Below are 72,089 nucleotides of genomic sequence, written 5' to 3' on the forward strand. Positions count from 1 at the left end.
CTTTATTAAAAATGACTCGTTCTCTAACATCCTTTTCAGAATCCCATCAAATCTAATCATTTTTTTAGAGTTTTTTAGTTATGCCTCCCCAGCATTCTATCTAGAGTTTGTTGCTCTGTACTCATTTCCCGAAGATGCAACCTCTTTCTTTGCTAGCAAATGCTATATAATGCTATATGTAGCATTATAGATACAGATACGATGTTAAATAATGCTATATATATTAGCATCATAAACCATACTAATGTACTGAAAGGGTACTGACAAGTGATTGAATGGTTTGTGCTCCATACTGTGTTGAAGCAGGCAGCTATTGTGTTTATGAAGCTGCACCTCTGGGAACCAAATAGCGCTCCAGGCAGCAGTGGGTTGTGCTGGTTGCTGCTGTTGGGGCATTTTTTCTTTTTGTGAGGTGCACCATAGCCCTGCCCAAAGAGGTACACTTAAACTCCTCTATCTGCTTCAGGGGCTATGAATTCAAAAATCAATCCAATCCACAAAGGATAAAGTCAGAAAACACTGACAGTTGCAAATTAGAATCAAATGTTTTCTTCAGAGGTTCTTTTTTTTTTTTTTTTCTTTTTTTTTTTTAAATTTACGATAAGTATAAACTCAGGAACTCCTGTTATCAACGAGGAAGCACAGGAACAATAGCTCTTTCCTGTCACTATCATTAAAGTGATGGACTAAACAAGCACTCAATAGCAAATCTACCTGCACTGGGCATGCACTGAAGGTAAGGATGGCTGCTGAGAAATGAAATTATACAGATTTACTAATATCTCCTGTCATGTTGCAAGAAGGGGTAAATGATCATGAGGGCAACAACATACAGTGAGTGCTAGTGAAGTGCAGTGAGGCTGTTTGGTATTCAATTACAGCTCCACATGCCTCCCATGCAGCTGTGCCACAGCTGCATTTCGAATTATGGTCTGGAAAAAACAATCACTGCTTTCTGCTCTGGCCTTGCGACCTGCTGGAGATAGCAGTTTTGTGTTTGACCCAGGCTCTTAGTGGCTGTTCCAGTTCATGCTTCACATGGGACTTGCATGTGTCAATGTGCATCAGACTGTTGCACGGCCCCTGGCTGCTCCCTTACCCCGGGTGTGACAGACCCAGCACCAGTCACCCCACTATGGGTTGAGCATGGAAGCATCGGTTGCTCTCACTTAGTAAAATAAAAGCAAGATTATGAGAACTACGCCTTGAGAATATCATCTTGCTAAGTGCTTAATGGGCCCACACTGAATCCTGGGGGCCTCTTTTCCTGCAGGCAGGAGCAGATATGGACTGGCTGTCGCCGTGAGACGGACGTAGCTCCAGGAAGAAAGCAAGACTCAGAGATGTGGTGAAGAGGAAGCTAGGACTCCATGGGGAGGAAGGCAGGATCTCTGGGCTGCTGTATAAATGGTGCTTTGCAGTAGATTTGACATAAGGTGCCTGTGGGCAAGCCTGTGCCTCTGCATAGCTGGGAGTCTTTAGGTAGAATATGTGTTAGGGTCATAGCCTAGTTGGAATCACTGCAGTTTGTTCGGTTACAGTCAGCTCAATAAAATGCTGTTCTTGTGTCACAGTGAGTGAGTAAGGAAAACCCCAACTTATTTCATTGCTCCAAGTCCGTCCTTCTCATCATGACTTTCTTCCATTTCCAATGGTTTCAGTGAAAATTCTCCTTCAGGCCCACCACACTTCTGGCTCATCCTGCATCTGTGCAGACGTGTGCTCCTCTGACGTGTGCTGCAGGCATTCCCACCTCGAATGCCCACTATGACAGCAAACAGCTTTTGCTCAGAAATAAAGCTAGGCAAATTCATAGTGAAAAGTTGTTGAACTTGGCCTCATATTTCCAGGAGAAAGGAGTAGTAAGCAAATTTATTTGTCATAAATTCTTAGTTGAGTGATTTCGGCAGATAATTTTTTAAGTTTTTATTTAATATTGGAGATTTGCTGTAGGGTGCATGAGAAATTCCTTGGCTAAATGAATGTAACTACTAGAATTAGGTTTCTTGAGAAAATTATTGCGTACAAAAATACGTATTTGCTTTCTGAGATAGTTTATAGTGTACAGATGATCCTGCCAGGAACTTAGTGGACTGTCCCTTCTCCAAAAGGCCATTTATACCTGTGCTTAACTTTAAGGACAAGATTAGTAACCAGAAGTCAGGCCAAATGTAATTGGAGCACATGTAAGAGAAAAAGCAATAAAGTTGGTTTAGGATTATATGATCATGAAAAAATGTGTGTCCTTTTTTTGTCCTGAAAATGTAACAGACTTTCATTTTTTATTAAATTAGATAACTACTACAGGCTGATCTCAGAAAGATGCTTCTCAAGTCCTCATAAAAAGCCTCATATTGGATGCATTTTTTAAAATGCTGGCTACATTTTACTTCTAGCAACGCATCCTTTAGCAGTCTGCCTTTAGAGGGGAGTCTGTGACTTTAAGAGTAAAGCTCTGAGGTGTGGTGATCCAAGGAAATGAGAAACCAGGAGACCAAGTGGGCACTGATAGAATTTTGCAACATTTGAGAAGAACTTCATTCTCACATCAAGGCAAAGAAAAGGGCACACAAGGGTGGTAAAAGAACTCTGTTTATGGTAGACCTATCATAGGCCACCACACTGTAGCTGATGCTCATAACACAAAACACAACCTTATTTTCCTGGAATTGGTGGAAGAAAAATATCAAAGCAACAACTGATTTTGAAGGGTCCATGTTTCCCTTTAAGGATCTGCTCATCAGAAGGCAGTCTGGAGCATTTTGCACCTTATTTCACCCATCGCACAGCTCCAAGATGCCAAATGCTCCCTGACTGCTACATGTGACTTGTAATACCAGAACTGTAGGCTGACCTCATGCAACCTAATGTTCTACTCGGTGGCAAAACTCCCTGCTGCCCTGATTCATCCTCCATTTGTTCTGTAGGAACAGCAGTCACACCTGGTGGTGCTGTGTATGTATGGATCTTCTTCCTGTTGCAGGAAGGCTCCTGCCTCCCGCAGTGGGTTGGAACAATGCAGCAGGACCACAGCTTGTGTAGGAGACATCCCCATTTCCTTTTTGTCCCCTTTTCAAAATAAACTATTCAAACAGCAGGTACACGCACCTTCTTCCCTCTCGCAGGAGAGATTCTGGATAACCTAAGCAATTTTTATACATTTTGCAGGAAAGCATTTATGGAATTTTTATCTAAAAAAACCTCTCAGTAGGACCTTGAATCCTCAGGATCACAGAATCACAGAATCACAGAATGGCCAGGGTTGGAATGGACCTCAAGGATCATGAATCTCCAACCCCCCTGTCACATGCAGGGCCACAAACCTCTCCACTTAATACTAGACCAGGTTGCCCAGGGCCCCATCCAATCTGGTCTTGGACACCTCTAGGGACGGGGCATCCACAACCTCTCTGGGCAGCCTGTTCTAGCACCTCACCACTCTCTCTGTAAAGATCTTAAACCTTAGAGCTTAGGACTTGAGCCTTAGCACTGAGCTAATCTTGCAAGAGAACTGAGTCTTCCCTTTCTGGAAGTGGTCCCTGGGATGATGTCTGGAAACACTGGCACTGCAATACAGAAAAGCTGCCCTTTTTCTGTTAGGAATCAGAGGGCTTCAGATTCTAAACTTCACAATTGTCATCTCACCCCCTTCTGCTAAAGCTATTTCTATTAATAAATACATAAAATTAAGTGACAGCTTGAGTGAGGTCCCACCAGTCCACCTCAGCATGCAACAACAGTTGTGGTCAAGCCCCATGTGAGAAATATGTTCTCACAGCTGCTATCCTGTTCGCTTTAGCTATTTTGTTATTTTGGCTAAGTTGTCAAAGTACTCATTTCCTGATGTCTGGGAAGCTGATGGAGCGGCATCGACAGCGTAAGGCTCTGCTGCGGGCTGTGAGATAGAGGGAGGCTGGTACTGGAGTGCAGGCCCTGCACAGGCGGTAAGGCAAAGAAAGAGCTGCTCTTAGTTCCTTAGTACAAATTTTATCTTATCTGCACACACTGCTCTTTCCAAATCAAGACCAGCTTTTTCATTATTATAAACAACTGGAGAGTGGGAAAATATTCCCTGAGGCAAGGAGCAGTACTTGAACTAAAGCACTGTAATGGAAGCTGTAGAATGCAGCAAAATAAATCACTCCTTGAGATATGCTTCTCCAAATGACATGCAGCCTGGTGTTAACTCCATGAGTCAGTGAGACCCTATGAGAGGACAACAGCTTTTAAGAAAGTGAGGCTCAATCTCACAGTGTTCCTCATCTAAGTGTCCCAGCCCCAGTCCCACAGTGTCTGCCAGCATCTGCCTCAGTTCCAAAGCTCTTCTCCATTTGTGCAAGGCACAGCAGACAGTTGTGCTTTATACTGAGTACTTCTCTTGGGAGTAGCAGGACCAAGGTGAGCCAAGCCATTAGCAACTGGCCCTGCAGTCAGAATATGGCTCCTGTTATTCAGTTCCCTTCTTTAGGGATTTTTGTCGATGAACCCTGTTGCATTTTATGACCTTTCTCAGTGCTTCAGGGTAAGAAAAGCAGCTCAAAGATTGTAAGACTGCCTCAAGTTGCACCAGAGGAGGTTCAAGTTGGATATTAAGAAACATTTCTTCTCTAAAATAGCGGTGAGGTTGACCAGAGAAGCAGTGCAGTCATCACCGCGGGAGGTATTCAGGGAACATGAAGATGTGGCACTGAGGGACATAGTGGGCATGGAGTGATGAGTTGGCAGTTGGACTAAATGATCCTAGTAGTCTTTTCCAACCTTAGTGATTCTATAATTCCTCCTGCACTGTGGTACTGCTATTTTTGTTAGTTGTTTCAGTCATTCCATCATTAGCACTTTTACTATGGGTCTGCTCGTTTGTTGTTAAATGCTGACTGGGTGTTTTGCCGTGCTCATGTAGGTATCACTTCACCTGGTATTTTCTCCAATACAGTGCCTGAGCCTTCCCCTAATCAGGACTCAGTGTCTGTGAGAGTGTGGTCAAAGTGCACTGCACAGCACAGGATGACAGCCTCAAAGTCAGCCCCGCAGCTGTTGTACTTCTCTGAAAAAGGTCTCAGTCAGCTCTTACAAATTTGCTGATGTTACTTCATTTCCAGAGAACAGGCCAGGAGCCCCAGAGCTGTCTCTTTCCCCATCTGCCCTTCCCACCCACACACCTTGCTGAGAGCTCTTTGTTTCAAAGCCTGACTGCACTCAGTCAGGTCACTGGAGTGAGGTGCTTGCAAGCAGTCAAAATGCTCTTAAAGAACAATTCCTTCAGTCAGGACTTTGCTTTTTAGTTGCATGTGAACCCATTTTGATCAACAGCTTGTGAGTATGCAGGATGGTCCTCCAGACTCTGTGCCCTCAGGAAGGCAAAGGAAAGTGCAGAGAAGGAACAGTAAATAAATGGATCTGAATTCCCTAAGGAAAGTGATAGTGCTGCTGATGCAAGTTCTGGAGATGAATTTTTGCAAAACAGGAAGCTGGTGCAGTGTACATCAAACACCAGCCTTGGTTGGGACAACAGAACTACGGTACGATTTCATGCTTTAGATGATCTAGACATAACTGCTTGCTGCCAACAAGAGGAGGTACTTTTGCATTTTTTGTCGTACATTCCCTACCCTCTAGCAATGACATAGTTATGAAGGAATTGGTGTATTGGGCTGATCTGTTGCCTGGAAGTGTGTTCATTTTTTGCCAGACCAGCTCTGTGGAATGACTCACTGCAACAAGTTATGGCTGTAAGGTGGATCAATGACAACCCATGGCTGTGAACACGGTATAGGGTTCATCCCTTTCAGATCATGCTGGAACAGGAGACATACTCAGCTTCACTTTCAGGGGCTATATATGAGCCATCGGGTAGACCAGCAGTGATCAGATCTGCCTTAAAATCACTGCCAGATTTGGGGGTGGGAGAAAACTGTGTTTCCCATAGAGCTGCAGGACTAATGTTGGCCCAAAGAAAGCCATAGGGATGCGTGGCTGAGGCTGGGGCCATCCTTCTAAGAAGAAACTCTACCTCATCCCATTGGTCAGGATACACTTTAGAGCTTGAACATACATTTGTGAGCAATGCAGGTGAAAGCTTCTGTACCCAGATAAGATGAATGATATGAAATGCATATTCAAGACCTTGTGTATTAAATACAAGGAAGATTAAGGATCAAGCCATGGCATCAGGACACTTAAGTGCCCAGTCTTCTCTTTCACATAGGGTCTTGCCTTTACTGTTACTGAAACCACTGCCATTTGTATTTGTATCCATAAAATAGGCATTCATTTTGAATTCTCTTATTTTGCTGGATCGTAAATGGCAGTGATTCAGAAGCTGATGAGATTTCCTACAGCAACAGCAGCAACTTTGAAGGAAAAGGTGACAGAAATCACCGTGATTCTTTTCCAGGTCATGAATCAGACCTTCTATCAAAATAAAACTACTGCCTTCCTGTTTTCTTAACAATTCAAATTTCTTTTAAAATAAGAGACCTAAAATTTGTAGACATTTGTGGTCTAGCATCCTCCAGACAAAGGTACTGAAAGAAATTTGTTAAGGAGGAATCAAATGTTAATATATATAGAACTTTATCTTTCTTTTTCCCCTCACAGACAAAATAAAGGAAGCAGTAACTTCAAATTGTAGCTTAAAAATAGCAGAGCTGCTTGGACTCAGCATTAGGAAAGTATCAAAACCAGTGAAATCAAAGGTGGGCTTTCATCTTCTTTCAGCACGAGCAGAACTGAGCCTATCTGTAAGTGGTTGACAAAATTTATCACGTACTGGATTATTGGTGCTGGATTATATGTAAAGAGCCTGGTGTTTTCTATAAGTCTGGTTCTGTATTAGAGCCCTAAGATGCTTTCACTTCCATTGTGCCTTATTAATTAATTGCTGGCAACTCTTAATGCAAGTTCAGCTAAGAGAAAACTATATGAGCCCTCTTATCCAATGTTGATAAATAAAGAAACTTCGCTATAAATTGTGTTTTCACTTTCCCCATAATCTTCAGACTTGGAAGCGCAGTGTGCTTTGGATGATAAAGGACAAGTTTACAGTAATTTTCATGGAGCTGGGGTATAAAGCAGCTCCTTCTCTAAAATACACTGAGGGAAGTGGGATGAAGTGGAACTGTGAGTACAAAACAAGAGCTCTGCTCTCTGGCAGTATGTTTTTCTATTGTTTTAGTCCACCTGGTTCTGGGTATATTTGCCACTTTCACTGGAAATTCATATTCCACTCTGAATTTTCAGAAAGGATTCAAGAAATAAAAATCAATTGGAAATATCCCCTCAGAGGAAAGGGTCTATCAGAGCCTTTTCTACAATATTCCTTTTATTTGTGGAATATATATTAGTCTTTGTCTGTTTGTTATTTGAAAGGATATTTGAACTGTGTCCTTAGGGAATCCTGAGGGGAGCAGAGAGAATGTTTACAGTGAAAATGGTGCTTAATCTCCAGGAATGACAGGAAAAGATTAAGCAAACTACAGATAAACCATCTTATCATTCAGTAGTATACACGCTGAATGCGTTGTAAAATAAATACACAGCTGCTCTTTACATCCCTTGTGCATCAAAGGACCAGAACCCTAAAAAGGATTTATTCACCTCCAATGGGATTTATGTGGACTCTCTATCCAAGGCTGAGATCTAAAAAAACTTCTACTGCACAGTGTTGTCCTACGTTGAAGGCTTCAGCAGCTCCACGTTCATCTCCTTCAGCACGATTCAGAAGATAGGCAAGGTGCCTCTGTCCTTAACCCATTCCCATTGCATTGGACAATTATAAAACATCATCAGAGAACCTTTGTTATTGAAACATCTGCCCATGACAGCCTGTTTTATATATGCAGGAGTATATATTTTGTGTACAAGGGAGTAAATTCACATATCCAGTAAGTGGGAGGCTTGGGTTTTATGCCGTTTCTCATCAATGACAATTCAAAACTGCAGCTCCTAACACTGGATTATAGCTGTCAGGAATGAACTGAACCTTCAAAAAATCTAAATATTTAGAGAATGTGACCTCCTGATTGACAAGAAGGATTTTGAGAAGAATTTCATGGAAGGAAAAATTTCCATGCCTCTATGACTTTTGTCAATACGGTGAGAGCTCATGAGATATTTTTCCCACTGATGTGTCCAGAAGGTAGTTCAACTGTTCAGATATGGGTTTTTTTCCCACCATAATTTTCTTTCCTCACAACTAGTTTTCTTCTACCACTAATGTACCAAACCCAGAGATTTCCAACGTTCATCCCAGTTCACTTTGCAGAGCCCTTCCTGATGCCTGACATTAAAGGGAAAGCTCTTCCTCATACAGTCCATTACAATTCCTCTGAGGCCTAAAGGGTACATTTTTCAAGTGCTATTATGGCTACCATTAATGATGATTGCAGTGGTGGAGCTAAAGTTTTAATCTACCCCTGGAAGTAGAGTATGTGCCAAACCTTCAGTTGGATGGGTAAAGTGTGGAGCTGCCTGACTTGCGGTCATGCCATGCCACATCCAGCTCCCTTGCTGGAAATGCAAAATGTGAGACAAGGATTTTCCTGCATCAGAAATTCATCTGTCTATCTCTGCAGATTGAGAGTCGTGTGGAAGAAATTGGTCTCTCTCCTCTTAGTATATAAAAGTACTCCCATATTTACAGTAAAGGTATAAGTTTTCTCTGCTTTGGTTGATAAAAGTACTGATTTTAGGATGGTACTTGATGAAAGCCAGTCAAGAAGAATAGTGTCTAACCTGCTCTGAATTCCAAGCATTGTCCCTGTGCTGAGAACCCAACAAATTCTGGTTCCTCTTTTTATAAAAACAGTAGATTTCTACCTGCTCTGCAAACATCTCATGACAGATGAAAGTCAGTGCCCCTCTTTACACAGATCCTTTCTCACACATAATATTCAGGATTGCTTTTTAAGGAAACATGTCTGATACCAGCTCACAGGTGAAATTATTTCTACTAGTTGGTGAAAGCATCCAAGAAAGGACTCCAAATATTGCAACCAAAAGCTCATATTTCAGATGAATAATTACTTGGTGTTTCTTTCATCATGCTGAAACAGAGAAATTAAGGATTACTGAATTTGGGTTACTGTCCAAAGAATGATACAGCAGAATGAGCCTATGAGAAAAGTACAGGACTTTTTCTTTGGCGCTGTCAGGAGGACATAGTTTTAAGTGACATTTTAAGACATGCTAACAGTAACCATTGAAGTATTTCCATATGGAGTTTTCCAGTCTCTATCAGTGCAAAGGAGAGCAGAACTGGATTCACATACCCATAGTTCCTTTGAATATATAGTTATTTCTGTTTGGAAGGCACTGGCCTTTCAGCTGGTTATGATGTGAGATAAATGCTCTGGCACTTGGCACCTGAATTACATCTAAACATGTCAGTGCAGAAACACATTGGGCTTTTGAGCAGTAGAACTAGCAAAGCTTATTTCCCATAGATTGTGTCATTTCAGGAATATGTAAACCAGCTCTCTACCCCTAGGCTGAAGCTGTACTTGAGCTGGGGGAAGTCTGAGCTAGGAACAAACTGGCAGGCAGGATGATGTCTGTGTACCCTTTACTATCTATCTGGCCGCTGTCAAAGAGATTACCTGCTCCCCTATGGAGAGTGAACTGAGTCTTTCTTCTCTGCTTAGCTGCCAGTTTCCACAAACATAATTATCTGTGCTATTTCTAACCCTCTTTCAACTTAAACAGAATTTGGCCACTGAATTTAAAAGCTCGTAAAGAGAGTGGGACTTACACATGGACAAACAATGCCATGGCACAGTTTATTTCCTTTGGACAACAGAATCCATAAGGGTGGAAATTTCTCCCAAGAGGCTGAGCTATTTTAATTGTTTCCCTTTTCATCTGGGTACGGAAGAAACAGCAAGCCAGCATATACTAGATCATTATGTGTCCTGTTCTGGAGACAGATCCAGCTGTGGGCAGTAGGATTTTCACAATCAGAATGGAGAGACTTGGCTAAAAGTTCCCTGTTCCTATCTGGCCCAGAAGAGACGCAGAAATATATTTGCTTCAAAAACCTTTCTGATGGTACATACAGACTGCCCCTCTGCTACCATCTGTCACACAGCAACAAAATGTAATGATTGGTGGGAAGGTTCAGCCTCTTCTGCCATATCACCACCACCCGCCTCTGATGCTGTGGGCTAACATAATAAAATAGGAAGCATTATTTTCCGAGTAGACCACATATTTCTCAACAAAGGAGTGTTTTGTGTGAATCACTCATCAATATGTTCTGAGCTCTTGTGGTTTTCCAAAGCCACCATGCAGTGAGATGCTGCTGTGTTGCTCTGTTCTTTTCTCTTGAGGAATGTAGCAGTGGGAGCTCCCCTTGAAGCACTCATCTGCTTGGTCACCATCACTGCATGGTGAGGACAGAACAACATGATTTGTGGTAGCACCAGTACAGACTGTTCCATGAGTTAGATCAATCAAGGTAATAATAAAAAAAAGCATGTTGAATTCTGAGGGGATAAACAGGCTACTTTTTCTTCCAAGACTGAACTTTTGAGTACAGATATATTTTTCCACCTACCTCTGCTTTTTAGCCTTTTTTTAGGCTCTGTCCAACTGTCTCCTTGGCCCTTTCAGCTGGGGCTATTTTCTTCTGTTTTCTTAGGAGAAGCACCTCAGAAGAGACTCATCTTGGGAGGAGAGGCTTGGAATGAGAATATAGGAGAAAGTGCAAATTACTTTTTTCTTCACTCACAACAGTGCATCTGTTGGAAGGTGAGGACAGAAGTATTTGGAGGAACACTGCTCTGTTTTTTCACGCATACCATCACCTCTGTGAGGCATTTTGCAAAGGCCAAGGTCCTTTTTCCCATGAAGCACTTATTGGCCTACCCAAAAAGGCAGCCAGCACAATGCAAGGTGGTTTTTGGTCCCTTTTCTACCACCCAGCTGATGTGGCACGCATCATGATGAAACACTGCTTTGTTTTCCCGTTGCAAAAGCGATTTGAAACCAAACACATCCCCATCCCACAACCATCCCTGTGGGCTGGTGAAAATAATGAATCCTGGACACGGAGAAGGTACAGGATGTCGCTGTGATCCCAGAGCTGGTGTGCAGGTGGCAAGCCCTCTTGGAAGAGGAACCAGGGGTCAGGAAACATGTGGAACCCTAGGGGCGGAAGAGAAAGTAGTGAGCCCAGACTCAGCTTTCCTGATGACATGCATGTCCAAGAGGAAGGCTAGAGGCTTCAGCAAGCAACTTTCACTATCTGCACCAGGACAGTATGGCAAACCTCCCTATGCATCAACATGTCCCAGAGCATGGCTGTGCTGTGCTGGCTGGGCCCATGCTCAGGTCAAATGGGCTGAGGCAGGGAGGCCAAATGTAATGTCTTTTAACAGCTTTTAATCAGGACCTGCTTTTCTTTCTTCTTTTTTCCTATTGGCTAGAAACCATATACCTACATTCTCCCACTCGCTTCCTTTAATAACTGGGTAATATTATTATATATCTTTAGGTGTGTTATTCTCTTAGTATATTTTGACATCCATACCTTGGGCTTGCCTGATATATTTTTGCACCACTTCAATCAAAATATTTTCACAGGTTTACATGAGAAAAACACCTAGTGACTGAAATGGTGATAAGAGCACAGAAAAATCCACAGTTAGACTGCGTGCATATGGTAAATGACATTATGAATGAGTCAGAGGGAAAGCCGTGAGCAGACAGAGCATTGTTAATGTGGTGAATGTTCACACGTGTGCAGATTAGAGAGATTCCTTCTTCACTGGTTCCAGTTGCTACATTTTTGGAGTAAAAAGGAAGAAAGTGATTGTGATTTTTAAGAATTTAGAAAATCTTAAATACTATGCTTGGATTCTCTCTCCTTCTAGAACAAGTCTTCCTGTATTTCTCAGTCATCGGCAATAAAATAAGTCTTGTTGGCAGGTAGCAGTGACCCTGAGCTCAATGCCTTCCTTCCTTGAGCTGCTCAGTTACCTTTTTCTTGGCACACGACAGTCAGCAGATGTCAAAGAATAAGGAGAAGTTTGGTGCCAATGGTTCAGTGCTGGCATACTGTTTTCTGCAATAAAGACTCTAATTTCAGTTATATAGAGAATTCCTGCTGACTTTTGTTCTGTGGCATTTTATGGATAAAAGTCCAAAAAATGGAGAATCTGAGGTAGTGAGAATTGTACAAAATTTTCACTCTATGCAGCTGATTGCAACACTCATTTTTTAGTGGCGATAGCTGTGGCTTCAGGAGAAAATTCTTCCTACCAACTCAGCCTTGTGGATTTGGCATCCCTGCCTGCTTTTGCACATGTTCAGTTTGCGCTCTCTCTGTCTGCCTGTAATTCTTGGACACCCAGTTCCCCATCTCACCTCTCTTGTTACCCAACACTACTCTGCCTGGATCCAGTGGAAAGAACTAGCAAAACACAGTCTCTGCAGAGAGAGCAACACCCCTGGCAGCCTGGCAGCTCTCCATCATGTGCCTCCCATGTATCAGTTGTCCTGGTGCTTTGCATCCAGGGCTTCTCTGGAAAATGTGATCCTGATGATAGAAAGGAACAGAGCTGGGTGTTCTCCCTTGGCTGCAGGATGGGTCTCTAGGTAACCTCCAGCCCCTCCCAAGGTCCAGGCTTTTCTGAGAGCTTCCTTGGTGATGTCAACCTTCATCATCAGCCTCTGAGTCTGGGCAGGAGAAAAGTAGTGCCAGTTCTCCCTCCTTGTTGCTTGCTGACAGTGCTTCTGAGAAGGGTCCTCTTGGTTATTCCCTCCAGCTGAAAGGGCCGGGGTGGTGATGCACTTCTTGCAAACACTGACAGCAATTCAGTGAAATGAAATAGTTTCAAAATATTTATACATCAACTATGTTATTAGCAAATGTTACACTAGTGGAATTCCAGAACTATTCCTGAACTCCCATGGAGTACAGGTATACATGTATATATGCGTGTATATATACACAAGTGTACATATATATATATATAATACTTCCCCATATATAAGTCTGTTACTGTACAGTTACTGTTGTCTTTTTACAGCTAATTCAGTAGAGTGCTAAGGTTGTTACTATATATGATCCCTAAATACTCCTGGATAACATGCAGGCCCTGACCGCTTCCCAAACTATACCCTGTCTGTCTCTAACTTTAGTTAGGCTCCTGCTACTCCTCTTCTAGCAGAATCTGTACATAAGTAACAGCAGGCGCCAACAGGCTCCCTATATTTAAGGGTCAAACTACATCTGATATTTTCTTTTGACCTTAATTTTCTGATTTTCTGAATTTTGCACATTTCATCCTGACATCCCCCTCCAGAAAACAAACTGATATGTATTTTTAACCTTCTCTTTGTCTGGTAGATGAGTCAAACTCAATGTACAATATGTACTCACTTCCTTTCCTTTCAGTGCTTTCCTTCTAGAAGCCACACTGCCACTCATCAGGTGCTAAAAGTTCAGAAAGCAGTGAAATATTGATATTGTATTTTTTATGACACTTCTGCTCGGGTGAGAAGTGTGAGAAAATAGTCAGATATTTAAAAAAAAACAACCATGTAATCTAACAATCAGTCAACTTGTTCACAAAGGCAAAAGTATGTAGAGAACAAGCTTTGGGGCTAGACTTTCTGGGTTTGTTGTCTGGTTGTTAGAACAGAGGTACTCTGCTTCCCCAGACCGCAGAAAGCTGATTTTTGGCTAGAGAAATGGAGCATTTTGATCAGCAATTGAACCGAGATATTCAGCCTGAAATGAGGATTTAGCTCTTCTCCAAAACTGATTGATTTGCTGCCTTGAAAGGGAGTCTGGACAGAAACAGAACGTCACTAGTGGAACAGTTCTCTACTTTGGGACAAATGATGAACAATATCTGATAGATTTGGCTACGAAGTAAAATGAGAAAAAATATTAACCGGAAAGTAGGGAATTCTTTTTTATGAACTTTTGTACTTTGTAAGAAAAAGACTTAAAAAAAAAAGGTTTTAAAAACTAATTTATGCTTTACAATTTTAAAGTGGTTCATCACTTTTAAGGTATCTGCTGTGCAAACAAATATTGATTGTAGGATATTTTAGATAAGGCTTCCTCAATTCTGGAGTAAAAATAGCTCTTTGGAGGAACTGTGGTAGCCAAGTATGCCCATACCCTGAAAAGACTTCAGGACGGTGGTAGAGTGATGGAGATGCCTCATCTGTCTTTAGGAGGGAGTCCTTGTTGTGCCCTTTTCTTCATGTATTCTTACATTGGGGAACCCTACATAATGCCCCGTAAGAGCAACAGCTCCTCAGTCTGGGAAAAGCTATTTAGTTCCACTTCTACTGGCTGTGAAAATATTTGCAAAGAAAATTAATTACCTGGAAGAAGGCAGTTTAGACACTTCCCCAAGAGCTGCCTAGATGGACCAGCAAGTATTAGCTGAGAAAGAAGCCATCATGTGCCTCTGACATGTGTACTATGCACAGCCATTTGTGCTCATCTGGGAAAGATGTTCTATATCACTTCAAATCATCAGTGCTTGTATTTTGGCAGCTACTGACGTTGCAGAAGAATATGTTCCCCATCAACTTCTGCTTTTTTCCTATCTCAGGAACTCCTACCTGGTGCTAGGGCTGTGTGAACAATTGTTTGGACAATGCCGTGTTTTTTGACAGTTTAGTTGCTGGACACACACTCACCAAATGACAACAAAAAAACAACAAAAGCACTTGCTCTGAGATGCCTCCCCCCAGAAAGAAGCAGAATAGGTATCAGCTCAGAGTGATGAAATATGATGGCACAAATATTGTGCCAAATATGAAATATGCTGGATGAAATATGTCTTGACCCAACAACGTGCTTCATTTTCAGGCTGTTTTATTAAAGCCCAGGAAACCACAAATTATATTCCAATCAGTCATGAATTCATGGACTTGAGCAAATCTGAGAAGACTACATAATCCCTACTTCTGTTGTAAACCAGAATTGCATTTCACCCTGACAGAGATCTGTCAGACTTAAAGTCCTCAGCTGATGACAGTTCCAGGCTCTTCAAACATTTTTCAATGCTGGACTGCCAGAAAGGTCAGAAAATGTTCCACATTTTCTGAGATAAATCTCCTGTTCAGAAAGTTAGACTGATTGTTTCCTTTCCTACCCTTGGTGATTAGAAAGGTAATTGATCAGGTAATAACACTGGAAGGCTGTTATCATACCCATCTGTCTGTTTGGAACAGATGACTGCCAGGGATCCCCTTGATTCCAAACCATTCTGCATGATCTCTTTGTCAGGATTGAGCAGGCTCGATTCTTTCAGCTTTTCGTCACAGGCTGGATTTTTATTTCTGACAGTGCTTTGCTCTCCTTTGTGTTGCCTCCAGTTTATCTTGTTCTCTCCAAAAACATGATGCTCACTGATGTCTTCATCCTCATCAGTGTCAAATAATCATCTTGAGTTTACATTTACAGTTAATGGCATTGCAAAGTGGTGCCTTCAGCATCTTCCCCTTGCAGCGCATGGACCCTTTCTGCAGTGACTGATCAGCTCTTCCTTGGTTTGCGTTTACTTGCTTGCTAAATACTTATTTAATGCATTTGATACTCGAAAGCATTCTGTTGTTCTTCAGTTGTTTTTAGCCAATGTTGTCTTACTTGTTTGGGACAATTCTTGTATCTGTTAGAATAATTTTAGGTTCTAATCCTGTATGAAGTGCTGCCACATTTTTCCTGTGGATACGATCTGTAACTTTTAGGCTGATTTCCTAAGGAAGTGAGACTTGCCTAACCACGTTTTATGCCTGCCTATTCATTTTTAACTTCTTCCAGCAAATATGACAGCAGTCCATGTACATGTAATTTTAAAAGTGGTTGGATATAGGAGAGATGTTTTATTAAAGCTGTCAGCAGGGAAAGGCTACAGCCCAATAAAATCCTTACTAGACACTGAGGAACCCCTGTTGCAGAAAGAAGCTATAGATGCCTCATCCATAACAAAACCCTGGAGATTGTTCTGTGTGGGATATGTGGGACACAAACCCACTGGAAGCTGAGGCATGTTGCTGCTATTCCTAATGCAACCATTTATTGTAATACTGTGATGAAAAGGCTGGTTCCCAGTGAGATATGTTCATAATCTTTATTTCCTAACAAGCCAGTAACAGATCTTTTTGGCAGGCAGTTTTTCAAGCTGCTGGACCTTCATCTCTAATTGCCCTGTAGGAGGCCAGTATAATCTGTGCGTTGAATGGCACCTGGGCAAATGAAGGACTGCTGTCCTGGCATAAGCAGCTACTGATACACAGAATGAAGATTTAGGACATGATGGGGCAAACAAGCAAGAACTGAAAAAATTGAATTTTTGAAAGTTGTGTCCTAAAATGCCACAGGCCTCCAGCCATAACAAGGTGCCAAGGAGTAGTGACACGTAGTCAAAGTGAGTTAGCCTCATATGGGACTTGGAGCAATAAACCCAATCCTCCAGGTTTGTTGGAATCAGCATCCAGCCAGCCTTGAATCGAGTTTCCATACACACCACACTCACGTCTTCCCTGGACACAGCCAAACACAAGTGACATGCTGTCTTAGTTTCAGCTGGGATGGAGTTCTTTTCTTCAGAGTGTCTGGTATGATGCTATGTTTGGTTCTAGGATAAAAACAATGTTGATAACACACCGATGTTTATAATTGTTGCTATGCAGTGTTGTACAGAACAAAAGCCATCTCCAGTGAAGGGCCTAAAGAGCTGGGAGAGAACAGAATTAGGACAGCTGAGTTAAACTGGCCAAAGGGATATTCCAAACCATATGACATCAAGCAGAAGGAGTTTTGAAGGGAGTGGGAATTCATCTTTCTGTCTTCTGACGCTCAGGGGGCTAGCTGGGCATTGGCTGGGGGATGGTAAGCAATTCCCTGTGCATTATTTGTTATGTACATTTGTGTATACATATAGAGAGAGAATTTGGGGATTGGAATTATTTTAAAGGTGTTCTCAGTGCTCTAATCTGAATGAAGGCATTTCGCTGAGCAGCTGCACACTTGAGGCTGCAAAGGACCACTCACAGGCTTGCTCAGCTCTGTGAGCAAGAGAGCACATAGTGCTGTCCTTATCTGCCCTGGCTGTTAATTGAATAATTGAGCAAACAAAAGGTGGCCGCGTTGTTCTGGCTGGGCTCCTGGCCGCTGCCCGGAGGTGCTGACGGAGCCGGAGGGCCCGGGGGAGTCGTGACAAGTCAGGATGGAGAGGGAAGGGGGCTGCTTTTCTTTGTGCCTTGTTTTCAATGAGCTTCAGCAAGTCGGAGACACGAATGTGTAAATAAAAGTTTGGCTAAGGCGGGATTGAGTGCCCACTCTATCCACAGTGGTTGTTTCCCTGCTCAGAGGCTGAGGCAGAGAAAGGTGCAGGGAGGAAGGAAAACAAACCCAATGAGATCTGTGCTGTGCAAGGTGTGCTGCAGGTCTAAGGAAAGACACCACGGCTGTGCAGAGATGGTAGCCTAAAACAGGATAAGAAAGTTACCACCACTTAAATCTCTGCGGTTTGGGCTTTGTAACTTCTATCCTTTTGCTCCTCAGCCTCACAGACATCTGTGGTTCAATGCCCTGTAGCCATCACAGCAGCAGTGCACTTAGATGAGTCTTTCATCTGAAGTTCGGGTGATTGTCTTCTGTGCTCAGGTTGGTTTTCCTTCCAGATGTTTCCCACAGCACCTTCCGGTGACAAACCACTTGAGGCAGCCACACCATCCACCATCAAGCCAGAAAAATCAGTGTAGCAAAGCACATATCCTTTGTGTCAGTAAAAACTTTGCATACTTTCCAGGTTTCACATATACCAACAATTCCAGTGATTTTACTTGACCTTAACAGAAGACTCATCCCACGACCACTATGCCCATAGGTACTTTGATTCAGCCCCACATCCATGGAATGACTCCAAAGCAAAATTGTTCTTGTGCTTTGATGTTGATAGGGCCTCATTCAAGTATCTGGAGTGTAAAAAACCTATCTTCTCATTTTCTCATTGGTGTCTCAACCATCCCTGGTGCAATGGGGACAGAGATTTGTGCAGCGAAGCAGCACTGCCTGCAGCATTATTCTCGTTAACAAGATTACACTGGCAGCAAAGGACTGAAAGATTGTGTCCCAATTGGGAAGCATAGTGTAAAGATTGAGATCTCAATAGGATCACTGGGGGAAGCAAAAATGCTGAGTGGCTCTGAGCTGTGTCCTTTCCAGAGGATGCCTTGCACTCAGTCTGCATTCTCCTGATGTTGACTGTGTCTGAGGGCTCCTTCTCTCTCTGAGTCTTGGAGGAAAGGCACGTTTTTTTCACCTTTGTGCCCCTTTGGGTGTGTGACTTAACAATATGAGGTTTGGAAAAGCAGATGTAGCACTATGTGAAGAAGAATTCGTATATCTTTGCTCAGATCTGCTTAAGTCAAGCTGTGGGTATTTGTTCCTACGAAGCTTAGGAACCAAAATAATTTTTAGTGACAAAACCAACTGCCCTCTCCTAACTTAAGAGCAATAACTCTACATGAAAACAAGGTGTAAATAAAATTACAGCAAGCTATTGTTGTGCATCATCTGATGGAATTTTGGAAAAGCTATTTGTTAAGGCCAATATAGTGGTATATTATCTGCAGATAGCAATTGTGGAAGCTGTGGTTGGAGTGCAGAAAGCACTGAAGTGAGCTACCAGTGACTGCACTGTGTTTTTGGGGTCCTATGGTGCTTTCAAATGGCACTTTTTTAGCTTTGTTGGCCAGCTGAACTGCTCTGGAAGGCAACGTTCTTGCACGCATGCCTTTCCCTAATAGAATTTGTTCTTTGTAGTTAGAAAAAAAGACACCAAGAAAACCATAAGACCAGCTTCACCATACAGTTATCAAAAGCCACTCTTTAGCAACAGGTAGGTTTGAAGCTTCTCAGAGCCAAAGGCACACAAACCTCTCATGCAGCCATCTCAGACAGAGTCAGCTGAGCGATCACAGCCAATTCATTTAGAAACACCACTGGGCCAACATACAGCACAGCGGAGGTGGGAAAATGCTGATTTTCTGGTTGTGGAGCTCATAAGAATAACAAGAGTACGTGTTGTTTGCATCGTGCCAACTCACAACTGTTCAACCACATAAGTCCTCTGTGAGATATCGTGGGATTTATTGGATCTCTGGGAAAAATCATCAGAGAAATGTGGCTTCTTCCACTCCTTTATCTTTCTGCATGAAACAGGACTGTCATTTCAAACGGAATTACACTCATCCCCAGCCCAGCAAAACAGCCAGAATTGCACAGTGCAGAAAATAAAATTGCTGCTTCATTAACTGAAGTCATCAGTGGACACGTGTGGGGGAAGGCAGCACAGAGCAGCACATGTATGCACACACAGGCACAGCTCTGAGTACAGCGTGTTGCTCCATCCCTGATATCATCCACCTGCCTGTGCATACCTCTGTCCATGCACGTCTATTTATTTCCAACAGGGGCATCATGTGCACGGACAAAACGTTAACCTATGTTTGCTTCCCTTTCCTGGTCGACAATTTTACCTGAAAATGCATTATAGTGGGGGGTTGGGTCGGAGTTGTTTGGGGACAAATCCAGCCCTCGCTGCGAGTAGGGCGGGGCGCGGGGCGGGCTTCGGTCGGCTGGGCGGGGCATAGCGGCGGGTCCCGCCCCAGGAACAAGAGGGCGGTGCTGCCCTAGGGATCCCCCATCCCTGCGTTCGGTACGGTGTGGCGCGGCTCGGCTCGGCTCGGCTCGGCTTCGCGCTCCGGGATGGAGCTGGGGTCGCTGCGGGTGCTGACGGTGCTGCTGTGCCTTACTCCCGGTAAGCCGTCGGGGAGCCTTCGGGCAGCCGTCGGGCAGCCGTCGGGGAGCCGTCGGGGAGCCGTCGGGCTGGGCTGTGCTCGGGTCCGGATGCGCCACCGGCGCAGTCCCGGTGAGCGGGTGGCGGTCCCCGGTTTCCTGAGGGCTGTCGGGGCAGGCAGAGCGGCTCGGTGCGGCATCACCTCCTGCTCGCTGGGATCCTGCCGCTTCCCAGAGCTGAGCAGAGTTTAGCTGAAGAAAAGCCGTCATCAGTCAGCCCGTGAGGATGCCGGCGGCTGCAGCACGGGATACCCCGGGGTTCCCCGGGAAATAGCGGGATAAAGGGGGAAAGCTCCACTCCGGTCTTGCTGTCTCGTTACTCGCCCCATCTAACTGCGCTGTGCCGGCCGGGCTGGGTGCTCGCCGTGATGCGGAGCTGCTCGCGGCACGACGGAGTGCTTGGCAGATGGGAAGGCTCTGCCCATGCCCTTCACCTGCCTAAGAGCAGCGCTGGCACCGGCACGTGTCCCTCGGACAGGTGGTCCGGGGCGAGCTGCTAGCAGCGGGTTTGTGTCACACTGCTTGGGAAGAAAGGGGAAAGCAGTTTAAAGGAAAGTGATGCTGAGCTCCTGGGATCTGAGATTTGTGCCACATTCATTGATCAACAGTATCAAAGAGTACGAGCGTATTCAGTTTATTATGAGAGAAGCTTGTAATCCCTTTCCCCAGGGAGTGAGGTCATCAGATGTAGGTTCACTTTATTTCAATGTTCCACATCCTCTTGTTAGACCTTGAAGTTGGCAGCACAAGGAAACAGGAACTCCACCCTGGCCGGCTGAATTGTCGTGCTCTGCAGCCAGCTCCTGACCATCTGCCTGGCTTTCCTGTTATGACAGAGTTTTTGACCTTTCTGTGATGTGTGAAAAGTCATTATTTACCTTTCACTGTTAAGTAGATGATGTGAAGGTGTCTGCTTAAAGCATAGCACGTATTCTTTCCTACAATGCTGTTCTGGTCGAGTAGCATTTCTTTTTGTTATTGTATTTGTCTGAGGGCTTTTTTTGTATATCAGTTTTTGCAGGTTTGTTTATTTCTATGGATCAGCCAACCCTCAGCATCCAAAAAAGTGTTCTCACCATAACCACAAATGACACTCTGAACATTACTTGCAGGTAAGGGCCAATCTGTACATTCATTTTGATAGGGGTGATTTATGCAGTGAGTTTTTGGACAGAGTTTCAGGTGGTTCTGTCTCTCTCCCAGTAGTGCTCATTTCCCCCCTTTCCTTTGCACACGTCATCTGATTTTTCCCTGGCAAAGTTTTGAAACAATCTCTAAACTTGCAGCAAGGAAAGACTGCTGAAGAAAAGCACATCAGCAGGGCAGCCAAAGCAAAGCAGGCATAGGATGGCATGGGAGGGAGCTGGGTGCTCTGTGACAGATTCGGTGCAACTTTGTTCTCAAGTAGCTTCCTTTGGGATACGAGCAACATGTCAATTTATGTGAATTTATCCTGATGCTTCATAAGGTGGGATGAAAGCAGTTCTCTAGGGATCCTGCAGAGATTAGCACTTACCCCTTTTGAATGTTTGCCTTCCAGTGGTCAGAGAGCCGTGTTCTGGTCCTGGCCCAATAACCAGAGCAGTGCTGAGAAGCGCCTTGCTGTGACGGGCTGCAACGATGGCCCTTTCTGCAAGACCCTCACCCTCCTCAGAGTCATAGGCAATGACACCGGGGACTACAGGTGCCTTTATGGAGACAGCCAAGCAGCTACAACCATTTATGTCTACGTTCAAGGTAAGTTCTCACGTGGCTTGTTTTATAAGCTCATTTTTTGACTGATTCCAAAAAGGGTGCTGCCATTGGGGGAGCTAGTGTTGCATGTCACTGCTTTCAACTGGTATTTCCTGTAATACTTATGCAAGAAAAGTCACACTGGGGTAAATCAGATTTGTGTCGGCACGCAGACTGTGGTGGCAGGAAGCTGTACTCCAAAGTGTGTACTGCTGTCGATAAATGTTTTGAGAATAATGATACTGTCAACCTGGGGGGCTGTCAAAACATGTTCTTCCTTTTTAGTCTCATCGCTTAAGTGTTTAGCCAAGTAGAAAAGAACAAAACTGACTTGAGATGAAATAAATAGGGAAAGATAATTTAAAAAAAAGTTTCCTTGGTAATCACACGACTAATTGTATCCACTTACCAACTGAATATTCTTCTAGATTATCGATCTCCATTTGTGACTTCAGTTGGTGATCAGCTTGGCATTGTGTATATCACTAAGAATAAAACTGTGGTAGTACCATGCCTTGGAACTGTGTCAAATCTCAATGTATCTCTGCATGCGGTAAGGAAAAAGCTTGTTATTATTTTGAGAGTTAATTGGAATCACTGTGATGTAAATATTTTGCATGAGATATAAATGTGTTTCTTGAAAACATCTTTCCCATGTTGGGAACTTTGCAGCCTGTGGTGAGTGCTGTGACTGTGTGTCACCATGGTCCTGTGCTTCGGAAGTGTGGGGTGATTGCCCACAAAGGGAGAAGTGCCTGAGCTGAGATGCTAAAACTGGCTTCTGGCTGATATGGAAGATGTTGCACTTGAAAATTCAAAGTTGTTTGCTTTTGAAACCTGACGATGCATTTTGTCACTATTTCAAACAGAAATATCCAGAAAAGGTATTTGTTCCTGATGGTAAATCAATTTCGTGGGATAATAAAAAAGGCTTCACTATACCCAGTCATCTAATCAACTATGCAGGCATGGTCTTCTGCGAAGCTAGAATAGATAATGAGAGCTACCAGTCTGTGATATACATAGTCGCAGTTGTAGGTAAGCCCAAGTTTTTTCTGTATAGCTGATGTTATTTTGCTTCTACAGCGTGCTGACACAATTATATTTGATTGGGCCATAGGTTACTCAATACTGATGATGTAGCTAATGCAAAATGGATGTTGTGATAAGCATTACTTTTCTGTTAAATACAATGTATTGTGTTCTTTCTAGTTGATCACTGGGTTAAAGGCTTCTATTTTTAGTTTAATATAGATGCCAGGCATTTTTCTTCCCAACAATGCAAGCCTTTCTTCCCCAAATCACTCCCTTCTGTACTTAATTTTCTTATCTAGGATCCAAGTCATTGTTGAAGGGAACTAGAGGCAGGCACCCATCAGCAGCAGATGGAAAGAAATTGCTCTGAGGTGTACTGAGGGAATGGGGGATCGGAAGGTCGTATGAGGAGTTGGGTTGTCTTGTCTCACTTCAGACTGACATCCTCACAAGGGAATTTGTGCTCTCTTGGTCTGTGCTGTCAGTTGTTCAGCAAAGTTCAGAAATGCTGTAGCGCTGTGTTGGGCAGCAGGATTTGCCCTTGTGCTGTTACAATGTGATGGCTGCTCATCGAATTTCTTCTCTCCTTATTTGGAGCTGTTCCCTTTCTGTGCTGAGATGCAGGACATATGTGCTCAGATTCAGCGCTGCGTTTGTGGGGGCTGCCTGGCTTCTAGCCACCTGGGGGTGAGTGGACCTCACTTGCCACTCCCTGGAAAAGACCACGTAGGTCACCATCTCCTGCCTGCACCCAACACCCGGGAGGATCTGAACAAGCGCATACATCCTGTTGTGACACCGTCTTACATGGTTCTCACGTCACATGTGGGAAATGCTTGGGACTAGCAGATCCCCTTCCCTCCAGGCTCCTTTGCACGCTAGTCATCATGCTATGCTGGAGCACTGAGATGCCTCTTTGTAGCAGTGGGTTTGGTGGGAGTTTTCATGAATTCAGCTGGGGAAGTTGGTACCGAGTGCTGTAACCCAATGTGTGCCTTTTTCTTCCTCCAGGTTATCGGATTTATGATCTAACAATGAACCCACACTACCAAGTTGAGCTGGCAGTAGGAGAAAAACTAGTTCTCAATTGTACTGTAAGGACAGAGCTGAACGTGGGAATTGATTTTAAGTGGGACTACCCTTCCATCAAGGTAAAATCATATTAACTGAAAGGTGCAGCAGAATTTAGTTTTGTTACAGTGTTACTCTGCATTTAGGAATGTTCACAAGACAGCTGATAATACAGAAAGAAAATGCTAGTATTTATGGGTGTGAGGAAGAATAAATTAAAATTCCCAAACACTTGTCTCTTCTACTGCAGGAAAAGCGTGCAACCATAAGAGATTTAAAAACCACTGCAGGAGAAATAAAGACGTTTGTAAGCACTCTTACCATTGACAGTGTGAACTTAAGTGACAAAGGTCGATACACGTGTGCAGCATCCAGTGGTCGCATGAACATGAAGAACAGCAGCTACTTCATAATCCATGGTACAGCATCTTCCACTTCAGTTCTGTTGGTTGTTCTGGCTTTGGGGTGGGTAAATGGGACACAGGAGGCATCATGGTAATGAACTGAATGATGGAAATGAACCAAAGTGAAGCTGCAGCTGCTCTCTTGCACCCATTACCATGTTCTTGAGTAGTTTTGTACCACAAGCTTATCTGTTTTTAAAGAATAATTAATTGTTACTGAAAGCTGTAAAATCCCATAGGAAAATGGATACTTAACTAAGGTAAACCCCTCATGCTCTTCTGTGTAGGATCTCGAGGTCCTACAAAGCTGGCTTTGCACAGATGATGTTGTGTAAGAGCTACCTGTTCTCATGCCAGGTGAATGTAAGCGAGGTTCTGGTGGCTCTGTAGGACAAGATTCTAGGTCAGCTTAAATGAAGCTAGGCAAAGAAAACTTTTGGCTTCCAAGTTATGAGGAACTGAATCAAACTGGTCTGGTCATACAGATACAATGCAAATGAAACAACTTTGACTACCTGTATAGATAAGTATGAGGCCACATTCTTACAGCCTTTTTTTCAAGCCCCTCTTGAGCACAGCCATAGTGACTCCACTGGCTTACTTCTAGAAAAAAAAAGAAATGGCCAGCATGAGAATGGCCCTTTTTTATCACTCAGTCAAACAAAGGACTTTGTATCTCAAAGGAGGCTGGTTTTCCTGTATTCTGTTTTCAGAGGCCATACAAATATATAAACATTCAAAATTACTCTGTAGCATAGTGCTTCAAGATACTCTTAACTTTCTCTTAGATTTTTTCTATTTCTCTTGAGGAGCCAAAACCGGATCATTTGTTATTCTGAGCACAGTAGATACCAAATTGATAAAGTCTTAGCCAAGAAGCTTGTTGCTGTTTTAGTCTGAATGCAAAGTTAAAGTAGTGAAGTATTTCATAGTATTCTGCAACTGCAGAGTTTCAAGTAGATAAATTCAGCTTCTTCTCAAGTGTGTAATGATGACATTGTAGTTTTAAACACTCTTTTTTCCTAGAATGAGTCCATCAAGCCAGTTTTACACTATATATATAGAAATACTGAGAAGGCTAAAAAGGGGATGCTATGCAGCTGAGCACTGCCCAGAATTGCTCCTTTTGCAACATCATAGTGGCTCAATAGACCATGGGGTCTGAACGTTGGCATGCTGAGGTCCCTTTGGTCTCTGCTTCTCCAAGCTCCCTGGGAGGAAACTGGTCAATTCCTCTGTGCAAGGGAAAGGACTTGGTTTTTGTGCTTCTTCAGAATTTAGAGATTACTGTGCTTTTACAGTGCCTTCCTGTCACCAGCCTCTGGTCATCTGGAGTTAGTGTTAACCCAAGCAGAGACCACTGACAACTTTTGCCTCTGCAGAAAAACCTCTGTATTCTTTATCTTTTTTTTTTTTTTTTTTTTTTTTTTTTTGCAGAAAGTCCTTTTATTCATCTAGAGAAAATGGAGAATGTGGTTGAGATGAAGTTAGGTGATACAGTCAGTATTCCTGTGAAGTTTAAAGGATATCCTTCTCCTGAGGCAAAATGGTAAGAATCTGGACAAAATGAGTTTGAAAAGCTGAGCTATTGTTGGTTGAGGCAAATCTCTAAAGTATTCAGAGCACTGTGTTTTTTTCTGTAGGTACAAAAATGGAAAAGTCATGAATGCAAATCATACAATTAAGCTTGGCTACACATTAGTAATCACTGAAGCAACTGAGAAGGATGCTGGGAATTACACTGTTGTCCTTACGAACCCTACCAACAAGATGCAGAGGAGGCATACATTCACCCTGCTTGTGAATGGTAAGTGATGTGCAGGGATTCCACCCTGCCATGTGTAGACATCATGTGTTACTGTTCTTCGGATTAATTTCACATCTGAGCTATGAAGCCTTAAACAGGGGTGGGGGCTTAGATCAGAGCACTTTATGCTTAGCTGGGGTGATGCAAGGCTGGGCTGTCTCTCTTGGGCCCTGCCCCAGGATGTTCTGGTAGAGGCTCCTGTTGTTGTTGTGGCGCTACATGGTGGGTGTGTTTTTGTTTTCTGCGTATTATTTCTTTGCCTGTGTGTCCTGTCCTTTTCCTGTCCTCCTTGCTCCCTGGTGCCTCCCCCACTCCGCTCCATCCTGACCCTGGTCTGCCTCGCCCATCCTTCCTCCTCTATGCCAGCTGTCCCTCATCTTCTGCCCTGCCCTGCACAGCCGCCCTCCTCCTCTTCCTCCCCTCTGCTTCCCAGGAAACAGCCTTTCTCCTGTGCTTTGAAAACAGCAGGTCTTGGAAAGGGCAGCGAGGTTAAATTCTGGAGTGTAACAAACATTTAATAGCTGGGGATAGGGGCAAGACCTCAAGGGCTACCTTCTAAACATGAGCGTAGTGAAGGGAGATCTCAATGGAGATAATGAGCATTGCATCTTGAGATCCTGATCCTCAAGGCATTGGGCAGGTTCAACACTTTCCAGTGCATATTGTTCCTTGGAGATGCTCTGCTCCGCACTCAGATGTCCCCAGCTTCTATAGGGACAAAGCGACATGGGGTGTGTGTACAGAGTGCCATTGGGAAGCCTTGAGGGAGGTGTTATATCTTGCTCTCTCCTCCAGTACCCCCCCAGATTGGTGAGAACGCGCTGATGGCCCCTGTTGACTCCTACAAGTATGGCTCAACGCAGGCACTCACCTGCACCATCTATGCCGTCCCACCACCTGCCGCTGTCCTGTGGTACTGGCAGCTGGAGGAAGAGTGCACCTTCAGCCCCCAGTGAGTAGCAGTGGTGGGGCCGGATGCTCATCGTGGTGTTGCTTTGTGTCTGGGCTTTGAGGTGAGCTCAGCTGAGCTGGGCTGGTGGTTTGGGGCCTCACTATGGCTATGCGTGCTGGACAGAGAGTGGTGGACACTGAAGGGTTCCACTCTAGTATTTGGTTTTGCTCCCTCTTAAGTCATGAGAGAGCTTCTGCTGATGGCACCTGTAGGCCTCAAAATGACTTCAGTTGCCAACAAAGAAGATTGTTGTACTCAGTAGACACTCAGGCTCTGCTGACTCATGGGCAGGGAGTTGAGAGACAAGGGCCACCTGTGGTGAGGAGCTGTCAATGCTGGCTTGTTACCTTCAGGCCTTCCTCAAGGGCATCTTGACCCATGGTGGGTTTCAAATACAGCTATTTTTGTGCCCCCCACCCCTGTCAGCTCTCCCATTGGGCTCAGTCCCAAACACAGGAAACTTGCTGTTTATGCTAATTGCAGACCTTTGTGGTTGTTGTTTTTTTCTCCTTGTGCTCAAGTGCTGAGTGTGACAGTGCACTTTATCTGTGTGAAAGTGTATCTCAAAGGAAGTGCACTGATTGATGTTGGGGAAAGATAGAGAGAGTGCCTGACTGAGATTCACGCAGCTTCCCTTATCTGGGCCTGCCACAAGCCCAGATTTCCTTTAAAAAAAAAAAAAAAAGTCAAGGAAAAAAAAAAAGCATTCTTCTTTCCTGTTGTTGTTTTTAATGTGATTTCCACTAGTTTCTTCCTTTGGTGCCTGGTTGCTTCCTACACAATGGCCACTGTCCTCAAGAAATTCTTGTAGGGAGTTCAGTGATTTCTATGTCTCTCTGTCTTCCTTTGAACTAAATTAACTCGAATCTTGCATTTATGAATGGAGGTTTGTTCCCAGAATAGCCACTTCCCTCCAAGCATCCTGATGGAGCTGACACAGGCAGATTAATTAGGGAATTCACCTTTCAGCTTGGGGGCTTGTTATTTTACAAAGCACAAAGGTTTCAGAAGGTTATGGAGTTCAATTTAATAGAAATATTTCAAGAAACATACTTTTTCCCTCCGAAATGTAGGCTGTAGCCAGTGATCCATGTGGTTTGTTGATTGGCATCTTCATGTTACAGAGAAAACAGAAAAACACACTAGGAAGGGGCTAATGTTTCCTGTGAGCTAATACATCTCTTTTCTTCTTGTTTCAGAAAAGTTCGCCTGGGAGCCAGTCCATATGCATGCAGAAAATGGAAAGTGATCTCAGAGAGAAAGGGTGGGAATCAGGTTGAAATCAAACAGCGAGTTGTTACTATTGCTGGGAAAACAAAGGTGAGCAGATTTTTTTTTCTGTTGGTTGGGAATGACTAGCCCTGCTCAGCAGTCCACATATCAGAAGTATATCACTAGAGATGAGAGTCTTAACCTAGTGTTAAACTGGAGGATCTGGTCTCTTGTCATATAAACTCCTATTGAAGCTAATAGGTAGAGATGGACACTTATGTCTTTAGACAATCTCCCCAAAGTGAATCTTCATTGTGAAGCTTGCTTACATTTCATTACTTCTCTTTTAGGTATGAATTAGGTGAGTTAATTTTGTCAGTTAACAAAGAAAAGCTAGGAAAACTGAAGAGCAGAAAAGCAGCGGGTCTGGTATTTATGGGCATGAACACCGTAGCCTGCTTTTTGTTGTTTTCTTTTATCTGATTGTCATGCACTTATGCATGTGAAATCAGTAAGGGACCGAATAGCCACTATGCTATGGAGGGTGTTTCAGTTTGCATAGCAATTTGCTGAGCTGTTGTGGTGGTCAGACTCATGCAGGAACCTTAACACTGATGTGGTATGAAATTTCTTGTTTGTTCTCTTGTAGACTGTGAGCACCCTTGTGATTCAAGCAGCAAATGTATCTGCTTTGTACAGATGTATGGCTACTAACAGAGCTGGATCAAGTGAAAGAGTTATCTCCTTTCACGTGACCAGTAAGTATACCTTTCTGAGGAGTCATGTTAAATTAATGTTATTTTGTATTTCTCACTACTTAGATGTGCTTCTGCACTATTATCTGATTCCTGTCTTTCATAAATCCTTTCATCTTACGGAAGATTTTCCTAAAGCAGTTTTTAAAGTCACCGACTAACTTCAACCAAGACATTAGTTCTGCTGGCATCAGTGGACTGAGTCCATGAAAATAATACAAAGTGGGCACTAATATCCAGAGAGTGATTGCTGCTGGCTTTTTGCAGTCTTTTGGAAGAGTTAGAGAGGAATTTGTGTAGTTTCACAAAAGGAGTAATATAATATCATATTACAAAAGCTAAGGCTAAAATTTTCAAAACTGATGGCAAAGAGCTTCTGTCTTTTTGAAAATTTGTTCCCATATTCATGTGAAATAATATTTAAATCCATATCAAAAAAGAAGCTATAAGATAATGCTAAGAATCATCATTGCTTGCCGGAAGTTTCTGTAGGAAGAGGAACTGTATTAATTAGACAAGCCTGTCTTTAATCCATATAAATACATTGCTTTTAATGACATTGTGCTCCTTACCTAAGTGATTAATTGATTTTTCAGTGATTTTTCATTTATTTAATAATAGACAAGATGAGGATAATGCTATGTTTGTAAAAAGGCTTTTCAAGTTCATTTGACAACAAAATATACAACCCGATAGGAATTTGTTTCCTTTTTATTTTTCTTAATGTGCAGGAGGTCTTGAAATTAATCTCCAGCCTCGGAATCAACTGACAGAGAAGGATAACACGTCCTTACAGTGCACAGCTGATAAATTCACATTTGAGAAGCTATCGTGGTACAAACTCAGTGCTCATGCCTCACAGACACCCTTTGGAGGGCTGCCCATGCCCGTTTGCAAGAACCTTGATGCTCTTCAGAAGCTGAATGCAACTATTTCAAATACCAATGGTGAAAATGTCACCTTAGAACTCATCCTCCGTAACATCTCCCTCCAGGATGGAGGTGACTATGTTTGCATTGCTCAGGACAAAAAGGCTAAAACACAGCACTGCCTGGTGAAGCACCTCACTGTTCAAGGTATGGATCTCTTGCTGTGAGCTATGATGAGGGGCTGCAGAAGAAAACAACTCCAAGAGCACAAGGTTTTGGTGTCTGCCTGCCTTGTATATGTGCGTTCAATTTATTAAGTAGATTTAGACTACCTGTTGTAAACAAAGGGCATGTTAGTTGGAGATGCTGATATCTGCTGAATGCAGGTCTGAGTCTTATCCAGATAGAAAGGACTGACCACTTCATCTGTACAAGTGAGGAAAACACTGACTGTAGCACTGAGCTCTTGCAAGGTGATAAATTTTGTTTTTCACAAATGATGACATGTATTTAGATTAATAACTTCTCAGTTTTACTTTTCCCAACACTTTTTTCTCTACAGTTATAAGTGCCTGTGTGTATTTATGGCATTAGTGCTACTGCATTTTGTCACTGAATCTTGGGTCGGAAGTAGCGTCTATAATTTAAAACTGTCATGAAATAACACTGGAATTCAGGTGCAAGCAATAAAAGCTAGTAATCAATTAGCTTTTCACACAAATAATGATGACTTTGTTTCAGGGCCTAGATGTCTGGTCTCATTAAGCAACTGTGGCGTTCGTTCAGGAAAATACCTACATATGTTTATTGGCTGTCTTAAATGAATGCCTGATGGACAGACAATGTCAGCATTCTCATAATGAGCCAGACACAGAAGTGGGAGGGAAGCAATTTCTCACCTATCCCTCTTTGCATTGCAGCCCAAGTAGTTACAAATTAAATGATCTAAAGCTGCTAAAATTTTCTTAGATACTATGATCGTTTTGCATCATGTGGAAGATTAACTATGATTTTAATTTGAACTCTGCAGCTATTGATTTTATTGAAAAAATTGAGACTTCATTTCTAAGTCAAATGTGTAGAGCATCATCAACAGCTGTTTCTGCAAAAATAGATGTTTTTTTAAACTTTCACTGATCTAATCTTGTTTCCATACCAACAGAGCCCATGGCACCCACACTTGTGGGAAATTTGGAAAATCAAACAACAAACATTGGTGAAACCATAGAAGTGTCATGCACAGTAAATGGCATTCCTCCTCCAAATATCACATGGTTTAAAAATAGTGAAATGCTTTTTGAAGATTCAGGTGAGGAACTTTTCTTTTGTTATGGATTTTCTGTCACTCAGGAGCTTTGATTCCTAGGGTTAACTTTTAATTTTCATTTCAGAAAGCTTCATTTTGTGTTGTTATCACAACCAAATTAAGTGTGATCTTTTTTTTTCTAGGTATTGTTTTGAAAGATGGAAACAAAACACTAACAATACGTAGAGTGAGGAAAGAAGATGGTGGGCTGTACACCTGCCTTGCCTGCAATGTTCTTGGATGCAAAAAAGCAGAGGCTTTTTTTTCAGTGCAAGGTCAGTATCTGTTTATTTTCAGTTTGTGCATGAACTTGTTATGATCATTGAAATAGGAAAAAGAGTGAAGTCTTTGTGCACTCTATTGTGTCTGCTGTCCCATTTCACTGATAGGAACAGGTAGTGTTTTTGGGTTAGGAAACTCCAGGCTTCGTCCACCAAGATCTGAAAGTGTTTGTGAGGCCCATTTCTCATTTGCATCAGTCCTACTGTAGCCCACCAAAATGCAGCTTGCAATAGGAAATAATAAAACCTAACAAGAGGTTAGTCTTCAGTTTGAGTAACTGGAACTATGATGGACTTTGCACCAAGGGTTAGGATTCTGCAAGTAGAAACCTTCAAGTAAAAAGCTCATTGTTTTTGCTACTGGTATATTTATGAAAAGTAGTTACTGAATAATTCACTAATCTCTGTCTTATAAATTAGGATGATTGTCCTCCTATTACGTTAAGGTAATTAAAGCACTATCCTGTATTTTCATAGCTCTCGTTAAGATATTAAGATGAATTAAGGGCAATAACATTTATGTGGGATGTTATCTGCAGACGTTAATTTCAGCTGAATTGGTAAATGTAGCTGGGGCATGATTTAAAGGTCTGTAAAAGTTGGAAATCTGTGTATTGCAGTATTGCATACTGTTTCTCTTCAAGTAATGTATAGTGCAGTTGGGATCATGAGGTGAAGTGTGCTACTGTGTAGGAAAATGAGTGTGGTGCAAGGCGTGACACACAAGACCATGATGTGTGGAATGAGTGCTGAGAAAAGAGAGCTACTGCTGTACATAATCAGATATTCAAGTATTGTTATAAGTCCTCATTTTCATGTGTTGCTGTAGAACCTCATTTTTTATGACCCAGCTGAAGCATGTCTAGAGACAAGAGGGAGAGTGCTCCCTAGGTCATTCTCAGTACTTTATTTACTTTTTCTTAACAAATAATTTTTAATTCGGGGTATTCTAAAACAACCATTTATTTTTAAAATACGAAGTTTCGCTTTATATTGGTTGCTAAATATCCAGATTCTGCCCATGGAACAAAGCTGGTGCTAAGAAATCGTGTGGCGTTTAAAACCACACTGAAATAAGCATAATATTCTAACATTAAACCCAAGCTTTTTGTTTCATTTTGCTTTCGTTCCCTTGCTCCATGTTGTGCTTTTAAAATGAACCTTTAGAACAAGAACCTCCATTCTGTGATTTAATGAATGAACAAAACCAATACACTTCCAGCTATCACTCAGATATTCATTTATTTCTTCCCAGGCGCTGAAGAGAAAACAAATCTGGAGCTCATTATCCTTGTTGGCACTGCAGTCATTGCCATGTTCTTCTGGTTGCTTCTTGTAATCATCCTTCGGACCGTTAAGCGGGTAATGAAAAAATTCTTGTACTGTCCTATCAGCACTGGTCTTGCATGACAAATGAAAGCTGACTTGAATCCTTTTGTGTTGTTTCTTTCCATTGTTCTTAAATCAACAGACACATTTTTTCTCTCCATGCTGTAACATTCTTGCCTGGAACTGAGGGCACAGAAATTTGTTTTTAATTGAACAGGCCTTCATGAGAAAAAAAGTTCTTCAGCTGTTTTTGTTTATTAAAAAAAGAAGTGCAGTAATTAATGATGATCAAACTCCCAATGACATTGTGTAGGGGAATGGTAGCCAGGCATTTCTGGGAAACAGCAGAACACTTCAGAGTGACAAACTGGTACTTTGCACATCTCCACCAAAAAACCTATGCCATTTTCCAGGCCAATGGAGGTGACATGAAGACTGGGTACTTGTCAATCATCATGGATCCTGATGAAGTCCCCATAGATGAGCACTGCGAGCGGCTTCCATATGATGCCAGCAAGTGGGAGTTTCCCAGAGACCGACTGAAACTAGGTGTGTTTTCCCTGCACTGGCCATTATGTGACCCTGCAGCCAGCCCTGCTCCAGGAATGGCTTCAGGGTGGGTGGTGGGACTGCCCTGATGCACAGCCAGCAGGAGCAGGGAGCGCTCCAGAGTCCCATAGGATATAATACAGCCTCTCCCCACTGTCAGTCCTCTGTTAATTTCTCATATAGAAGTTCAGTTTGCCATTTATTCTGTATCTTTTGACCACTGGACCAGACAAATGAATCAGTCTGTTCTTCTCACTTCAAGGTAAACCTCTTGGGCGTGGAGCTTTTGGCCAAGTCATAGAAGCTGATGCCTTTGGGATTGACAAAACTGCTACCTGCAGAACTGTGGCAGTCAAAATGCTTAAAGGTAAAAAAGATGACTAAGACTTCACCTTGAATGCTGAATATATGGGTATTGCCAATCCTGTAACAGCAGGGATGAAAATGAACCAAAAACAATCAAAGCATTCGTATCAATAATGTATTAAAATTTATCTTATCAGTTGGTATAAAATACCTTTACTTTATCAATAATTGGAGTAATGCAACTGTGGTTTTCTAGCCATTGCTTTTTAGACTTACCCACATTAATATGATAAACTTGCACCAGCAAGCAATTTTCAAACATCCATATTTGACTGGGTGGCTTTCTGCAGACTTCAGACATGTTCCAAAATTGGGGAGAAGTTTTGGGAAGCTGGGACAACAAAATAGGATGCAGGGAATTCAGGGGCTGTATCCCACCCTCTGCTGTGATAGAGGTAGATGGGAAAGCTGACAGGCTTCTGACAGTACAGAGTGAGCAGTTGCACAGTTTCTAGCTCTAGTCAGCTGTATGGGCTGGCTGCTGGGGTCAAATGGCAGAGTACAGGTTGTTCAAAAGCTATGTGGGGAAAAAAAGGTGTTTGACAATATATGCTTGTGTCTCTGGTCTAATATGCTGTCCTTGGCAAATTTTGTTCAAAAGCAAAGCAAAACCAACCTTGTAATGCATATGGCTAGTTATGGCTTTATAGCATATGGCTACAGCAGAGCTGATCCAGGATGCCAGCCAACAAGACTTCTCACTAAATGGACTAGAAAAATAATGATGGAGAAGATAGAGGAGAGGAGAGCCTTTCTGTTATGCTCCTGACTTGCATTGTTTTACCTCTGCAGAGGGTGCAACCCACAGTGAGCACAGAGCACTTATGTCTGAGCTGAAGATCCTCATTCACATTGGTCATCATCTCAATGTTGTCAATTTACTTGGAGCCTGCACAAAGCCAGGAGGTGAGTAACTTCTCAGTGAGTGGGAAAGTACTAACAAAACCCCTATTTCTGCCATTTCTACTGCTGAGAATGTTGAGTTTCAAAATTAAGGTTTGAAGAAATTACCTTTTTTTTTTTTTTTCTTTTTTTAAATTCCTGGTAAATGTAGCAGATCCAGAGATGGGATAAGAGCTCAAAGCCTTCTGTAGTATGTACAGCTCCATCCCTTGTTCATTTTTGCAAAGCCTTCAACACCCCTGTTCTCTCACTTCACTTTTCAGTACCTCATATCCACTTTCACAGTGGATGCTTTGCATATAATGGGCTCTGGATCTAAGCCTAATAGGAGATTTCACAAGTTGGTCTTATTGTTTCCACTGGCTACAGTGCAACTGCAAGTAATGGCTTCCCTGCTTGGCTTTGGACAGGGAGTGGGTGCATCTGTGTGTGAGTGGGAGGGGAGATTGCATTCTGAAGTCCAGCTCTGGGTGGATGAACCTATTTGACTTTATAATCTAGGACAGATGTTTCATTTAGCAAATTCAGCAGTGAATGCTAATTTGGAAGAAATTCAGTGTGGAGTAGGTCGGTAATAATTTTTCAGGAAAGCTGAACTGTTGACTTAATGTGTGATTAGAATTTAATTTGTAAAGTTCTGTGAAAAAGTGCAGTAGTTGAAGGAAACATAATACATAAATATTTCTTTCTTTGTTTATCAAATAACAAAATTGATATGTGCAATATTTGGAACTTAGGGTGAAAATCTGTCATTGAAATAAATGCTTATATGAGCGTAAATTACCACATTTTGATTGTAGATTAAAGCATCTATATTTGAAATTGAGTTTCTGATTTAAGTTGTTAGAACTTAAACTACCTAAACAAAAACTAGATGATCATAAATGCCTCTTCCTACCTAAACCCTGCTATGATTCTGTGATTATATGATTCTATAATATATAATATATAATTCCAAGTAATTGCTTTGTATGTTATGCAGGTCCACTCATGGTGATTGTGGAATACTGCAAGTTTGGAAACCTCTCAGCATATCTACGGAGCAAGAGGGGTGAATTTGTCCCATACAAGGTGCAGTATAATGGTCGATTTGGTGTTTTTTCTCCATACACAATTTTTCTGTTTCTTGGGGAGAATGTCATGGCAGTTCTTGTAGATGCTGGCTATTCAGTGCTTCTCATGGGAATGAGAGATGACAAAGACATCAGAGGTCATCTGGTCTTTCCCCTGGCCCCTGAAATGTTGCTATTTTGTTATTGTTAGCTTGAAATGTGCAAAGGAACTGGGCTTCCAGTATTTCCCTTGGCAGATTGTTCTACACTTGGCTGTATCTGTCAGGAAGTTTTTTTCTGATTATCAGCCTGAATTTTTTCCTTTCTTAGTTAGGCTCCAGACCACCTTAAATAACTGCACTCCCTGCTTAGTATATATATCCATCATATCCATAGATATCTTTTATCGCGTAATCCTTTCCACTTTCCCCTTGCCTCATTGCTGAGCCAGATTACCCGTATTTTGTGCTGTTAATCATGTTGTATAAAAGATATATCCCTTGAGTTTTTGCTGAGGTTTTCACCTCCCAAATCATTTGGAAAGGAGAACTCTCATCACAACACTTCATATTTGCATCCTGCTTTAAAGGAGAGGGAGGACGGAGGGCGGCATTTTCAAGGTCATTTCTGGACACCTTTGTAAGGAAGTCTGACACAGGATCCATCCACTCTGAGGGTCAGATGCCAGCTGAACAGCATGGCTGTAGATGTCCAGTACTGAAGAGCATGCCTGGGACTCTAAACTTTTTCAACCGCAGCCAAGAGAAAGGCCTCAGTGCTCTGCAGCGCTGATAGACCTGTTCTTCAGCCTTCTTGCAGCTTCTGTGTTTAGATCAGAGCTCCTTTAATCTGTTTGTCAGTTCTCCAGAGGGTTATTTTTCTTCATCCTTGGAGTCATTGTTTACTATTTCATATTGGCAAAGGCAGCTTGCTGTATCCTTTTGCGAGGTAAAAAAGATAAATATCTAAGGGAACTTGAGGAAAGAGGCAAGGTTTCACAAAAGTGATGACCCTTGCTCACCAAAGTGATGAGGATAGGAATCAGCAACAAGAAAATGCAGCACTGCCATGGGAGCCAAGTAACCAGACCGAACCAGACTGAGAAAACGGAACTGTAGTGGAGGAAGACAGCAGGTGTGGATCTTATCCAGGGTAATATGGTGGGTCTGTGGAAGAATGTAATAAATCAGATTTTGAGGGCAGCTAATGCAATAGAGATGCTCAACAGTTTGTGAGGAGATTCAGCAGCACATTTGCTTTGTGATTTGTGGGGACCAAGGACTTGGTAGGAGGCTGTGAAAACCAGATTCCTGAGACCTGTCAGAGCAGGTTTTTTCCAAACAGTGTAGAAGTGACAGTGAGGGGCAGCTGGGAGGCCATGGGAGCAGGCCACTGTGGTGCTGTGAGGGGATACTCATGACGTGCACTATAGAGGACTTTGTTGCCTGTCCTGGTGAAGTTTCTGATATACTTTCTGTTTCTGATTTCTCACTCTTTCTCTGTCCTTTCTAGACGAAAAGTGCCAGGTTTCGGCAAGGTAAGGAGAACTACATTGGAGACATCTCCACGGACCTGAAGCAACGGTTGGACAGCATCACGAGCAGCCAGAGCTCCGCAAGCTCCGGGTTTGTGGAAGAGCGGTCCCTGAGCGATGTGGAAGAGGAGGATGGTAGGATATGTCTTCTTTTAGTTTTGGAACAGCTCTCATTGGTAGAGGCTGATAAGGGGTATCAGGGATGGGGTGTTTTCCAAAAATCCCTCAAAGCTGTGTGCAAAATATTTCTTGGATGACCAAAGTTGTTGAGCTGTGGATCGTTGTAGTTCAACATCTCAGACCCCTCAGCCCATTCCCATTCCAGGATAGAAAAGATGCATTTTTACTGCAGTGCGTTCTGAACATCTGCCTGTTTAGTATCCCAGTGTCTTCAAAAAAAATCAAGGGACACAATCTCCAAAGGCAGCATAGAGAGGATGCGCTTGAAAACTAAATGAATTTCCTCAATGTTTTCCCTGAAGTTAAATACCATGAAAAACCATCTGCTTTGGTGCTTATTCACAGAGAAGTTGGTTTGCCTTCCCTATGTGCAGGTGGTCCACCAGGAACAGGAAACCTAAATTTTCCGCTCATTCAAAGCCTCCCTTGGTTATACATACTCTCTGCAACAACTTCACATTTACCATGTTCTCCTTTGGCAGCAATAGTACAGAATGCTCAGTGCTGCCCAAATGTTTCAGAGAGCACTGACTTCAGCAAGTAGTGGGATCAGACCGCTCAGGAGGGAAGCCATAGCTCAACTGTTTGTGTCTCAGCTGATACTGAAAATCATGTAATGCAAAGTCTGCACTTCATTATGCATTTCTGCACCATTTTGGACCTTTTCAGACATCTCTGGAGTGAACACTAACTTTATGAGCTGAAGTGTTGTAGAGGTGTCTAGGCCAAAAGAAGGCCTTGAGATGAGGGTTTTAGCCAGCAAGTTGTAGTTTGTGGCAGGTTTCTTCTAAAAATTTAGAGCTCTACAAGGAACTTGAAATATTTCTATCAGCAGGAGCTAAGTGCTGAGGTATCTTCGTTAGATATTTAAGTATGTTATTTCTCAGGGTCACTAGAAATGAGGTTAGGTTTCTTCTACCTGAAATTAGCAGTGATTTTTGCCAAACTTGAGTCTTTCCCCTTGTGGAATATTACTCCCCCATAAGGACTAGGTGGGGCTTCTCATCGGTTTCCAAAGTCATCTGCTGAAACCATAGCAGGCCTTTCCTGTCCTAGGAGTTAGTGAGCTAGAATTTTTGGTAGTGTTTCTTTTGTGATTTTTTCACAAATTTTTCTACTGGTGAGAACTCTGCAAGTAAGCAAGGAAGTCTGGGGTAAAACTCATCATCTAAAAGTTAAATTTGCACAGGTCTGGTTTGGTTGCTAGTGTTGATTATACAGCCAAAAAATAAGGGCTTGATTTGCTCTTTCAGTTTACAGTGACATGAAATTAAGATGAACATTTACCTACGAAGCAGTCATGGGTAAATTAGTGACAAAGGGCATGCTTGACTGTTGTCTGATTCTTTGCAGCTGGTTCTGAAGACCTTTGCAAGAACCCTTTGACCATGGAGGACCTCATCTGTTATAGCTTCCAGGTGGCGAGAGGAATGGAGTTCTTGGCTTCACGCAAAGTAAGGAACTTCTCAGAAAGAATGGCATGTTATTTATTTGACTGTAGGAAATAGTGCTGTAGGTCTGTAGAAGGAAACAGTGTGTTCATCTTTGGACTGGCAGTCATCCACAACATTTTCTTTTTGCCCTAGGAGATATCCAAATCATAAATATTACGAAGTGAAACAGCCCATATGTTTATTGACACAAATGTTAGTGACCTGTGTAAGGTTTGCGGGTCACTGAGTCATAGAAGAATGATTAAGTAGTTGGTGGAAGGAAACTGGCATATGAGGATGACTGAAGGAATTAAAGACAAATCCCTGGAAAACGGCTCTAAGCTAGAGTAAAGATCTTGCTCTGAGGAAGTTGCCTGTGATTTGTGCATTAGGATTGGAAGGACAGTGCCAGGAGAGAGGATGCTCATCTATGAAAATTTGTGGATGTCTCTTTGATGAGTCTCTTAGCAAACAATACCGTGGGGACTAATAGCACCTCAATTGCACTTTAGCCTTATATAAGTCCATCTCTTTGATTTGATACTAATATATATAGTGCATGTTTCAAAGGATACAAATGCCAGTAAGAGTGAGGAATTGATTTAAGTGTTATAGAAACAAAGTTACTTAGAAATGAGGAAAGGAAATAGAAGGGAATGTAACACTGCTCTAGGTGTGCAATGCAGACATCAGAGCCTTTTCTACAAAAAGGTTTTTATATACTTTTATACATCCTGGTTGGTACGTATATGTAAAATTATGCCTTTCCTCAATCTGTATTTCTAGTCCATTCTAAAAGCAAATCTGCGGTCACTTGCAGAACATAGCTTTTTTTATTTTTAGCTATCGAGGCTAGAATTTTAAAGTCCTTGGGTTCTTGGTTAAGTTCTCATTCTGCATAGGTAAAAGCACAGACTTTTCTTTCTCCAAGCATGTTAGTTTGTGTTGGAATCAAATTGGCATTTTAGAATAGTGTGTTTTTCAGAGAGAGAATAGAATATAGAGATTTTAGTGAACTTCAGAAAATCTAAAGATAATCAGATCTGAACCTGCTTTGTGTCAGCTTCTTGGCATAAATAATTAGATAACTTCAAAGGACCTCTTTGCGTAGTGGATAAACAGATGTATGTTTGGACTTGGAAACACAAGTATTCCTGAGCCAAATCAGTTGTGACCATCAAAAAAGCACTTTAAATCAGTAACTGTTAATGCTGAGGTTTCTTTTTCTTGAGAGGTTTTAAGAATTATCTGCCCTTTGAGGGTAGGAGAGCACATATGTGAAAGAGATCAGCCCCACGGTCAGAGCAGTGACAACAGGCAGCGCTTGAAGTTGTTTACTTCTCTTTGCAGTGCATCCACAGGGACCTGGCTGCTCGTAATATCCTCTTGTCAGACAATAACGTGGTCAAAATCTGTGATTTTGGCTTGGCTCGAGACATCTACAAAGACCCAGATTACGTCAGAAAAGGAGATGTAAGTTTCAGACTCTCTATTTGAGAGAGAGTTAATGTGAAGTCAGAACTCAAACCCTTAAATAGGTGTTTAGAAAATCAGTTTTTAATGAGCAGTGATGTATATATGTTTTTAAATTAAATGTTTTCAGGCTAGGCTACCACTAAAATGGATGGCACCAGAAACCATTTTTGACAGAGTATATACCATTCAGAGCGATGTATGGTCATTTGGAGTTCTGCTGTGGGAAATATTTTCATTAGGTGAGTCACTTTAATTTCATTGACCATCTTAAAATCTACACAACAGTATGTTGAAGAAAATAGTCAAAATGTTCTTGGATTCCCTTCAGTATTTTTTACTTCTTGAAGATTTCCTGTTTATTTTCTCCTTCAAAGTGAAATGCTCAAATTTCTTTAGAATGCAAATGTTAACATGGACTTAAATGCATCTTCTTGCGATTTCAGTATGTGATTATGTGCCTCATTTACTCATTCACTTGCTTCTGCCATTGTAAATATAATTTGTTTGCACATCCAAATGTACTGAACTACCTTATTAACTCAGGCCACAATGAATTATATATTAGAAAATTAATTCCAGAAATTAAGAATCTAATGTATTAAAATTACCATTGCTCTCATTTTAGGTGCATCACCATATCCTGGAGTGAAAATTGATGAGGAATTTTGCAGAAGACTGAAGGAAGGAACAAGAATGAGAGCACCAGACTATACAACACCGGAAATGTAAGAAACCATAATTTCAGCTGCCAGAGTTATCCCACAGTAATAGCTGGTGTTTAAGAAAGTAGTAGGTTCTGTTTTCTTTATGCTGGTATTTCACTGGGCTTGTCCTTCTAGGTACCAAACTATGTTGGATTGCTGGCACGGAGATCCTAAGCAGAGACCAACTTTTTCAGAGCTGGTGGAGCACTTGGGGAATTTACTGCAAGCCAACGTCCGTCAGGTATGTGAAATTTTCTAAACTTACTAAAATTACTAAGACTACCAACCAAACTCCATCTGTCTCACTAGCTACCACAAAATGCCACGGATGAGTACTAGAGCTGTGGGAGAACCTATTCTTCCACTTTTCCTAGCCAGCAGCTGGAACAACTGGCAGAGAAGAATGATTGAGTAGAGGGAAAAGATCACTGAACTCTGTCAAGATGACCGAAATGCACATTGCCTGGCCAGCAAGGGTTTCTCATGTTGCCACTGGTATTGCTACTTTGCTGTTGTGTATGTGTCACGTAATAATTCAAAAGAAATGAATGAAAAAAAAAATTAGAAAAGAGTTGTAATCTATTAAAGGACTTCTTATGGGACTATAAATGGATATACAGTACCAAAGAATGCATAGTCTCATTTTCTCTTCACATTTAAGAGCAGAAATTTAAGCAAATAGAAGAAAATTTAAAAAATGTTAGCCTACTTACTCATATCAATTGAGATGCTGAAGTAAATATGTACATATATAGAAAAGTTACTGTTTTTGCAATCTGTATTTCATTCCTTTTTTGTTTACTTCTTATACATAATTTAGTCCTTATATGCTATAGTCCAATCTCATCTTCAATTTAAGGTTGGTTTTTTTTCAGATTCATGCACTTCATGTTATTGGGATTCAAAAATTACTAAAAATTATGTTTTTCATTTCAAAGATATCAAGAAAAAATTCTATTTACACATGTTTTGTAGTACATCATATAAACTTCTCATTTTTTTGATAAGAAACAACTTGGCAGTAGATCTTTACATTTTCTTTTTTTTTTTTAGTGTATCTGCTCCTACAGAGGCAATATAATTCTCACAATTCAATAAAACAGCCAACATATCTCTCCTGGTCTGATGCATTCTCCATGTATGTGTGTGAAACTGTGTTTCTCTGTAGCACTTTTCATTTTTGTATTTTTTTCGCTGCATTCTACAGGATGGTAAAGACTACGTTGTCCTTCCTTTGTCAGTATCGCTGAATATGGAAGAGGATTCGGGCCTCTCTCTCCCAACTTCACCTGCTTCCTGTAAGGAGGAAGAGGAAGTCTGTGATCCTAAATTCCACTATGACAACACAGCAGGAATTAGGTATTTTATATGATCGACATCCTACTGGGCCTCGGGGCAGTTTTTGTTCATGCTGGGGGCAGGGAAAATGAAAGGAAGAGACTTCAGCTGCTCTGGTCCATATTTAACCTCCTCCATAGGGATATAAATGAATCTGTAGAGTTTCAGTAGGCCAAACCTGTTTCTTACTTCCCCCAAATGCTAATGAGAGATCTTTAGATTTCATTCTCATTCAAAAAAAAAAAAAAAAAAAAAAAAAAAGCAAGAGTATTGAAGAGCATTGTTAGTTTTTAAGAAATAGAACAAAGTTGTACTGACCCAAATCAGGTGTGCTCAAGCTCTGGTATTGCAGCGCCCTCAAATATGAACAGTAATAGATCTACTATTAAGACTTGTTGGACTGGATGATCTTTTTCAACCTTGGCTGGAATCCTGCTTGGCCTGAATCCTCCTGAATTGGAATGTTGGTAAATAGCTCATGAACTGATAGCTAAGGGGAACGTGAGGCAAATAGTATTGTCACTGGGATTATTGTCACTGCTTACATCTGTTGTGCTGCAGGAGCATCCACAGTAGACCTGTAGAGATAGTTGTTGGATGTCATAGCAGGGGTTAGTCCCCCAGTAATGAATTTATAGTAATTATAAAAGCACTTAAGTGGGGGCTTATGCTGGATCTTGTGAGAGATTTGGGCATGGGGCCTTTGTGGAGGTTTCATTCCACAGTATGTAAGGGAGAATGTCATTTTCTCATCAAATGCTGCTTAAGAGCAAATGGAGCAGCTTAGATTCTGAATGTCCTGGGGTGCTTGCTGCAGTGTAGGAAGAAAGAGGGCAGGACATGGATCCAACCATCAGTGGAGAGAAGGACTCTGCTGGCAGGTTTCATGTGGTTTCCTCAAAGTGCTGTCTGAGCCCCTCTTCCTCACTGTTTGTGTTACCCTCATCAAAGACAGACAGGGTTCCCAGTAATCTGGGGTACTGCAGAATCACATTTCTGTGTAGTCCTGGAAAAAACTAGGTAGTCACAATGCATTTCATACTTCAGCTGAACTGAGGGTCCTAGAGCTGAACCCCAAGCCCTATGTTTAAATAGTGTTGCACTCCAAAATACAAACTTTTAAAATACCTGAATTGTGATTTAACACTGAAAATGTTACACTTATTTTCCACTTCTGACACTTCTTACATGGCTGTTCCTGGTGCCTACTTCTTGTTATGAACAGATGTAAAATCTCTCCATCAAACTTTTGAAGAGACTTATCATCTCTTTTTCTACAGTGTGACAGAATTAATGAGAAAGCACTTGTGGAAACTGTGCTAGGAGAAGCAAAATGAGGAACATAAGACTTGTATTGAGTCTTTGTTCTTCTGTTATCTGAAAAAAAATTTTGTAGACGTGGCTGTTACTGTTCATGTAGTAGAGAAGATTGATCTGTTCAATAATGTCTCTTTCACTCTCCAAAAAATAGTAGCTTTGAGGAGCAAACTTTGAATCAAAGCTGGAGTAGGAGAGGCAAGCATAGGGAGAACAGAGAATATTGAAGAATACTTGAAGCAAATTAAAATCGACAGGAGACTAGCAGGAGTTGGCATAACTAAAGTCAAAGCTGGGAAATGGGATGAGTATTGCTTCCATCTTTGCAAGGTATATGCAGATTTCTATTCTCAATCCATAGTGCCCAGAGTGTGTTTTTCTCCATAAGCTGTTAGGAACATAAATTGGAGCTATTTAACTGAGACAGCATTCATTTTATTCCAGATTCACTTAGAGAGAAGGCTGTTGTGTTTGCTTTATTAGTACCTCCATGAAACTCCAGTTTTTCTATTTGTTATTTTTTGGTCCGTATTTTTTATGGACGTCATCCTGACCAGAGGGCTTCTTTTGGAGAAGAGCCTTCAGGAGAGATGCAGCCCTGCCTTAGCCGATCCCCATGGTTTAAGGGCGTCAGTCTGCTGAGTCTGCTGTTGTTGTCCTGAGTCCAGGCAGGGGTCCCAGAAGTTCAACCCAAAGAAAGAGACACATGTCTTTGTTCCAGGCTCCTCTGTTTATTATACTTCTGAGCAAAGCTTGCAGGAAGTGAAGCCCTCCAGCGTAACTGAGGAAAGGAGCTGTTTTCTCAAATCTGTTTCTTAGAATTTGTTCAGAGATCAAGGTTGTCAGGAGCAGAAGGTCAGAAACTTGTCGCTTGTTAGGCAGTTTGTCCTTTTCAATAAATGGATATTTTGAGGTTTGCAAAACATGTTTTGACAAAAGGATTAATTTCTCTGTAGAGAGATAAAAGGATTCTGATATCACTGTGCTGTTTTCAGCCAAGTTGTGGATAGTGGACACAAAGTGATTGTTTTTGTTTTCTTTTCAGTCAGTACCGACAAGGTAGCAAAAGGAAAAGCCGACCTGTGAGTGTGAAAACTTTTGAAGATATCCCATTGGTAACCACTGTAAAAGTTGTTCAGGAGGTGAGACTGTCTGCTCTTTGCATGTCTTTTCCTTTTATTGAGAAGTGTGTTTATTTTTTAAATTTTTTTAAACCCCTTTCCATTTAATGCATTTTCACCATTTTTACAGGAAAACCAGACAGACAGTGGGATGGTTCTTGCATCTGAAGAGCTGAAGACACTGGAAGAGCAAGACAAACAAGTCAAAATACCCTTCAGGTAAGGTTCAGGTTGCAAATAGGATTGAATAAGAAATTCTTCTTGCGGTAATTCAGAGCACTGATAGGTTTGTAGATTTTATTAAAATACAAAATTTTTCTTACTGTTTTTTTTAAAACCACACAAATAAAAGTTGTTTATTCTATGTCTGGTCATCTGCATTTGGTACCAAGAGAGGGAAGATAGCACAACATAGAAGGGACTTGTATTTACCAGCTGCAAAAGCATCAACCACCCCTTGAAGGAACTGAGCCAGTACACACAACTGGGATGACAAAGAGCTCTTATTTTTGTTATTCTTTCTTTCTTTCTTCTGAAACCAGCTCTCAAGTTTTCAGGATGTACCTGGGTGTATTTTCAGAGCATTGTACAGGGATTCAATTGTGCAGCTCACGGGAAATACAGTGGCATTCATCTGACTTATGCTTTCTGAGAGCTTCTCAGAGGAATTATTTTGTATAAACAAAGGTGTATAGCAGTTACAACTGCACTGTGGCTGTATTGTACAAAACATATCAAAGTTTTGTCTCATCTACAGTTGCAATCCAACTCCCTACTATCATAAAATTAAATATTTTCCATTCATTAGGGTTAGTTAGGACATATAAAAAGATCTCTGCTTATAATCAAACACACGTTTAAAAGGGCTTAAAGCCAGTTTTGTTGAATTGACTTTTATTGTTTTATTTTGCTTTTATTGTTGCTGTGATGTGAAGCAGTTGCCCACAGGAGTCACCCACTTGTCCTCCAGAAGACAAATCTGTTTCTCTCTGACTTGACCTGTCTGGTATTTTTGCAGCACACTAGCCCCCAGCAAGAGCAATGAGTCCGTCATGTCCGAGGCATCCAACCAGACAAGTGGCTACCAGTCGGGGTACCACTCAGACGACATGGACACCATGGTCTGTTCCAGTGAGGACACTGAACTTTTGTGTGCCCAGGAGGCCTCCCCCGTGTTGCCTCGTGCGCACGGCCTGGCATATGACAGCCCTGCACCTATGGCGTCCCCACCACTCTAAGCCAAAACCGGTGGCTCCAGATCCTCTGGGATGTGCCTTCCTTGCCTTGGCTGGTGGTATTCACATTTGGTGTGTACAGAGACTGCGGCCGTGGGCATAGGGAAAGACATTTATTTTTTCAGGAAGAGGATACAGAAGCATCTTGCAGCCCAAAGGCAGTGCCAGGCTGTGGGGTGCTATCCTCCAGAGACACTTGTGGCTGAGGACACGAAGCTGTGGTTGTGGTGTGTGGGTGCAGTGCCAACTCTATGGCAGAAGCAGCGTGATGGCTTTTAGGACCTTGGTGACAGGCTGAGCCCAACACGGACAGTGGCATGGCGTTCAGCTCAACTGTTTCTAATTGTACGAAATAAAGACACAGCCCTGCTCTCTTGTTTTTCCCGGCTGGACTCCAGGAAGGAAACAGCACAGTGCTGGCTTCTTGTTTCTCGGAGTTATCCCGTGCCTGCACCTCCGCAAACAAAAAAGGGAACCTCCAGCTCAAGGCTCTGACACTCACCAATAGCCTAAGGCTAAACATAGGCTGGGCTAAATATAGGTGGGGGAGGTGATCTCTATCCTTTGTGGAGAAAGATGTTGCTGTACTAAACCTCATGATCTCCATTTCCTTGGTGAAGATGTACTTGTTGAGATTAATGAGGAGGAGCAGCGTGATGATGGAACACGGGTGCATGGGGCACATCTACCACAGTGATGTCTCTGCCCACACCCTCCCCAGCACCCTCAGCCCTTGCCAGGCACCTGATCACCTGTGAGCTAGTCAGGAGTGATGCAGAAAATTCCCCTCTAAACTGCCCCTGGGGCAGAGTTAGAGAGGGAGGGTTAATTTACATTGGGACCATAGACAGCCCTGTGGTCTTGATGGGTTATCCAAAAGTCACTCTGCCTTCTCTTCTCATCCCTCTTCCCCAGGTGTAAGTCACATCTGTCACTGACAAACTAAAAGTTTGTTTACACCAGCAGAGATTGTGATTTATGTAGTCTTGGGAATTTGTGACTGGTTTCATGGCAGCTCCAATCTTCTCCAAATGGTGAGATTGTAGATGGTGGACAACTTCTTACTGTGCTCTTGTAGTCCCAGAGCTCTACTGATAGACACAATGCAGACTTTTAAAATGTAAAGCTATTTCTACTGAGTTCTTTTTTGTATTTTTATACTGTTGGGTTGTTTTGTTTGTTTGTTCTTACTATTAAGTCAGATGCTGGGAACCATGAATATAAGGCATATACAGTATTTATAGCCTCCTTATGTAGAAATAAATGTAATATATTAAAATATAAATATATATATTATATAATGGATATTGTACTATTCACATTTTATATCAGTGTTCTGTAGCCTTATGAGGGTCATAACATTTTTAATAGATAAAACTTTTCATTTTATTATAAGAGACTGGAAACTTAGAGGGGAGGGGTTATAAGGTAAATCTTTCCTGTATTCACTTATATCCTATCTACTGAACTAGGGATCTACTAGATCTACTATCTACTAGGGAAGCTTATCAAGTGCTAGTTATTTTAAGTGCCACTTAACAAATCTAGATATTTCTACCATTGTACAGGTCCATGAGCATTTCTGAGGGTATCTATACTAAAGAAACTTCAGTAATTTTTAATGGTTGGAAGTAATTGCATTTAAAGAACGGCTCATAGAAGACTGCTTACACAGCCTGAATCTTCTCTGAGTTTATAGAGCTCAGTTAGGGAGTGGTTAATCTAATTGGATTGTGGCTTTTGCCTGAGGAGTAGCAGTTTTCCTTAAAGCCTTATTTGTTTGTTTCCCCACTTGTCTTTCTTCCATCTCACTTACATTACAGCTGAAATGTTGGCCCTTGCTCTTATGTAAACATGCATCATTTTATTTTGATTCCATACTTAAACCTGCCATATTTTCACTCTGTTTTCTACTTTCTGACTCTCTCTTCTGTTCTGTGCACACCTGCATTCTCAGTTTGACCACTGTTAAAGTACTAGTTCTCCAAGAATCATAACAGTTTATGTTAACAAATGCGCAAGAGAAATTAAGCCACAACATCAGACTTGAACTCTCCATCTCTTTATTGCAGTTTGGAATATGATCTTTGTAAACTACATAATGAGATCACTTGCCCAGCAAGTGGGAGATATCACCAGTAAAATCTACCAGAGCTGAATCCAGGGCAAATACCTTCTTTGTACTAGACAAATTCCCCAACTACATAGTTGTGGGCATCCAGATTCAGGTGTTTCTCCATTACTTTCCTTGAAGCTAATGCGTTTTACAGCTGAGAAAACAAAAGCTGGGAGATCAGACAGTAAAATAAGTGAGATGCTTCTCAGTTTTGCTGTGAGGGCTCCCAGGAAGGATGTAAGTTTTCGTGTATGTATTTGACATTTGTTTTCATTGTCAGGCAATATTCTGGCCAGTAGACTACACTTGATAGGAAATGTTGCATTCCTCAACATCCTCTCTCTCTCCCCCCAGTATTCTTCAACATTGTTTCTTCTGTCTGTTATTATACGCTGATATAACTACATGAAGGAAATTCCTGGCACAGGAACAAAAATGGAGACAGTCATCAATATTCATCTGCTCTAGATCTGAAGCCCCCCTGAAGTTTGAAATGTTCAGCTTAGATGTTTAAATTTTTTAGTTTTGGTTTCCCTCCAAGATGGTGCAACTCATGATATGTGCCACATGTACATAATTACATGCTTCCCTGTGTGTTTGCAGTACCTGTAAAATGTATCCACCGTAATGCAGACTGATGAAGTTACAATAGAGCCATTCCGCTTAATGAGCTTTCATTTACAGTGCCTGGGAAATCTGGGAACAGGCACACACCTGGTTTAGAAGAGGAAATTAGCTTAAATTAAAAATAATAATAATAATTAAAAAATTATATATATAGCTTCAAGAGCAAGCAGAGCTTCTATAAATACATTTGTGTATTTGGCACCCTGTTCCACAATTCTTTTCTTAGACCATGGCTTTTACATCCTTGAAAACACCTGGACTTTTTGTTGTATTCTGAATACAGCATGTTCAGCTAAACTCCAGTCAGGCTATATCTCCTGGTGGATGTTTTACATTCCAAAATGGCTATTTTCAGTGAAGCAGCAGACGCAGTGCAAATCTGCAAATGCTTCACAAACATATTCTTGGCTTTGTCTCCATTCTGCAGCTATGCAGCATGGTTCAGTATTATCCTTACTCATGAAGTGCATGGGAGATTCCATGGATTTGAACCCTGTAAATTGCAAACTAAAGAGACATTTGTGAGATTAGGGATAAACATACTGGTATAAGCAGCTAAGTAGGAGTGAGGGAAAGCTTTGATGGGGTTGACTCCTCCTTTTCAGAAGAACTACTAGAACAAAGTGGAATTGCTGCTGCATTTGAATGTGAGAAATCAAGCAGAGTAACACCTGAAATGGAAGTTTTGGAGCTTGGAGATGGCTCTGTGTTAGGTCTCATCAGCAGAAACATGCATATCGGGAGAATGCAAGGGCACTCAAGCACGAGAGCTAGGTCCTTCTTCATGCAACATGTAGTGTAAAAAGGATCTTACTCTTTTCATGAACATGTCTTGGCACTGCCTAAACTTTTCGTACTCATAGCAATTGTATTTTGCATGCACATAAAGACATGCAAGTCTTAAGCTGATCCTTCTTCTGATGTGATTATCCCCACATACCATGCTGGACTTCTGGGACCAACTGCTCACTGATTCTAAAAGCAGCACGTAACTAGAAAAGGCTACAGTCCTAGAGCCACTGGAACTAGGGATGGAAATTTCCCCCTACTTGGATCTCTCTTTGGTGGTTCTATGTCTGGAAAACATGCTTGGATATCATGGGTAGCCTCCAGATATAAAGCTGGAATTTGCTATTTTTGTGTGAAACATTCCCAAATCATGAATCATCTGAGGTTTCCCCTCATCACTGATACTTGAGTACACACCCTGCATTACCGCGCAGCATGGGTCCTAACAAAGCAACAGCAAGGGCAAGGAAAACAAAGTTAACATTTGTTCTTACTAATTGACAAATTTATTAGGGACAGAAGTTAAGTAACAGAGACCTTTTCTTTGGACTCTAGCCCTGAATTTTTATTCTGCCTGGCTGAACGCTACAGTTTGTGTCATAATATATGTCTTCAGCTCCTGAACCCCTGACACTTGGGCTGATTAAGTCCCCGAAGGTCATTGGGAAACATAGCAGGAGCTCTTAACATATGTTGCTGATAAGCATCTCAGCATCAGAGATAAGGAGCTGCTCAGAGTAATCTTAGGAAGCCGGAGTTTTGTTACCATAAAACTATACAATGTAAAGCCTAATCCCTACACAGATTTAATTAGCTGTTAAAGGTATCAGGTTCATGATGAAGGGTGTTCTGGTTACCTAGATGTTATTCACTGATGCTACCAGTTGGTTCAAAGGCGAACTATCTCTGCCTTGCAGCTTGTTAGAATGACATGTTATGGTGAATGATGGATGCTTTGTAGATTTAAGAAGAGGGGGGGAAAATGCAAATTAATATAATTTCTAGGCCCAGCTCCAGACACAGGCTCTGGTGCCAGTAAAAATGTCAGTGTCATGTCATTTCCTGAGTCTTCATCAAAAAAGGATTTTTTTGAGGGGTGGAATATGTGAACTGAAGCTCATGAGGCTTAATTCTCTTTCACAGGGAGAACTGGAGATGTTCAGCATCCCACAGGGCAGCTTCTCTGGGCTCCATGCTGTTCTATCTTGTGTAATCATGCTAAGTGGCTTTCAAGCTCTAGCAATGGTTTCACAAAAGTGAGTGGAAATGAAGCTACTATTAGTTTTATTTCTCTTGGTCTGCTTTCCCAATGCAGTTAGAATTCTGACTCAACACTTTATAGAAATACCTAAGATAGTTTAAATCCTGCCAATTTAAGCATCAGTTCCAATGGGAGCTCAGCAGACCAAGCTCATAAGCAGAAAGCTGGCTGCCTTGTATACCTCTATGTTTGCCACAGTCCCACCTTCAGCTGCAGTGTGTTCACTTTTGGTAATAACCACAGGTGTGCAAGTAGCATTTGATGACTGGAGCTTCTTGCACCTCTGGGTGTACTGCACTAACTCTTGGCTGTATCCGTGCCATGCACCATGGCAACAAAGACTGTATGTGATGTATTATTTTTTGGAGTTTTATAATACAATTCTCAGCAACTCTTACTGGATTTATTTCAGGCTGAACACTGCTGTTTGGTTTCCATCATTTGCTCGTTGTGCACCGATCCCTGCTGTCTGCACACTGCAGCCAATGGGGCTGATGGGCAGCAGTGGCCTTGGGTCTGACCCTGCCCATACTCAGCAGTGTTGCGCTGGCATAGGGCAGGAGACAGGAGAGAAGCAAAAGGCTGAAACAAGTTATGTTAATTGCATATATTCCTTTTGAGTATCCCTATCCTGGAGAATTTTACTTTAGCACCAGGAACCAAGGAAGAGCAAAGGGATTTTACTCACTATGGTTGCATCACTGGACTGGAACACCAGCAACACTTATAGCTGCCATCTGAAAATTGCTTTTTCATTTCATGTATTTTGTATTTCATGCAGAAACAAGGCCTCTTTTTCACAATGATTTCCTTGCAAAATTGCAAGCAGCCCATTGCTTATTGTCCTCTATGTTCAAATTTTGCTTGAACTTGGTGGTGTCAGCTGTTGTCCAGTATGCTGGCCAACTATTCTCTTCTCATTTTCTCCATGGCATTAGGATTCAATGAACATCTATTCCCCTGCATCATCACCCTAATAGCCTCAATATTTGCAAAAATAGTAAAAAATCTTTGTATTTCCAGTACCTATAAGGAAGGCCTCATGGTGAGGAGTGCCAGGTTTGGCAGGGTGCCCAGTGCATATCCATGAAATGTTCAGCTCCCTAGAGAAGGAAGAAGTCTGTGGGCTGGCCAGCAAGAATGGAGCAACTCCAGCAATTTGCATGATGGATACACCACAGCCTTCCCAGCATCAGTCAACATCAAGACCCGTCTTGCTGGTACTGTCTCCACTTTGCTATTTTGGGCTGATGAAAGACTTCCAGGGGCTGGGCTGGACTCACCTCCTGCACATCCAGACCCATTCCCAGGCTGTTTGTGCAGCTTCTGTCTGGCTCCAGGGAGGGATATGGTGCAGAAGCAGAGGCTGTATTTCTCCAACACTGCACAAGCAGAGGCTACACTTACTGGTGCAACCTAATAGAATGGAGTGAAAGTATGGCCTATCTTATCAGTGACTTAGGGAGTTAAGACTTGAGGATATAAAAACTCTCTTTAAACTCAGGGCAGTACCCATAAATGGAGCCCTGAGGAGATAACTTCACAAGTGGAACTTTTTGGGTGCACTTACATGCAGATTTAGATTACAATTGCAAAGACATCTTTATGTTTTCTGATAAACTTCTTCAGCTGAAAATAACTATTTAACATTACAGTTTAGTTAAGTACTAAAACAGCAGGGAGAGCGCAGATAAAGAGGTACAATTATTAGCATATGGTTTGGGAATGCTATCAAAACAATAGCTTTAGGGCTTTCAAGCTTGGTCTCAGGCTAATGTTGCTAATTTTTCAGGAAGATTATTAAGTTTTATTAGCAATTTACTTCTCAAAATAATTATATGGATATTAGAGAAATCAATATTGTATAATGTAGAGTCCCCTAATGACTACACAGTTTGTTGAGTCTGTTATGGGATCAGCTTTAAAGTAAATTTAAGGAGGAATCTTTATAATTCTGCCAGAATTGGGCTTTGCATGATGAGGAGATGCCTTGGAAAGGGTTGGAAAACATGCCCTTAATCTTGAATATTTGAATGTGAGTGACAGTTTTACAAATAGATTACAGAAAATCGTTGCTGTATGTTTAAACATACTTCCCACTCTCTGACTGCTGATATATTCATTGATATATTCATTCATATTCCTGATCACTGCAAAGCTTTCATATATCATATGTCATAAACACATTTGTAATCCATTAAACAAATTCACTGACCTGAGGTGCAGAACTGTTGGCTACACTAGCTCTTGGGAAAGATTTGCCATCTGACTTCATGGAATGCTTGTGTTTTATTTATTACATGGTGTTTTCTCCTCTTTCTTTAAGGGCTTTTTAGAGGTCTGAGCTTATGAGAATGATCAGAGCTTAAGTATCATAACTTTTTGCCTGTTGAAAAAAAAAAACAAGATGAACTTGGATGAACCAATAATTCATAAATGTCATCTTCATTAGTAGCTATGAAACTTCAGCAGAGAATTTGGAAGAATCTCCCATCCCAGGAAGCTAGACAGACTTAAACAGGCAAAGGTATACTTTTCAAGCAAGAAAACCAAGTTGGGATCAGTGTTTTAGAAGGAGCAAAAGATGGGGCTCTGAAGAAGGAATATTGCAAGAGCAACAACATTGGGAAAGGCAGAAAGGCAGAAATCACCGGGGACAGGATGGGAGCAATGGAAACACAGGAAGAGTCACTGGAAGCTGAGTTGTTCAGGATGAAGAACCTGACACATCAGTTAGACAGTGATGAAGACAAGTACCTCCCTGGTCCTGTTGACTACACTGTTTCTGAGACAAATCATATGCCATTGGCCTTCTTGGCCAACTGGACACACTGCTGGCTCACATTCAGCTGCTTATTGACTAATACCCCCAAATTCTTTTCTTCCATGTAGTTTTCCAGCCACTCTGCCCCAAGCCTGTAGCACCTCAAGGGATTGATTTGACCAAAATGTGGGACCTGACACTTGATCTTCTTGAATTTCATACAATTAGCTTCAAGTCATCAATCCAACATATCCATATCCTTTTGTAGAGTCTTCTACAGAGGGATCTGCAATCTACCTTCAGGTAGATTGACGCTTCCCCCCAACTTGCTGTCATTTGCAAACTTACTGAGGGTACACTCAATTCCCTTGAACTAAATATAAAAACATAAATTCAAAATCAAGAAACCTCTGAGCTACAAATCTTGGACAACTGGGACAGGATGTTTGGGAGAAGTTCCTCTGTGTGCTTATCCGGCTCTTTGACTTTTCCTTGGACTTCCACTGTTGACTGCTAAATTTGCCAGGATGGTTTCTGGTATTCTGTGGGCTTGATAAGTTAAGCAAAATGTTGGCTTTACACAGTAATTCTCTGCATGAGTTACATCTGTCAAGCTGCACATGAAAAATTCTAATGGCGTCTTTCAAACATACACTAAAGCAGTGACTCTTGGCTAAAATGCTCTGCAATGAGCACGGTTTTGGTTAATGAAGGGAATTCTGTAAGTGCTATAAGTGATTTTGAACCTTTGGAAAATACTGTGTCTCCAAAAAGAGAATGAGCAGGCACTGGTTCATACACTGAACCACTGAGCCTTTTCCATTGAGTGCAGCCTGCAGTTTGCTCCCAGAGCTTCTTCAGTGCAGTAAGGACCAGCGGTACAGACCATGCAGCTTGTGCACAGGTTGTGCAACCTTTGGAAAAGAGACTCTAAGCCCAGACTTTCAGTCCTTTGGCTGCAAATAAGCAATGCATTCCTGATATTTCAAGTACAAAATATCCTCAGCTCTGGCAGGCTGATGACAGGTTGTGCAGAGGAAATCTTCTACAGCCTCAGGAACTGATGGGTTTCCTACTCATTCTGAACGGAGTGACTAGTGCTAAATATATATATCCTGCGTTTCCACACAATCTTGGCAAACAAGCTGACATGTTTACTCTCTTTTAAAGATAGCAAAAAAAAAAAAAAAAAAAAAAAAAAAAAAAGCAAAAAATAACCATAAGGTGAATGTAAAGATGTAATTAATCAAGGAAAAACTAAGTTACATTTTTTTTAACACTCCATATCTCTTCATGGAAATAAAAGCATGCAAGTTGCAAACAACTTCTGAAAGTCAGTGAGATATGAATGATGTTTACTTCTGTTTCATGATGTTCCTCTGCTATGTTAACCTTTATGAGATATTCAGATACTTTTGTCATGAGATCCAGTGACAAGACACAGCTAAATGAAGTGTTCTCAGCTCTGGAGATGCTGGGATTTCCACATCCACAGTTCCTCTGCAGAAAAAAATGACCACCAAGAATAAAAGTTAGAGCAGAAAGGCCCTCAGATGTGAGGTCTGGTATTTAAAGCTTTCAGCACCACTCTGCTGGTGCTACAGCTCTGCCACTCTACACACAGGACATGGTTCAAGTGAGAAGATGTGGATGCAGGGATTGTATCAGTTGTGCACCATGCATGCTAGCTAGACCTTCACAGGACTTCAGTGCAGCAGTCATCTTGTCTGACTCGTTCCAAGCCATTTCCATGAGGCCAAAAAAACCCTTATAAGGCTTATAACTCTTATAACACTGCACTCTGTAATGTCCATTTGGCAACCCGATGTCTCACTGTAAATATTCTCTCATGTGAGAGAAATAAACAGTTTTTACAGGCTTTCTCTGCAAATATTTCTGTACAAAAATTTCAGGAAAAAAAAAAAACACCTTATTTTAGCTCTCTTTACAAAGACTATGCTTTCAGAGTTTAAGATTTGCCCTTAAATTTTATATATTTAACAAGCTTTCTCCTTTCTTACCCCTTGTTTCACATGCTCACTGACGTCTCAAGATTTCAGTCACCCACCTACAGTCTTTAAAGCATGGTTTGTATGAATTTTGTATTTTCTTTATTGCTGGGGATAGATGGAAATGAGCAGAGAGGCTGTGACTGGAATTGTCAGAGCTTTGAGAGATTGCTTTCCTTCAGCCCTCCTCATATTCCTCCTCCTCACATATATGAACTTTGAGCTATAGGTCCCCAGGATGGCTGGTGTGGGTGATCCCTTATCAGGAGTACCATCTTGTCTGCCCCCTGAGCATGGAATGGCCCCATGTGATCATGTTTCTTAGTCCCCATTAAGTCAAACTCTGCTTGAAGCCCTTCTCCAACACTGAAATATACATAAAGTAAAAGAAAATGCAAAGCTAATGAATTTAAATAGCCAATAAAATTAAATTTGTTGTTAGGAGAAATAAAGGAGGACTAAGAGATTACCTTAGAACAATCTCCTGGCTGGGATCTGCCTAAATCATCAATATTATGCAAAAAGTTGAATGCCAGAACTTTGATACACAACATGCCACAACAACTTAATATATTTTTTATAGATTTCAAGGAAACATTCAGTGTCTTCTGTGAAGTTCACTTTACCCTTGTTTTCAGTCAGGCCTTCTCCCTGCAAGGAATATCATCTTGTAAAAGGAACTGGGTGAAACTCAATCCTCATAGGAATTTGATTGTTTCACCTTTCATTTTAATCCAGCCATTGCTGTCTCATTGCTGTCTCTGCAAGTTCTCACAAACTGTGCATACAAAAATCACTTTTCACTAGTCTCATAGTTTTTGAAGCCCATGGGACAGTTTCTGTGGAAAAGAACAAGAAGGCAAATTGGACAACAATAACCTGGATTTCACCCTACAAAGCAACTGTCCCCTCCCAGTGTAGTTAAAGGAAGCAACAAGCCCAATGAGGAAGGTAAACTTGGGATCTGAGAGGAAAGATTTTCTGGTATTTAGAAAAGTCAGAGGTTCACACGGAAACTTGGTTACAGCACTGCTCCTCTCCCATCTATTTCAGGACATACAGTCCTTTTTTGACTGCAGTACTTGACTCATACGTTCTGGAATATTTCTCCTCTTTTTAACTCCTTTGAGCCCATACTGATAGCTAGAATATATGAAATAAAAGCTGAACATTGACGTTCATCGCTTGAATAGAGAGAGTAAACTCAATTACAGCTTCAGCACGAGGTCTTCAGTGGAGTAATCTGACCCACTCTTTTCTGTGATTAACCTATAAACCTATAGCATGGAGAAAGAGGAAGGAATGCAGCTTGCAGCATACACTGTAATTTAGTACAAAAAATGCTGATATGTATTGCATTTCAAATATCAATAGCCTTTGCAGGAACAGCATAGGCTTCATTTAATGCATTCTCACAGGATCACAGGGTAACTGTACAGCACTGTAGAAGATCTCTAGCTCTGTCTCCCACTGAAGCGCGTCCAGCTCTGAGATCAGATGAGATGCACTCCACTCTCTCCTCTGGGTCACTGATAAACACAAGACGTCCCAAGATAGATCCCTGTGTTATTGCACTTGTTACCAGCCCATTCACCCTATGTAACAATTAGTTCTGAATTATTCATTACTTTTTTGCACTGACCGTGATTCTTGGATTACCTGCACTGCAAGATTGGACTCTGCACTGTTCTTGCTCTGGCTCTTGCAAGCTTTCTGCTGCACTTATTGCAGAAAGCAGCAGCCAGCCCACAGAGACGTCGCTATTACACCCTTACATATACTAAAATATTATATACCTATTGCTTTTCAGCTGCTGATAAGTAAATGGAACTTCATATTTAGATCCTTGGAAATCTCAAAACAGGTGCCTGGATCCTTGGAAATACTTAAGCTGCTAAGTCCAGCTGAGATCAAGAGAAGAGATATGTCAGCATTTGGCTTGGTTCCAGACAATTTCTGAGAACTGTTTTCCTTTTATGCGAGCTGTCATCCTAGGAAGGACAGATGTAGGTGCAGACAGAGTTGCCCAGCATAAATACCATTCTTTTCTGTAGGAGTCTCTATATCACTGTTAGTCTCCACTCTACCCAGGTCTTCCCTGAGACTTGTTAATGTAAGCCTTTAGATTTTCTTAACAAATTGGTTAGAACATTTTAACCTCAAAGGTTAAGCCTGCTACTCAATGAGTGTCTTATATTATCTGTCTTTATAAACTGGAAGAGGGCCTGTGTCAGCCCAGCTGTAGATACTTGCTTGATTCTTGGTGGGATTTTAACATTGCAGGATACACCTGTTTATTATCTGGAATGAGACAAGCAACATGACTCTCTTTGTAGCAGTCCTCTGTTTATCTGAATACTCAAGCTCAGGATTGCGAGATCCTCAGGAGGCCACATTTCAACTTGGTATCCTGATTTGTGGCCTCTAATTGTTTGTTTTCAAAACAGAACTGTCACCAGCATCCCTTGAAATCAGAGCTCCGGGCTATAACTATGTTGTAGAGGTCACTTGATAGTGCTGCTAAAATGAGTGCGTGTTAGTGTTAATTGAGGTCAGCATCAGACGTTTTTTATTGGCTTCTGATTGCTACTACTACAATCATTATTACTACTGCTTACCTTTCTAAAACATCTTTGCTTTTCTATCAGGTAGAATATTAGGTAAGTGGGAGTCTTCCCATCACAATAAATGGCAAGGTAAGCTTTTTTAACTACTCCAAATCGAGATGGGATATATTATTTTGATTGCTACGTTTCTATATAACTATAAACGTTTTATAAATTTGTACCATAATGAGATACGTTTTCTATTAAAACATTAAGCTATTAAGCAAATGAACAAAGTCTGCATTTTCAAATACTTTTGATAAGGTCTTGCTGGTGTATCCAAATCCACAAATTTGGAATAATTTCTGCAAACTTTTACTGTTTTTTGTTGTTTTTTTTTTTTCTCCTGAGAAGACAGGATAATAGGTATCCTACTATATACTAACTCATAGAAATGCTAAAATGTGTCTCACCAGAAATGTTGCCTCACGCAGAAGCCACCTGTATTTTTGTTCCAGTCAGAAAATATTTATTGTTATCACTGATTGCTTCCGTTCTGATCTCTGTATTATCTGAATGATAAAACAGATATGCCCCCAGACTACAGCAGAAACTTTTTCTGCTTCATAATTCAAAAAAAAAATTTCATCAGAACCTTTTTCCTTCTGATTAGGAAGTTCTGACAAGTGCCCTTTTCAATGCCTTTGGTGACATTATTCAAAGTAATGGGATCTTCTTTTGCATCAGCTGCCAACAGTTCAGGAAACCATCCTTCAAGGAAAAGATGAACTCAATTATTTGTAAGCTGGGCAATCTGACCACCCCTGGATTTTCGGTACTGGGTCTCTAATAGTTAATCTTGGTTCCAACATTTAGTGTTCCTCATTCAGTAAAATAGATGATTGTTTCTTTTTCTGCTCTTGCTCACTTGTATCCATCCAATTAGCTGTTTTTTCTTCCTTTTTTTTTTTTTTTAAGCCAAGCTCCGGTTGTGTTTTTACTCTTGGCGTTAATCTTGATTTATTTTGATTATTTTTTTCAAGATTTTATAAGTTAACATAAGGGAGACAGGTTTTGCAATAACCCAGTTCACATTTGCGGGGGTGTAAGGGAGTTTGAAATCATTGCTTGAACATTCACTTCTCTCCCCCTGCTAAGTGAGGCTGAAAAGCCACCAACCATAAACTCAGAGATGGAGAGAAATCTGACCATATGAATGATGTCCTTCAGCTCCTGGATAAAGTGAGGACATGTAAACATAAGAAGCATGTGTAGCAGATATGTTTCTGCCTAGCTGGCCCTATAACCAGAGAGGAGAATTGTAGTGAAAAGGAGTCTAAAATAACAGCAATGAAAGGGCTGTCTTGTTGCATTGGCCAAGACGAATGCTGTGGTTGGGGCAATCTCTTCAAGAGGCTTGAGAAGAGATTAAAAAAAAAGTGTAAGAGAGTCTTCCTCTCCTCCAGCTTAATTGGATGACTGGAAATCTCGTGTGTGTGTGTGTTAATTTTCTTTTCTTGCATAGAACTAGCAGAGAAGGACAACTGCAATGGGAAATAGCAAAGGCTAGCCAGGGCTTTCCTCCTAATCAGTAGGGATAGGTTGTGGAGGCTGAAGGGCATGAAGTGAGATGTGCTTGGAGGGACAACACATGTAGACAAACCATTTTTACCATCGCCATTTGGATGCCATTTGCATTCACCTTATCTGTTCCAGAATGAAGCTGTATGCATCTAAAAAAATGTGTTTGTCTAGTCAATACAAGTGACTGGAATTGCTCTTATCTTGAGGTGTAATATTTTCACAGAAAAATAAATTTGACCAATAAAAGCTTGTTATTAGCAGCAATAAAAAAGTGATTCACTCATCTAACACTTGAGCATGACTTAAGAATGGCACTTTAAACCGATCTGTTGAAAGACCCTTGGAAAAAGAAAATCACCATTCATCTTTGCACTTCTTTTGACTGAAGTTAGTTTAGGGATCATCTTTCTGAAGAAAAACAACCTCAGCATATAAACCACTTTGGTTAGTGTTTATCCAAGCCAAAGTATGAGGACACAATTTAGATGTACGTAAACGCTTAATTTCCTGGGGAGACAGTCCATATTTCAGGGAACAACAGAGGCAGTAAGGCACAATGGGTTTCAAACTGGCATTGGAACTCAAAAATGTTGCAAAAGTTTGAGTAGAATATGCAGTGTTACTCACAATATTTATTTCTGCAGCTATTTCTTCCACTGTGATAGAAGCTTTTTTATTTGCAATAACACTAGAAAACAGATGAGGTAATAACAAAACAAAAACAAAACGAAAGCCAAACCAAACAACAACAGCAAAAAAGGAATAATCTGTACTTGTGCAGGCTCATGTGAAGGTTTGAGACTGTCCTCTCCTCATTTTACAGGTGGGAAATCTGAACTGCTCCTGATATGTCCAGAGCTAGATGTATCTCAGTGATGGAGTGAGAAGACTCCCACATGCCAATATTCATTACATTTTTAGTGACAGTTGCAGGCTGTCAGACTTCTTAGGCTGGAACACACTGGAGCAACCATTGTCTTCTCCAACAGTGAAAAGCCCTGCACTCAGAAAAAGCTTCATGAGAAATGTCTTTGTTTCCTTACAACATTCATTTTGTACTGGGATATCACTGGGAGAAAGAGAGCCCAAAGTCCCTCAGTGACCAGAAGGAAACTTAGAAAACTTACCTTCCTTGCCTTAAAAAACCTGAGAGAAGGATCTGAGTGGAAACTGAAAGAGGAAATGTTTCAAATGAACTAGAATTATTTTTCAAAGGAAATTCTAAAGAGAATCTTATTGCAACAGTATCTCTTTAAGGAGAAAACATCCCTCAATTCAGTCTTTCATAGGAAGCAAAGTACAGCAGCATTAATAACGCCTACTATGATTTTTAGACAAAAAGTGTATTTAAGATGTAAGTTTATTTCTGAAGAGAGATCAACTGGAAAAGTGTATTTTCTATCTCAATCTTTTCAGAGTATCAGCAGAAGCTGATGAGCATCAAGACCAAAAACCACTTCCAGATTTTGCCTCTATCTACTCTGTTTTAGGTTATAAGTTTTGAAAGCTGGACAGACAAAAATAAGGACAAGGAGGTATCAATGCAACCAGGAGCATTTGGGTGACTGCTGCTCGTTGGGTATTCATTCACTTGCTGGCATGCAAGTCCTCATGCAATGCTGATTGTCTTATTTTATAGCAGATTCATCTGCTGCATAGAAGTTATGCTAATGAATGGCTGTGGAATGTGATGTTGCTGTGGTCTCAACAGCTTCTGGCAGCAGGGGTGTCACACTGTAAGGTGATCATGACAGAGAAAATATCATGACAGTAAAATTATCATAAATGAGGTTGCTGAATGTAGGTGGATGTATATTTCTCATGTGTGTTTTAGACAGGACTGTAGCCTGTAGGTACGTTTAAAGTTGTCTGGGGTGCTTGTTTGTTTGTTTTAAATCTCTGCCTTTCCCAGTAATATTCTTTATGGGGAGTCCCCTGTAAAATCCCAGCTCTTCAGAATAACACTTATTTGCCTGGACATTAATTATCTACAGGAATATTTGCCTTGTTCCTGCTTACACCCTACAGTACTCATCTGTGGGCTCTGAATCCACATCATGGCCTGTAGCTGTGTTTTTTTCTGAAGCTTTTGCATTGAAGCATATTAAAGAAAAATAAATATTTTAAAAAATCAAAACACATGATAAATTATTTAAGTTTTGTTGTTCAGGTAAATTTCAAATCACATGGGGAGCTGGCTTGCTGTTTCTCTGCATGATATGGCATTTAGTGTGAAAAAAAAAAAAACAAGTCAACAAGACCATCAGGATTCTTACTTCCAGGAAGCAATCTATTTTTAATATTACAAATGCTTTCCTGTTTTCTTTTGGCCAAGATTTCTCCAATGCCTGTGAATATCAAGGGTTTAAACATTTATTTTTTCCTTGGACACGGTATGCAATCAGGGAGAGAGATCAACATTTGTTATTTATTTTAAGAAAGTCTCTGCGCTACATCAAGGGGGCAGGACAACACTGATATGCTTTGTGGTTCACCAGTGTCACCCTTGTTCTAGGTGAAAAGCTACTGCTGCTAGAGGGCCTGCACACTGCTGTGCCCCCAGTGTACGTGGGATGTATGTTCCAAGACTGCAGTCAGGATATCTACTGATCTTCAATTAGATTACCCATGTTATTATTTTTAGTTCTTATTGAATTGGACGTAAAGTGAGCTCAGAAAGAAACCATCAAATGGCTCCAACTGAGATCAGCGATAAACAATTTCTTTTTTTCACGCAGCAAAAAGCAGTGTAAACACAGTCTAGGCACGACCTGGTAAATATGCTTGTAATATAGCAAGAACATCCTTTTCAGATTCTTGTCCAGACTGCTGCCCCATGCAGGGTGCCTCCAGAGAGACTTCCCCAGGTTTTACGCAGTCTCCGTGGCAGCTGCAGCACAGTGTGTGGGGCCCTGGGAGCAGGGAGCAGTGGTTACGTGCATGGCTGCATGTAGAACAGATTCTCTTCTGGGACAGGTGGCTGATCGATGCATGGGTCCAGCGTATACTAGGAGGAAAACCCAGTGATGGAGCTGATTGCTTTTGTGGGACACTAAATATCTACGAGAAAATTATATTCCCTCTTTCAGTTCCATAAGAACTTTAAAAGGTGAAACTAGCCAGCTTGCTGGTGCCAGAGCATGCCTTGGTCATTCCCTGATTTTGCTCTGCACAATACCTTTCACAGGAAGCAGACATCACAGTCATTTCTGAAAAGACGTTAAATAGTTTAGCTGAAAATTGCTCAGATACTACACAAACTGTGTTGTAAAAATAGGCACTGCCTTTGGATTTGCCAGTGCATTATACTACTCCTGGCTGTTACTACAAATTCAGAAGCTGGAGTGCTGTCTGAATGGATTTTTTGTGTTGTCTTCTCTGTGCAGTGAGAAGTCTGGTTTTCAGCTTTTTTTTTTTTTTTTTTTTTTCTTCCTTCCCCCTGTTTCTGAAACAAGATACATTTCTTATCTATTTTGAATGCAAAAGATGGCTTGGTTTTTGGTACCTCTTAGTCTCCACACAGCCTTGCATGTCTTGTCTTATAGTGTTTGCTATTTCTGTACATTATGTGCCTAGTAGTGAAATTACTAAAATTGTTCCTTATGCATCGAGACTTAACCATAAAGATGATTTTAATATTCTTAGATGCTTCTGTTTCTGCTCAATGTCCCTTCCCTTACTCACCTCAGAGAGTGAGCTGTATTTGCAATGTTCCTTTCTCATCTGGTTTGTATCTATTTTTGTGACAATTTCTTTATTTTTGAAACTGAATGAGTGCCCTCGTCTAGGCACTCTAGTGATTGACTTCACTAGTGTCACAAACTGAATTTAACTGTTCTTTGGTTCTTCATATGTTGTAGTAAGTCATACTAGAACAGCTGATTCTCAGCAAGATGCAGAACTGAAGTTACTAGACTCAGTGATCTGAACCCATCTTCCTTGCTAACACCTGCTTCCTTTTCTGGCATACCACTACAACCGAAAAATAATGTAAGATGGCAAATTCCAGAGCCATTCTGAGCTGTTTGGCTTCCGTCCACTGACCTTGGTTCACAGGTTGAAGACAGCTGAATGCCTGTAAATCGGTTCATTGCCAGTTTATGCTGGAAATCCTTGGTAGATTTCTTATCCGCTTGGGGGTCCTCCAACAGTTCAGGTAGAGTCATCTGTTTCCCTCCCAACCCAAAGCCTGCATGCCTTCGTCTTCATTCCCTGCTGTTGCCCTGCACTGCACATATTGCCTATCTGAGGTAAAAGAGAATACCTTCTCTCTGCTATTTTTGTGAAGCCTTCAGATACAGTTCGAAACACTTTCACTAAACATCCAGCGATTACCTGGTTTATTCTTTACATTTGTACATCATGGACCAATTTTAAGGTATCTGAGCACCACTTTTTTATTCTTAATTCAAGAGAATGACCAGTCATCCATGAGAACCATTAACTTTCCATGAGAAACCAGTCACAATCTCTGACACTGACTAATAGCTGCTGAAGTTCAGGGCTCCCCAGAAAGACAAAATCAGGGAATGAAGTCTGGAATTACAGTTGTGTATCATCTTAGCAAATGCTTTATTTCTTTTTCCTGTTTTTTTCCTTTCCTTAACCTTTCCTTAATTAATATTGGAGGAGGTTAGTTCTTTTACCCAGAAGTCCTTCCTCAAATGTATGTATCGCAGAAACGTTAAGGTTGGAAAGGACCACTAAGATCAACTAGCCAACCATGCTTCCTCTCAGCTTGAATTCGGAGGGCACAAACATGAAAGTACAGTATTTATTATTCCCATACTCTCATTTTAAGAACCTCTTACCTTTTTGCTACTTTTCTCCCAGTATCAGTTAAAACAAGCAAGGATTTCCTAGGACCCAGGAGTAAACATACAAGGTGAGCTATTTAAAAAAAAAAAAAAAAAAAAAAGCTTTGGTTAAAAGCTTCTGTCACCTCTTGTTTTGGGCAATGGCTTCTTCAATTGAACTACCTAGAAAAGCTTTATATCATCTTTAGGTTTTTCTTCAAGGAAAAAAGTCAGGGAAGTTGTCAACATGTAATAAGATGTACCTTACTATCATGGACCTGGGCTCGACAAACATTGGACTTAAAAAGAATCAGATGTCACAGGCAATGTTCTATTCTCCGGAGCTCACCTGTGTGTGCAGCACCTAACAACCTCCAGAGATACTGTACTTTCAAACAAGAAGTCGCCAACCACTAGGTACACAAAACATTACTGGACAGTGCAGATGCATTCCAAACTAAAATATACTGAAATATATGAGTTATTAAGCAATAACCTGTGTTTCTTCTTTTCACTGCTCAGGAACTTATATTGTAGATACAACCCAATTCTCTAGCCGATACCAAACGCTGACTCCCAGACTTGCAAAGATGCAGGCACTCATCATGGCAGGTTAATACAAAGTACTGCTCTGGACTGGCATTTATTAGTGTTTGTGGCTGGCATTCTCTGCTGCATTAACTTTTAGTTCCTTCACTTTCATTACCAGCAAATAGTGATTTTTTTTTCCATAATTCATAAAGGTGCAGCCAAGAAAAAAAATATACAAAACAACAAATGACCACTGGGCAGGAAATGAATCACCCTGTCTTTGAGCATGCTGACTACAGATACTGCAAACATACAGAAACACTTTGAAAACTTTCCAAGGACAATGCTCTGTTAAAACTTTAACATATATTCTGGGGATCTGGATGTATTATTACAAAGCTGTTTGAAAACAAACATACTAAGCACGCAGTAAAAAATCTGTGGATGTGTTTGGATGGAAACATTTGATCAGAACGGACTGAGAGATAGTATTCTCAAATAGCATTCTGTAGCCAGATATCTGCTCTCTTTTCTACGAAGGACTCAGCAGGCTACCGAACAAGGGTGACATTAACTCTTGTCGTTAACTCTTCTTTTCTGTACACTGCTATCTTGCCCAAAGGATGCTACAGTAACCTGCTGTCTTTGAAGAGAGAGAGATCTGTTCTGTCACAGAATATCTGACCATTTTTTTCCAAAAGGAAATGTAAGGGGTTTCTCCATGTCCTGCTGGGGTACGTGGTGTTTTTCAGATCATGTGTCTGTTAATTTGCCATTTGTCATCTTGACAGTTTATGTAATGTTTCTGACTTCATTTGCTTGATAGGATCCCACTTGCTCAAAAGGGCTGAAGAAACATTATTAGGATCAAAAGTTGTCTCTAAAACTTTTCAGTCTCCTTCACCCTTAAATTGAAGCAAGAACAGAAGTCAAAATTTAAAGACAAGATGCAAATCATGGGCAAAATTCAGTTCTTAAGCATCCTCATTTACTCCATTTCAGTCATGGGGAACACAAACAGTTCAGATAGGATCCATTGCTTCCCAGATTTTATATAATGTCATTAGCAGATATTGTGTTTGTTTCCTTATCTTTTTAGGTACGTGCAGAAGATGACTAAAAATCAAAAAAACTATTGACCTTTTGGAGAATTCTTCACTGTGATTTCTGTTTGAGTTGCCCAGATCTGGCCTGAATAATAGGTGACTCAAACAGGGGGGAAAAAAAGCCCAAAGTAAAACATCTGTGGTTAATTTCAAAAACATCATAACAAACAATATAATGTGAAAGTTCATGCAGCTTTATAAACCAGACCAAGCTCACTGTGTTTCTTCTTCAAACTGCAGCACAGAATTAGGTTGTTCACAGCCACTTGGCCTTCAGTTGGGTCTGCAGCTGGCTCGGCTGTCAAATGTGGAGGTGCTGGAAAGTTTGTTATTCAAAAAAAGTTGAAGGGGAGAAAAAACAGTAAGTAACAGATGTTACTTAATCAAAAGAAAATTCAAATGGAGATATTTTGGCCACATTTCAGGCACAAGTATAGCAGCAAGAGTAAGGAAAATGCAGGTTTGGTGTTTAGCTCCAGATACAGAACAATCTCCCTTTCCCACTCAACTGAATGCTCCTCCATCCCATGGAATGAAGAGCACAGTGTCCTGCTCAGCCTGGATAGAGATGGCAAAGCAACATCACATAAACCCTCTGTCCAACTGGCACCCTTGCCTACTTGGCAAGACACAATGACTATGGTGTCCCAAGGATCTCTGATAATTCCACTGCAACCAGCCTGGCTCTGCTAAAGAGCCACAGAGGATAATTCCCTCACTGTGGTAATTTGATATACATACAAGAATATCACGCATCACAGCTTCTGCTCTTGCTCTGCTTCTGGCCCTAGATTTTTCTCCCTGTAAAGGTAAATTCAGCATAACAAAACCACCTTTCACCTGCTGCCTACTGATCTTCTGCAGGTCTTATATTCTCAGGTAAAATTCATCCTGGTGAAGTGAATCATCTAAGACCAAGGTAGCAAAGCAGGGTCTTGTCTTTATCAATTATGTTGCTTTTAGCTCATGGGAATTTTAAAAAAAAGCTAGTAACAAACATACTTTCATCTGATGTCTCTGCTATGCCTTGTGGAGCACTGTGTCCAGTCCTGGGTCCTGCAGCAGAAGAAGGATGAGGACATACTAGAGTGGGTCCAGAGAAGGGCCACAAAGACAATCACAATGCTGGAGCATATCTCCTTCGAAGAAAGGATGAGAGAATTGGGCTTGCTTTGCTTGAAGAAGAGAAGGCTCCAGGAAGACTTCATTGTGGCCTTTCAGTACTTGCAGGGAGCTTATAAAAAGGAGGAGAACCAACCTTTTGTATGGTGTAATAGTAATAGGAAAGGGGGAATGGCTTTCAACTAACTAAAAGAGTGAAAAATTAGATTAGATGTTAGAGGGATATTCTTTACTCAGAGCGTAGTGAGGCACTGGAACAGATTGCCCAGAGGAGCAATGGATGCCTGGAGGTGCTCAAGACCAGGCTGGATGGAGCCATGCGCAGCCTGATCTGATGGGTGGCAACCAGCGCATGGCAGGGGACTGGAACTGGGTGGGCTTTAAGGTCCCTTCCAGCCCAAACCATCCTATGATTCTGTGATTCTATATTGATATGCAAACAGACCAGTGTACAGCTTTTGGATGTAGGGGTTGTGTCTCACTTGCCATTATGTACAGTGTTTACTTTCTGCTAAGTGATCCTACCCTGCTTCTAAGCATTGACACGTAAACGCAAAATAGTAAATGAGGCTAATAAATGGGACCAACAACTCTCTATCATCTGCTTCACATTTTTCTTCCACAGCATCAAGGGGAATGGGCTGGGCCTTTATCCTTTAGTGACAAAACTGCAGTTTCACAGGATAGCACAAGAACCTAGCTGAGTATTCCAGGAAATGTATAGCTATATACTATTTCTAGAAATATAGAACTATTTCCTGGTGCAGGAAGAAGTTCATAGTGCTGTATATGGGATTACAGACTATAGCTGAGATCCAAGGAAGAGGCATTGGATATTTATCAACTAGTGGAATCTTTGAACAACAGCATTCTGGAGAGTACTAATCATAGAATCATAGAATCATTCTCCTATCACATCCCCCACAAGAGCATGCTCTATATCTAGACTAGAATCTGGTACTCTCAGCAGGGATTTCCCAGCTTGTAATGCAAAAACAGGAGACGGTAGGTGGATAGGAGGTGACAAATGTAAGCAAGTACCTACTTAAAGAGAATCATCTGACAAGAAAAGAGGGGAATAAATGAAGTACTCTCTCTCCTGAAATTCATGTTTATGATGCTGAAGAACACTACGAAGCAGTTGCAACAGTTCGATGCTATTGCACAATGCTCTCCTGCCCAGCTTTGTGCAGCCTCCTTCTTCACTCACATTTCCCCTGGCCTATTATTAGGCCTTTTCTTCTCACTGATATACAGCATGAAGCCCTGAAAATGGGAAAACAGATTAAATATGGTGCGCCAAAAAAGAGAAACCAATAACAGCTCTCATAGAGAAGTAACAAAGGAAAAAGAGTGTAAGGGAAAGTGATCTTTCCTAGCAGTAGTTTTCAGCATAGATTGATAAACACATAGTTCCTACTGGGAAACCAACAGAAAGTGAACTGGAAAGTGACAAAAAAAAAAAAAAAAAAAAAAAAAAAGGCTATTTTTTAATGGTTTACTGAAACTTGCTGAGATAAAAGGAGCAATCTCCGTGCCAAGTGAAACCAAATCCTGAATCTGAGCTCTTCTCCTTTGATAACCCGCTACCTTCATGTTAACAGATTTCTGAGCACTGATGCTGTACAACAGAAAAAAAAAAAAAAGAAGGCTCTCTGAATTCAGTAGATCTCCTTTAGCCTCTCTGATATAAACACACTTACATTCCCTACACTCGTACTATATTCAGCTTCCCTAATTTTCTTGTACCACATCAGCTCACTGCTGGTTCACTGAACTCAAATCGCATTAGTTCCTCTTAATGTTACCTTCTTCCAGAGCTGTATAAGCAATGCCACGAGTTCCAAGTCATCCACGCACTTTAACTCTAGTAAAACAAAGGAAGCAGCTCCAGCACAGCAGGCTTTTCTCGGAGTTGCAGAGCCATCTAGTGTTTGAAGGAAAATTTTTCCATACATACCTTTTCTATTTATTCTTGATTCTCCAATCGTTTCCCTATTCCATTTGTTCAAGATTTTATCACAGTTTCTCAGTGTCGCTTCTGTTCTCTACATTACCTTCTTTTCTCTTCCTTCCTTTTTTAGTCTTTAAGAGTCTTTGGATGTGAAAGAACTGCCTGACCATACTGACTGCCTCATCCTTGGTAAAAAATTATGGTACATTCAACTTCGTATTTTCTCTATTGCTTATTTCTTCAGAATATAAAAGCTGTAGAAACAGAAAACAAGGGAAATAAAGAGACGTAGGTGAGCTAAGATCCTTCTTTTTTCTGACATTCTGCAGTATCTAAGGAGTAGCCTGTAGAGAGGACATCTGATAGTAGATTGTTGTTTATTCTGTCCTACAATACCCATAGCAGCCCTGTTCCAAATGTAAGAGTTTCATACTCTCTCTGGACACATTTTCCCTTGTGTTTATTCATTTTTACTTGGGCAATTTTCTCTGCAGTCTGGCTTCTGCTTGTTTCTTGTAAATTTATGGGTTTTTGTTTGTTTTTTTTTTTTCCCCGCCATACTGATTGCAGAAAAAATTGATAAAAGCTGTCTTACAGTAACCTTTATCAAACAGTGGAGATGCCTTTTCCCTTGCTTTTTCTGTCTATTGGATCTATAAAATTTCATTTGAAGAATAATGAGAAGTTTGGAGCTGGAAAGCATCCTTATTTCAAACCTGCATTACTGATAATGTGTTTTGTTTGTATGTATGGTGCTGTATGTTATTCAACATGATCTGCAACAGAGAGATAGCTCTATTATAAGCAAGACAGGGTGTCAAAGAGATGACTTTGATATCAATTCCAGATAGAGTAGGTTTCAGAAATGCACTTTGGAAGCAATGAGGAAGTAAAGAACAGGGCAAACATGCAGAGCTGAAAGGGCCCAATGACAGGATGCACACTGTTACATACAAATATGAATATCCATGTTAAATAAAGAGCAGCATTTATCACTCATTCTTTTGTTATGCATCTGGAAATACCAGGTTCAACAGGATTTTGAAAGACAATCTGGCAGAAGGTGGATAACTTTGATTTCCACTGGAATGGTTTATTTTTAGGCTGGTTTCTTAAGAAATAAAGTATGCGTGATCCCACTGTCTGTCTCCCACTGACAACTTCTGAAGCTGGTCAGTTCTGATGGAAGGCCAGAAATTGCAAAGATAGGAAATTTCTGTATATTCCGTGAAAGTCAGTTGGTGGGTAGTGGAAAGAGAACTAAGTGAATATTCTTGTGGAGAGACAAGTCATCTGATGAAGAAGGCTACTGTTTGGCTTACAAGAAGTTTGTAGGTGCTGGACAGCCAATAAATAAACAAGCGTGTACCCACTGCAGACCCAGCCACAGCACAGCACTGGCATATTGGGTCATCTTTGTCCAGCTGCTGGCCAGGATGACAGCATAGAGATGATGGCACTGGAAAGCAGAAGATTTGCACATAGGAGTATGAATGACTGTCACTGTTGATGAATGGAAGATGCTGGACATACACTTGACAGGAAGCTAAGTTTTGTCAGCTCAGTGCTAGTGGTAGCATGGTATCAGAGGCTTACCTAAACATTTATTTCACCTTCTCTTACTTTCTCCCTCTTTCCTTCTTTTCTAAATCCCTTCTGAAAACATACCACAAATACCATACTTTCTCACCACTCACAGCACTGCTGGCCAGAGCCATGGCTGCTTTGCATCAGGGTTTCCAAGACAATGCCTGTGATTTGCACTACTGCCCTTGATTTGTAGCTTCACAGATACTTCCTCAAAGTTTAATACATTTTGTACACCAACAGCCCATTCTTTGGCAGTATTTATTTAGGAAGTATTTGAGTCTCCAAATGTTATGCTAGGTCCCATGAAATGATGTAAATAAGAAACCTGCTTACTCCCATGCAATGATGTAAATAAGAAACCTGCTTACTCCACTTTTCCAACAAATGGCATTACTTATTGAAATAAAATATCATTTCAAGGTGGACAACTGCCTCAGCAGAGTGCAGAAATGGGCAAAACCATGGTGTTTTGCACATATGTCCACTGGAGGACTCCCTTGATGCATGGTGAGACTACTGCTGCAGCAGTGAAAGATCAGCAGGAGTGCTGGATTTGGGGAAACTCATATCACCAGCTTTCTGGCATAAGAAGCAGCAAGCCAAAGGCAAAAGGATACTCATGGTAGCAAAAGAAAGCTAGGAGTCATGTTCATACGGAATTTTGGAGCTGATTTTCATTTCCATGACACTAAAGTTGATGTGAATGGACAAAATGTGGAACGAACAAAGATAATTCCTGTTCAAATCTACCCAAACTTTGCTAAGGTTGTTTGGCATTTTATTTGCCCAACAGTAGGATTATCTTTCCAACTTATGTTTCTTGGTGCACCTTTTCACAAAAGATTGGTCATATTACAAAATTCTACCTTATAAATATGATATGGAAGAAATAGAGAAAAGAAACCATGCCCCTGAATAAAACACCTCCATTAACAAACACTACAAAGAAGTGGAAAAAATACTGCTGCTAATGGAGCATCTATTTTTCTGTACTGGTACATGTTACACTTACATACAAGTTTTACCACCTGAACATTCCTTGTCTCCTTGTTTTTCTGAGCAAAGAGGATGCCTGTTCAGGTGAGTAGAACAGCTGTGTTTGGGGAACCTACTGCAGCAGAAACTGATCCACCTCTACCATTTCCAAGATACTTCTCCCTTGGTCACTTCTCTTTCATTCTCCTCTTTTCTCCTTTTTTCCTTTGAAAGACATTTCTGTTGCACTTTCATTTAAAGAAGAGATGGTGAGCAGCAGTATAACACATTGCATGCATGTGACAACAAAATGTGCACAATACGTCAGTTTTGCCACAGTCCGATCTGTGGCACAGGCAAAGCCAAACTGAACAGGACACAGAAAATTGGACTTGGTGCAGTCCTATTTTTTTTTTTTCTTGTTGGAAAACAAATGTCATTAAAGCTGTCACTATAACAACAGTCTTCAGTGTGAGTAAGCACAAGAAGAATCACTCTATCAAACTCTATCTTCCAATACTTCAT

The 72,089-nt window shown here is 41.3% G+C and overlaps 1 protein-coding gene across 1 annotated transcript; it reads left to right on the plus strand.

Annotated features, from left to right (window-relative positions):
- Positions 1–19,741: 19,741 nt before the first annotated feature.
- KDR (kinase insert domain receptor) lies at positions 19,742–45,797 on the plus strand (the record flags this gene model as incomplete). Its single annotated transcript, XM_079534333.1, has 30 exons — positions 19,742–19,793; positions 20,853–20,943; positions 21,372–21,568; positions 21,994–22,118; positions 22,435–22,603; positions 23,612–23,751; positions 23,922–24,090; positions 25,513–25,624; positions 25,719–25,882; positions 26,678–26,834; positions 28,034–28,154; positions 28,696–28,804; positions 29,533–29,877; positions 30,833–30,979; positions 31,120–31,251; positions 32,513–32,619; positions 33,000–33,135; positions 33,398–33,502; positions 34,294–34,407; positions 35,387–35,475; positions 36,969–37,125; positions 38,524–38,624; positions 39,954–40,076; positions 40,207–40,318; positions 40,705–40,804; positions 40,919–41,024; positions 41,991–42,142; positions 44,484–44,580; positions 44,690–44,778; positions 45,578–45,797. The coding sequence occupies 30 exons, from the start codon at positions 19,742–19,744 to the stop codon at positions 45,795–45,797; spliced, it is 4,038 nt and encodes a 1,345-aa protein (XP_079390459.1).
- Positions 45,798–72,089: the final 26,292 nt, after the last annotated feature.

Source organism: Tetrao urogallus, assembly GCF_951394365.1.
Source record: "Tetrao urogallus genome assembly, chromosome: 4".
NCBI classification, from domain to species: domain Eukaryota; kingdom Metazoa; phylum Chordata; class Aves; order Galliformes; family Phasianidae; genus Tetrao; species Tetrao urogallus.